Consider the following 69,755-nt stretch of genomic DNA (forward strand, 5'->3'; position numbering starts at 1 on the left):
AACAGCATGCCCGGAAGAGTTTTTTTGTAGAAGGACAGCTCCAGCTCCCACTGAGGAGGCATCAACCTCCAATAGGAAGGGTTTAGATGGGTCAGGTCTGGAGAGCACGGGAGCCGAAGAAAAGGCAGACTTGAGTCGTTTAAAGGCGTCTTCCGCTTGAGGAGGCCAGGACTTGGGATCGGCATTTTTTTTTGTTAAAGCCACAATAGGAGCCACAATGGTAGAAAAATGTGGAATAAATTGCCTGTAATAATTGGCGAACCCCAAAAAACGTTGGATGGCACGGAGTCCGGAGGGGCGTGGCCAATCTAAGACGGCAGAGAGTTTATCTGGGTCCATTTGTAGTCCCTGGCCAGAGACCAAGTATCCTAGAAAAGGAAGAGATTGGCATTCAAACAGACATTTCTCTATTTTGGCATAGAGTTGATTATCACGAAGTCTCTGAAGAACCATACGGACATGCTGGCGGTGTTCTTCTAGATTGGCAGAAAAAATCAGGATATCGTCCAGATATACAACAACACAGGAGTATAGTAGATCACGAAAAATTTCATTAACAAAGTCTTGGAAGACGGCAGGGGCGTTGCATAGACCAAAGGGCATGACCAGATACTCAAAGTGTCCATCTCTGGTGTTAAATGCCGTTTTCCATTCATCCCCCTCTCTGATGCGGATGAGATTATAAGCACCTCTTAAGTCCAGTTTGGTAAAAATATGGGCACCTTGGAGACGATCAAAGAGTTCAGAGATGAGGGGTAGGGGGTAGCGGTTCTTAACCGTGATTTTATTAAGACCGCGGTAGTCAATGCAAGGACGTAGAGAGCCATCTTTTTTGGACACAAAGAAAAATCCGGCTCCGGCAGGAGAGGAGGATTTACGGATAAAGCCCTTTTTTAAATTTTCTTGGACGTATTCAGACATGGCAAGAGTCTCTGGGACGGACAGAGGATAGATTCTGCCCCGGGGTGGAGTAGTGCCCGGGAGGAGGTCAATGGGACAATCATAAGGCCTGTGAGGAGGTAGAGTCTCAGCTTGTTTTTTGCAAAAAACGTCCGCAAAGTCCATATAGGCCTTAGGGAGACCGGTTACATGAGGAAGCACAGGGACACGGCAAGGTTTACTGGGAACCGGTTTTAAGCAGTCCTTGGAACAAGAGGGCCCCCAACTCTTGATCTCCCCAGTGGACCAATCCAGGATTGGGGAATGGAGTTGAAGCCAGGGAAGTCCAAGAAGGATTTCAGAAGTGCAATTGGGGAGGACCAACAGTTCAATCCTCTCGTGATGAGATCCGATGCACATTAGAAGGGGCTCCGTGCGAAAACGTATAGTACAGTCCAATCTTTCATTGTTTACACAATTGATGTAGAGGGGTCTGGCGAGACTGGTCACCGGGATGTTGAACTTGTTGACGAGAGAGGCTAAGATGAAATTTCCTGCAGATCCAGAGTCCAAGAAGGCCACAGCAGAGAAGGAGAAGGCAGAGGCAGACATCCGCACAGGCACAGTAAGACGTGGAGAAGCAGAGTAGACATCAAGGACTGTCTCACCTTTGTGCGGAGTCAGCGGACGTCTTTCCAGGCGGGGAGGACGGATAGGACAATCCTTCAGGAAGTGTTCGGTACTAGCACAGTACAGGCAGAGATTCTCCATGCGGCGTCGTGTCCTCTCTTGGGGTGTCAGGCGAGACCGGTCGACCTGCATAGCCTCCACGGCGGGAGGCACAGGAACAGATTGCAGGGGACCAGAGGAGAGAGGAGCCGGGGAGAAGAAACGCCTCGTGCGAACAGAGTCCATATCCTGGCGGAGCTCCTGACGCCGTTCGGAAAAACGCATGTCAATGCGAGTGGCAAGATGGATGAGTTCATGTAGGTTAGCAGGGATTTCTCGTGCGGCCAGAACATCTTTAATGTTGCTGGATAGGCCTTTTTTAAAGGTCGCGCAGAGTGCCTCATTATTCCAGGATAATTCTGAAGCAAGGGTACGGAACTGTACGGCATACTCGCCAACGGAAGAATTACCCTGGACCAGGTTCAACAGGGCAGTCTCAGCAGAAGAGGCTCGGGCAGGTTCCTCAAAGACACTTCGAATTTCCGAGAAGAAGGAGTGTACAGAGGCAGTGACGGGGTCATTGCGGTCCCAGAGCGGTGTGGCCCAAGCCAGGGCTTTTCCAGACAGCAGGCTGACTACGAAAGCCACCTTAGACCTTTCAGTGGGGAACTGGTCCGACATCATCTCCAAGTGTAATGAACATTGGGAAAGAAAGCCACGGCAAAACTTAGAGTCCCCATCAAATTTATCCGGCAAGGATAGTCGTATTCCAGAAGCGGCCACTCGCTGCGGAGGAGGTACAGGAGCTGGCGGAGGAGATGATTGCTGGAGCTGTGGTAGTAACTGTTGTAGCATAACAGTCAGTTGAGACAGCTGTTGGCCTTGTTGCGCAATCTGTTGTGACTGCTGGGCGACCACCGTGGTGAGGTCAGCGACAACTGGCAGAGGAACTTCAGCGGGATCCATGGCCGGATCTACTGTCACGATGCCGGCTGGCAGGTAGTGGATCCTCTGTGCCAGAGAGGGATTGGCGTGGACCGTGCTAGAGGATCGGTTCTAAGTCACTACTGGTTTTCACCAGAGCCCGCCGCAAAGCGGGATGGTCTTGCTGCGGCGGTAGTGACCAGGTCGTATCCCCTAGCAACGGCTCAACCTCTCTGGCTGCTGAAGATAGGCGCGGTACAAGGGAGTAGACAGAAGCAAGGTCGGACGTAGCAGAAGGTCGGGGCAGGCAGCAAGGATCGTAGTCAGGGGCAACGGCAGAAGGTCTGGAATCACAGGCAAGGAACACACAAGGAACGCTTTCTCTGGCACTAGGGCAACAAGATCCGGCGAGGGAGTGAAGGGGAAGTGAGGTGATATAGGGAAGTGCACAGGTGTAAACACTAATTGGAACCACTGCACCAATCAGCGGTGCAGTGGCCCTTTAAATCGCAAAGACCCGGCGCGCGCGCGCCCTAGGGAGCGGGGCCGCGCGCGCCGGGACAGAACTGACGGGGAGCGAGTAAGGTACGGGAGCCGGGGTGCGCATCGCGAGCGGGCGCTACCCGCATCGCGAATCGCATCCCGGCCGGAGGTGGTAACGCAGCGCCCCGGGTCCGTGGAACCGACCGGGGCGCTGCAGTGAGGGAAGTGTAGCGAGCGCTCCGGGGAGGAGCGGGGACCCGGAGCGCTCGGCGTAACAAGGGAGACCCCTGGTGGCCAGAAGTAAACAGCAGAAAAACTAACATAGTTTTTAAAATTTTTTTAATGGAAGCCAATTACAAAAGTTATTTATTTGGCATAAGGAATCAAATATCAAAAATCATGTTTAATGACAGTGCCCATTTAACCTGTTGGGGACCACGGGCGTATGGATACGCCCTTGCGTCCTGGTACTTAAGGACCAAGGGCATACCTGTATGCTTGTGGGAATTTCAATCCCCACCGCTAGCCGGAGGGGGATCAGAACGGGATGCCTGCTGAAATCATTCAGCAGGCATTACGTGCAAATGCCTGGGGAGTCCTGAGACCCCCCCCCCCCCATGTCGGCATTGCCGATCAATTGCGATAAGGACTGAGATCGGCGAATCACAGGGCAGTGGTGGTGGGGGGGGGAAGTTCATTTCCCCCGCTCTGCCCCTGGATGTCAGGGCAAAGCGGGGGAAGATGGCGGCGATGTGCGGGGGCCGTTGCGGGGACCGCCAGCGCCGGTTACCTGGGTTCCGGTGGACCGAGGGCCAGGGACCGGTGGCTGACAGGAGGCCCGCAGGCAAGTGGAGGCAGCGGTGGCGATTTCTCAGATACTGCAGTGAAGATTGCCATAAAGTGATCTTCACTGCTGTTTCTAGGAGTTTCAATACTACAACTCCCAGCATGCCCAGACAGCCTTTGGCTGTCTGGGCATGCTGGAAGTTGTAGGTTTGCAACATCTGGAGGGCCACAGTTTGGAGACCACTATCCTTCCAGATGTTGAAAAACTACAACTCTCAGCATGCCCAGACTGTCCAGGCATGCTGGGAGTTGTAGTTCTGTAACATCTGGCGCTTCAGATGTTGCCGGACTACAACTCCCAGCATGCCTGGGCAGTCTGGGCATGCTTGGAGTTAAAGTCTTGCAACATCTGGAGGGCTACAGTTTGGAGACCACTACAAAGTGGTCTCCAAACTGTTCTCCACCAGTTGTTGCATAACTAAAACTCCCATTATGCCCTTCGGCTGTCTGGGCATGCTGGGAGCTGTAGTACTGCAACAACTGGAGGTGCACTGGTTGGGAAACATTGTCTATTTCCTAACTCAGTGTTTCCCAACCTGTGTGCCTCCAGCTGTTGCAAAACTATAACTCCCAGCATGCACTGACCATGCATGCTGGGAGTTGTAGTTTTGCAACAGCTGGAAGCACATGGGTCGAGAAACCTTGAGTTAGGAAACAGACAGCGGTGTGGAAACACTGCAGTATTCTGTTACCTAACTCAGTGTTTCCCGATCCCAACCAGTTTGCCTCTAGCTGTTGTATAACTGTTGTAGCTTTGTGTCCCCCCCCCCCATGTGGGGGTTTATAGCAAGTTTCCCACTTCAAGTTTAAGGTGCGGCAAATTTTCGGCTGCAGCGGGAAACTCACTGTAAACCTCCGCCCGTGTGAATGTACACTAAAAACACTACACTACACTAACCCTAAATAAAGAGTAAAACACTAAATATACACTACATCCTTACACTGTCCCCCAATGTGTAAAAAGTCTTGTACGTCAGTTTTTCCAAAACTGAGCCTCCAGCTGTTGCAAAATAACAACTCGCAGTGTTGCCGGACAGCTATTGACTGTCCAGGCATGTTGGGAGTTTTGCAACAGCTGTAAGGCACCCTGTTTGGGGAAAACTGACGTACAGTATTTTTGGTAGAGGAGGCAAATGTAACGCTTGGTTCCAGGTACACCCCTATGAAAATCCCTAATTCAGGCCTCAAATGCGCATGATGCTCTCTTACTTCAGAGCCCTGTCGTATTTCAAGGCAACAGTTTAGGGCCACACATGGGGTATCTTTGTACTCAGGAGAAATTGTGCTACAAATTTTGGGGTGCTTTTTATCCTTTTACTCCTTATGAAAAGGTAAAGTTAGGGTCTACACCAGCATGCTAGTGTAAAAAAACTTTTTTTTTTTTACTCTAACATGCTGGTGTTGCCCCATTCTTTTCATTTTCATAAGAGGTAAAAGGAAATAAAGACCCCCAATATTTGTAACACAATTTGTAACACAATTTCTCCCAAGTACGGAAATACCCCATATGTGGGCATAAAATGCTCTGCGGTCGCACAACAAGGTTCAGGAGTGAGAGAGTGCCATGTACATTTTAGGCCTAAATTGGTGATTTGCACAGGGGTGGCTGCTTTTTACAGCGGTTCTGACATAAATGCAAAATAAATAAATACCCACATGTGACCCCATTTTGGAAACTACACCTCACGGAATGTAATAAGGGGCATAGTGAGCCTTAACACCCCACAGGTGACTGACAGATTTTTGAAACAGTGGTCCGTGAAAATGAAGAATGTAATTTTTAATTTGCACAGCCCACTGTTACAAAGATCTGTCCAATGCCAGTGGGGTGTAAATGCTCTTGTTATGTTCCTTGAGGGGTGCAGTTTCCCAAATAGTGTGCCATGTGGGGTGTTTTTAGCTGTTCTGGCACCATGGGGCTTCCTAAATGTGACATGCCCCCCAAAAACCATTTCAGCAAAATTCGATTTCCAAAAGCCTAATGTCGCTCCTTCCCTTTTGCGCCCTCTAGTGCACCCGCAGATCACTTTACAGCCACATATGAGATATTTCCTTACTTAAAATTTTGGGGGACATTTTCACCTATTACTCCTTGCGAAAATGAAAAATGTGGGGTAACATTAGCATTTTAGTAAAAAAAAATTAATTTTCACGTCCAACTTTAACACAAAGTCGTCAAACACCTGTGGGGTGTTAAGGCTCACTGGACCCCTTGTTACGTACCTTGAGAGGTGTAGTTTCCCAAATAGTATACTATGTGGGGTGTTTTTCGCTGTTCTGGCACCATGGGGGCTTCCTAAATGAGACATGCCCCACAAAAACCATTGCAGCAAAATTCCCTTTCCAAAAGCCCAATGTCGCTCCTCCCCTTCTGAGCCCTCTAGTGCACCCACAGAGTAGTGTTGCTTGCGAATATTCGCAAAACGAATTTTATTCGCGAATATCGCATATTCGCGAATTTGCGAATATTCGCGAATATAGCACTGTATATTCGTAATTACGAATATTCGTTTTTTTTTTTGTTTTTTTTTCACAGTACACATAACAGTGATCATCCCTCTCTGCTTACAGCTTGTGTAGTGTAAAGAAGGCTCTAATACTACTGTGTGAGACTAATTTTCGCATATGCGCATTTTTGCTTGTGTGGATTTTGTATATGCAAATTTTCGCATATGTTAATTTTCACACACGCGAATATTTGCATATGCGAAAATAAAACACGAATATTGGCGAATATATGACGAATATTCGTCCATATATTCGCGAATATTTGCGAATTCGAATATGGCCTATGCCGCTCAACACTACCACAGAGCACTTTACATCCACATATAAGGTATTTCCTTACTCGAGAGGAATTGGGTTACACATTTTGGGGGACATTTTCACCTATTACCTCTGGTGAAAATTTAAAATTTAGGGTAACATCAATATTTCAGAGAAAAAAAAATGTATTTTTCATTTTCACGTCCAACTTTATTGAAAATTCGTCAAACACCTTTGGGGTGTTAAGGCTCACTGTACCACTTGTTACGTTCCTTTAAGCATGTAGTTTCCCAAATAGTATGCCATGTGGGGTGTTTTTCGCTGTTCTGGCACCATAGGGCTTCCTAAATGCGACATACCCCCCAAAAACCATTTCAGCAAAATTTACTCTCCAAAATCCCATTGTCGCTCCTTCTCTTCTGAGCCCTCTACTGCACCCACAAAGCACTTTACATCCACATATGAGGTATTCCCTTACTCGAGAGAAATTGGGCTACATATTTTTGGGGGCTTTTTCTTGAAAAATTGGAAAATTGCTGCTGAACTTTGAAGCTCTCTGATGTCTTCAAAAAGTAAAAAAATGTCAACTTTATAATGCAAACATAAAGTAGACATATTGTATATGTGAATCAATATATAATTTATTTGGTATGTCTATTTTCATTACAAGCAGAGAGATTCAAAGTTATAAAAATGCAACCTTTTTAAATTTTTTATGACATTTTCAAATTTTTCACCAAGAAATGATGCAAGTATCGACGAAAATTTACCACTTACATAAAGTGGAATATGTCACGAAAAACTATCTCTTAATCAAATTCATAAGTACAAGCATCCCAGAGTTATTAATGCTTAAAGTGACAGTGGTCAGAAGTGCAAAAAATGCTCTGGTCCTTAGGGTCAAAATGGGCTCGGTCCCCAAGGGGTTAAAGCAGATATCACTAGAGATGAGCAAACTTTTTAGAAAGTTTTGTTCTTCCAGTTCACTGGAAAAGTTCTAGTTCTGACCGAACTAGTTCTGTCAGTACCTGTACTTCACAAATAGCCCATAAATGTGTGTATAGCGCTGTCTAAGTGCCCTAAAAGCCCCGTATAATGCTGTTAGGTCACCTAGGAATGTATTTAAGGACTTCTGGGCTGTTTTTAAGATAAAGTTCATTTAAAAGTTACAGCAACATACAGTATATAGCTATGGGTAAAGGGATGGTACTTGGTGGTAACTGACAGGCTGGGTAAAAACACACTGCACTAGTGAATTTTTTAATGCTTTTTAAACTAATGTTTAAAAATTATCTTTTTTTTTGGGGTGGGGGGTGGGCAGATGCCTGACGGTGTTTATATACACACAAAAGTATTGAAAGAAGGAATGGGTTTTTTCAAGGGGTCCAAAAATGATCCCTTTTTGGGAGTAGCAGCAGGTTTTGTCCCTGAAAAGTGAAGAAGCAATGGCTTTTTTCATGCTGTGAAAAATGATTCCCATTTTGGGGAGTAGTAACGGGTTTAGCATCCTAGAAAGTGCACAAATAGGACACAAACCCCTCTATGCATGTTTTTTTTTCACATTAAGTGTAAGTTTAAAAAAAAAAACTGTCCCACTTAACTTTCAAATAATAAAACAGATTTTGCACTGACAAAACAGATGAAGAACACTATCTGCTACTTTACTGCAATTATTATATATATGTAGTCCTACTCTGTGTTCTTCACTTCTTAGTGTCCCTCACAGAGATCTTCACCTAACACCTGCTTTCTCTAAAATGGCTGCTGAAGCTATGTGCATAGGCATTTATAGTAGCTTTACCATCCCAACTATACTGCCTCCTGATTGGCTGGGAGAGCTGTTTGAAAGAAATTATAGATTTCCCTGAGGTCATGTGATCTTTCCTCCATCTCCTTTTTTGCCAAGTGGCTGATGTTTTTTGGCTGATCCTGACCAATGTTCAAATTTTTGCCTTACTGAAATTTTAGGAAAGTTCTAATCAAATTTGTGTACCTCTATTAATCACTTTAAAGCATCTTAGATCCCCCATCCCAGCATTAATCACTTTCAGATATCTCATATTTCCTACCACAGCAGATATAACTTTCAGCCATCTCATATAAACCCCAGTATAAACCATTATCAGTCATGAGAGACTCCTCCCCAAACAGTAATTTACTTGTACCTGACCTGCATAAGCAACAAATAACACAACACACACAACCCTTCCCCCCAAACAGTAACTTTCTTATGCATATGTATCTGTTCAAGCAGCAATAAACAAAGCACTTGCTGTCCTACCAAAGCAGATTTCATTGAGACAATCCAAGGCTCCTTTCTGGTGGGAAGTGTCTTGCATAGCGATAGTGAGGGGTACTTCTAGAAGATGTGTCTAGCAGGTGGCGTGTCTGATAGAGATACAGGTATAAAAAATATTGATCATCATCTTGACAGTGAGAATGCTGTGGTACCCCTTGAAAGGAGTCCATCGCACCCCAGTGTGCCTTGCACCATGGTAGGGAATCACTGTTCTGTAGTGAATTTATTAACCATTTTTTCACCTTACTTATGTTATTCTGCCTATGGGGAGCCTTTAGTAGCCAGACATGGGACTGGACAGATGCATTTTTATTCAACTGGATATTTTTGCTCCATCAAAGTAAATACAGCATGACCTGGAAAAAATACATCTAGCAACATGTAACATAAACTGTACTTTCCTGGCTAAACCTTCTCCATCTATAAAGGTTAATGAGAATTCTCTTGTCTGAGGGATCTTGTCCTCTTTGTAAGACAGCGAAATCAGAAGGCATATTACATTTTCCAGTTTGATCGGTTTGATAAATTTGGTCTAACTGCGTAATACGCTGTCGTCAAGTTTTAATGAATCCTTTGGGCATGAGTAGTTTCATTTTATGTTTTCTTATGAAAGTCCTATTCTAGGAACAAAGACGATCTGTTATCTGGGAAAATGTAGACTTTTATCAAGCGTAACTGTCTTGAAACAATGCGTTGCATACTTCCATCTTTACAACATAAAGGTTTAGACAACATTCTCTGTGCAGCATTTAAAGAAACACAAAATGCAAATAATGAGTTGCGATGGCTTTTGGCCTTCACATGCATATTTATCAGTCTCAACGTAAGTTGGCAGATTGCCACGGAAAAGAAAGAGCTCCGCCATTCAGATTCCTCTGCATCAATGAATAGAGCCGGATTGTTCTGCCGAATCTCTTTAAGACTTTGTCATCTTCTTCTTCTTCTCCGTTCTGTGGAAGAAAGCTAATGTAAAAGATGCTGATACCAATTTCACAATTCACATATGATGGCAAAATCCATTATCTACTGAAGAATAGTGAAGAAAATATTGGATCAAAGGGAGAGAAAGTGAAAGATGCAAAGATAAGGCAAATTGCTGCAGGTCGTGTTACTGGAGAGATAGGAGCTCGGTAATGTGCGATTAGTTTCAGTTTTTGGAAGCCGCCGCTTCTTCGCGCTAAAATATTTCACTTAAGTTCAAATAATTAACTGATTTGGTAATAGATGTGATTACGGTATTTGTTTGAAGCCAACATAAAATGCTTCATTAATTTTATTTCCATAAAATGAATTTGTACACTTTTACAGAATGTTTTGGGTTTAATAAATATAGGTATTGAAAAGAAAAATACTAAATCACAAAAAAAATACTGCAATACTGTTTTATAATACTGCAAGCGATTATTTAAGAGGTCATTAAGACTTTCCTATGAATTATTGTAAATGTTGTAATCACTGATACCTGGTTCCATGAGTTCTACCACGAAGAACATTATGCAGTGCACGGTCCTTTGAATGCTGACCCCCTTCCATTTATGATTCGTAAAGTTTATCATGATGGTCCTTGCCACACTGGTATATTTTATCTACATGCAACGCTGCCTGTAGCTCTACAGAAAAGTTATGATTGTTTCTAAAATGTAGCTTCAGGGTCTGCAATGCTGCTTTACTACAATTATCATATATTGCACCTAAAAATCCATATAATGGCTTATTTCTTGAGCAACAAATTCTACTTTGTAATGACATCAGTCATTTTACCAAAAATTTATCGCAAAATGTAAAAAAAAAATCATTGTGCAACAAAATTGAAGAAAAAACACCATTTTGTAACTTTTGGGGGCTTCCAATTCTACGCAGTAAATTTTTCGGTAACAATGACACCTTCTCTTTATTCTGTAGGTCCATATGATTAAAATGATAGCCTACTTATATAGGTTTGATTTTGTAGTACTTCTGGAAAAAATCATAACTACATGCAGGAAAATTTATATGTTTAAAATTGTCATCTTCTGACCCCTATAACTTTTTTTATTTTTCTGCGTATGATGCGGTATGAGGGCTCATTTATTTGCACCGTGATCTGAAGTTTTTATCGGTACCATTTATGTATTGATCAGACTTTTTGATAGCTTTTTATTAATTTTTTCATTATATAAAAAGTGACCAAAAATACACTATTTTGGACTTTGGAATTTTTTGGCCCGTATGCCATTGACCGTGCAGTTGCATTAACCCCTTAACAATGCAGGACATATATTTACGTCCTGCGCCGGCTCCCGCGATATGCCGCGGGGTCACGTGGTGTCCCCGCGTCATATCGGGTCGGTCCCAGCGGCTATCAACGGCCGGGACCCGCGGCTAATACAGGACATCACCGATCGCGGTGATGCTCTGTATTAACCCTTCAGACGCGGCGATCAAAGCTGACCGCCGCGTCTGACGTGAAAGTGAAAGTATCCCGACTGCTCAGTCGGGATGTTCGGGACCGCCGCGGTGAAATTGCGGCATCCCGAACAGCTTGCAGGACACCGGGAGGGCCCTTACCTGCCTCCTCGGTGTCCGATCGACGAATGACTGCTCTGTGCCTGAGATCCAGGCAGGAGAAGTCAATCGCCGATAACACTGATCACAGGCGTGTTAATACACGCCAGTGATCAGCATGAGAGATCAGTGTGTGCAGTGTTATAGGTCTCTATGGGACCTATAACACTGCAAAAAAAAAGTTAAAAAAAAGTGTCACTAAAGGTCATTTAACCCCTTCCCTAATAAAAGTTTGAATCACCCCCCTTTTCCCATAAAAAAAAATAAAGCAGTGTAAATAAAAAAAAATAAACATATGTGCGTAAATGTCCGAACTATAAAAATATATCATTAATTAAACCGCACGGTCAATGGAGTACGCGCAAAAAAATTCCAAAGTCCAAAAAAGAGTATTTTTGGTCACTTTTTATAACATTAAAAAATGAATAAAAAGTTATCAAAAAGTCAGATCAAAACAAAAATTGTACCGATAAAAACTTCAGATCACGGCGCAAAAAATGAGTCCTCATACCGCCCTGTACAAGGAAAAATAAAAAAGTTATAGGGGTCAGAATATGACATTTTTAAACGTATATGTTACGCCGAGCGCTCCGGGTCCCTGCTCCTCCCCGGAGTGCTCGCGGCGTTCTTCTCTGTGCAGCGCCCCGATCTAACCCGCTGACCGGGAGCGCTGCACTGGTATCACCGGCGGGGATGCGATTCGCACCCGCCCGCGGGTCGCATCCCATTCTCCTCACCAGCTCTCTAGGACGCGCCCGCCCGCTCTCTGAGATTTAAAGGGCCAGTGCACCATTAATTGGTGCCTGGCCCAATCAGTACCTACACCTGCTCATGTGTATAAAAACCCACTTCCCCTTCCTGTCCTTGCTGGATCTTGTTGCCTTGTGCCCTGTGAAAGCGTTTAGTGTGTTCCCAAGCCTGTGTACCCAGACCTTCTGCTGTTGCCCCTGACTACGACTCTTGCTGCCTGCCCTGACCTTCTGCTACGTCCGACCTTGCTCTTGCCTTGTCCCTGTGTATCGCGCCTGTCTCAGCTGTCAGCTGGGGTTGAGTCGCTATCGGGTGGAACGACCTGGGGGCTACCTGCTGCTGCAAGTCCATCCCGCTTTGCGGTGGGCTCTGGTGAAAACCAGTAACCCCTTTAGACTCCGTTCACCTGGTACGGCCCACGCCATCACCTCACTGACACAGAGGATCCACCACCAGTGTCCTCGCTGCATACCAGTCCGGATCCTGACAGTATAAATTTTCCTGCATGTAGTTATGATTTTTTCCAGAAGTACGACAAAATCAAACCTATATAAGGAGGGTATCATTTTAACCTACAGAATAATGATCAGGTGTCATTTTTACCGAAATATGCACTGCGTAGAAATGAAAGTCCCCAAAAGTTACAAAATGGCATTTTTTCTTCGATTTTGTAGCACAATGATTTTTTTTTCCGTTTCACCCTGAATTTTTGGGTAAAATGACTAATGTCACTGCAAAGTAGAATTGGTGACGCAAAAAATAAGCCATAATATGGATTTTTAGGTGGAAAATTGAAAGGGTTATGATTTTTTAAAGGTAAGGAGGAAAAAACGAAAGTGCAAAAACTGAAAAACCCTGAGTCCTTAAGGGGTTAACTATATATTTTTATAATTTCCGCATGCAGCGATACCACATATGTTTAATTTAATTTTCATTTACACTGTTTTTTTTTTTATGGGAAAAGGGGGTGATTCTTACTTTTATTAGGGGAGGGGTTATATGATCTTTATTAACTTTTTTTCACTTTTTTCTTGCAATGTTATAACTCCCATAGGGGACTTCAACATGCAGTACAGTTACATTGATCAGTGTTTCTGCCGCTTGACTGCTTATGCCTGCATCTCAGGCACAGAGCAGTCATTCGGCGATCGGACATGAAGGAGGAAGGTAAGGCACCTTCATCATGTCCTCCAGCTGTTCGGGACGCCGTGATTTCGCTGCAGCAGTCCTGAATAGCCCACTGAGCTAACTGGCACTTATGAGCTTTCACTTTAGACGCGGCAATCAACTTTGAACGCCGTGTCTAAAGGGTTAATAGCACACGGCACAGCGATCAGTGCAGTTGCTAGGTGTCAGGCCCAACCCGCTATGACACGAGTACATCCTGGGTCGGGAAGGGGTTAAAGTACATTAGAAATATTTTCCCCCATCTTTTGCACAGACTTTGGACTCCTGCTGGCCTGGCAGAAGTTCAAAATCAGGAAATGCTAAGGGGGGGGGGGGGGGGTATGTGCAGCCTTATCCAATCATAGCTCATCTTACACACTGCAATTCATTTATTATAAAAATACAAAACATTACAAAAAAAGAAAAAAAAAGTTTAATTGACTGTAACAAAATTAACAAAACTGAACATAAAAACAAACTATTCATCTCAAAATAACAACTTAAACCTTCCTTTCTCCTCCCCATAACAAAACATAAATATGGCTAACTGCCGTAACTAAAATAATCAACTTGGTAAAGGAATCCCCCCTACACACACACACATACCCACTAACAAAAACTAATCCACACTAGGACACTAACATAAAAATACCAAAGAAAATCACAACATCACGCACGCGTAACTAAGGGAATGAATACTCTTAACACTATACTATATTAACTGCAAACTGGTCCAACTGCCTTTCTCCCAAAATAACTATATTACATAAAAACATACAGAATGTACACACCATGTCCACTTTTTGTCCATAGCTGACCCTTACGAGACCCCAAAAATAATACCCTCTGCAAAGAGTCCAGTCCTGGGTGCACACCACCCCCCCCCTCCCCCCCAAAACCCCCACCCAACCTAAAGTACACCCCAACCCACCTAATTATAAACAGAACAATATACATACACTCTACAACAGAACAATATCACCAGTACACTGCACCAAACTGCCACAAGACCCAAGTTTGGTTGCCTGCAAGCCCTTTACAGTCTATCCACAGGAAACAAAAAGGCTAAGGTGACATGCATAGCCCCCCACCAAGAAGAAGGAAGACAATCCTGATAAAATTAATTTAAATTCTTTTCCCTATCGACCTCTAACCATATCACTATCCCTTCATGAAACTGACCCTATACTCACCCTAACATATATACACTATCCCTGGCCAAAATTAAGGTACTCCACCTTAAGGGCCTAGTACCTAGGGCACATCAAAAGAAAAACTTCTCCAAAGGAGAGAAGCCCTACTGGTACCAAGACTGCCATACTCCAAAGACCTGATCTTCCCGAGGTCACCGGTGATATTCCTACAGACCTCCACCTCGGAAAGGACTTTCTGTTGGGTCGACACTAAACACAGTGCATTCCACGTGTAGCTAACTAAGAATAAAGTTACCCAGTCTTGGCTACCCAGGTCCCTGATTGCCCCACAAGCCCACTTCAGATAGGTAAGGCCGGCAAGTTGACTCCAGCCGATGGAAGCGTCCACCCAGTTGTAGACCCCTATATTAAAGGGACAAAGCAGGAAGTGGTCCATGCTTTCCAGCGTGTCCTCGCACTCTTCTCTGGGACAGGTCATCAGAGTTCCTGTACTTCAGGGTGTCCCTTACATATAGCTTCCCCTGAAAGCAGCACCAGGTCAAGTCCCAAAACTTCTGGGGGATCCTTTTCATGTTTAAAAGTTACAACCCCACCCTCAGATCCTGACCTGGGTAGTCTCTGAGCCCCACAGGCTTCTGGAAGTGGGTCAACAAAACCCGTTTGTCAATGAACCGGCTTGACTGGGTCCTGTTCTCCCACACTCCCAGACCCCATCGATGTATCGGCTTCAGAGTCTGGGTAGCATAAGCTGAAATATATCCATGGGGCGAATGGAGATCCTTCACTCTCCCTCCTGTCTCTCATTCCTGAAAGAAAGGCCAAAACCATTCCCTGCAGGAGAATACCTACGGAGGAGCCCTCTATTTCCAGAGGTTTGCAATGTTAGCTTTCAAAATGGTGTTCATTAAGAACATCACAGGGTTCACCATAGATAAACCCCCTAGTCTCCTCGTGCGGTACGTAACCTCCATCTTGACTAGGTTCAAACTGTTCCCCCATAACAGTTGAAAAAACAGGCTGTAGATCCTAGTGTAGTAAGCCTCTGGCAAGATACATAGACTGCCCAGATAGATAAACAAAGGGAGTAGGTACGATTTGATCAGGTGTACCCTTTCCCCTAGGGTCAAAGGCCAATCCTTCCAATGGTTCACCCTCTAAGTGGCATCCTGGAGCTTACATCCCAGTTTTTTGTGGGGCCGAATGTGATGCCTAAGACTTTTACTGATTCTTTGGGCCCTGGAAGGGTGTCCGGGAGATCAAACATGGGATCCCCCCTCCCAGTCAGAGACTCTCACACTCATCCCGTTTGATCTATGACCCGAATGCCTCCGAGTAAGGGTCCACCTCCGACATCCACACATCGACCTCAACTCATCGACTCATCCCGACTCCCGCCAATGGTCCGCTACTCACCCTCCTAAGGAAGGGATCAATCGTGAACACATATAAGAGTGGGCTCAAATGCCAACCCTGACGGACTACGGACCCCACCTCAAAAGACCTGGATCCTATCACGTCCAAGGAAGGCGGCTGACGGAATGTGAGCAACCCTACTCCATGAACACTTGAGTTTCATGGAAAATGTCCAGGCCCCTGATCAGATCCCGTGCTCATCCAAGTTTTTCTTGGGCATGTCTGTCACATCCCCATACAGTCCGAGCCAGGTCATGATGTCATAACAAGAAAGTGACTCATTACAGGTCAAAACGGTCACTCTCTTGACCGAGTTCTGTTGGGTAATCGCCTTTATGGCGAAATGCCGGCAGCCGGGCTCGATCTTTGCCACTTCGTAGTTTGACCAGAAGAGTTCGAGACCCTCTGGCCGAACAAAACTGACATCAAACTCAGACGAACTGTAGGGGTAAATCAAGGCAAAGATGTCACTCAACCTGAATTCCATCTGAAGGAGGAACTCAACCACTTTAGTGCGAGGTGGGCACACATCCTTGCCCCTCCAAATCCGACGGACCACATTCCTACGGTTATTGTTCTGCTTGGTTGTCAGGAGGGACCAGACGCCTCCCCATTCCGCTCTCGGAAAGCCCCCAAACCGTGCCTCTCTATCCAGAAAGTCAGGTCGACCTCACCCCTCCCCTCTACCTGGATTGACCTGTCGCCACTGCGCAGAGCCACCAGGAAGTGCTGTTGCAAAATGGCCTCCAGAGCCGGACGGAGACCTCCCAGAACCCCCGGCAGCAACATTAGCATAGCCAGAACCAGACCCAGAACCACAAATTTACACCAATACTCCCATCATCTTTTTCTCCATCCATACCAGACTTCCCATTCATACCACTACTACTCCCACCAACATTCACTCCACTGAATCTACCACATACACTCCTCTCATCCACAACACTACACGCTTTATTCACACATCTTGCACCCTTAGTAACCTGCCTAAAAAATTCTGGGCTGGCTGGGACTTGTAATACTGCTGGTCTTATTATGCTTTTCTGTGCTGGCTTATCTGCTGCTGTGGTTGACGCTGATGACTCCTCCTCCATGGGCAAAGTTACCCCTCCCAGCGCACCCCAGCTTCTCCCACAGCGCCATTGCTTGGTTTGCCTGACCGCAAGGCTCAGCAGCTGATCCAGATGCCTGACGCTACCCCCCCTCACAGATGAGTGCCCCGCAGCACCCGCAGAACACACTATACTTGGAGGACCGCCCCCTGAGCACATGGACCCACCGCTCTCTGCCACCGGCACCCAGACACTCCAACCCCCCTCGCAGCACCGGTAATGCCCACAGCACTCGGGGAACCTCCCCCCAGAGAACACAGCGGCATTACTTGCCTCTGGCACCTGGGCACGCCCCCAGCCATCCTGAGGCGGTCCTGTAGTGCCAGAGCTGCCCACCATAAGCCCATCCTGCCCCTCCCTACCGGCAGGATGGGTGGGCATCACATCTATTGCGTCTGCAGCCTTTTCTGATGCCATTCTGTACCCCCCCCCCCCCCCCCCCCGATGCTGGCTCTGTTCCATCACACAAAACGGGGTCTGGCAGTCTGGGGGGCCCAGCAGTCTGAACCAGCTTCACAGCTCACCCAGACTGCTGGAAAGGATGAAACACATATTGTATCGATTCTTGGGTCCTCTTCCTATTTGACCTGCTCTTCACTGCCACATCCTCACACAGGTCATCTCCAAAAGTAAAATGCTGGAGGTTGGCTGGGGACTCCTGCATCACTATAGCCCTCAGCATTCCCCCAGCCTCACTCTCCACATCATCCTCCTCACTCTCACTTGAAGGAAGCACCACCTGGGCCGGTTCAATATAGCTGTCCTGGGTGGTCTGGGTGTCACAGGGAGCAGCCACAGGCACAGAATCTTCCTCCTCCCTCTCCTCTTCCTTTTCTTCTTCACCACCATCCTCACTTTCTTCACTGCCACTACTCTTCCCATCATCCATCTCCACCTTCGCCTTACCTGGGGATTTCATGGCGGCAAACCGATCCTTGTTCTCTAGCTTCTCCCTGAAAAGACCGCTCCCCTCGAGGATCTCTGCTCTCCTCTCCTCCAGCTTTGTGATCTTATTCTTCAGGGCTGTAATCCTCTTTTTCAGTTCTGGCTTATTCCTTATGGACCCAGAGCTTGCCAGATTTTGGGCTCCACGCAGGTCCTCTCTCACCAACCTAAGCTCCCTACCGCAGCGGTTGTATTCCGCAAACCGTACGGTCATGCGGGAGCAGTAGGTCGTGCTGGACTCTTTGGACCCTATCTTAGCCCACAACTCAACAATTTTCCTCCGCGCCTTCCACCCACCAGCTCTCTGGCTGGCATCCGTCGCCTGGGGAGCAGAGCCTGTATTGCTGCAGACTCAGCTGGATCTTCTCCCTCCGGCCAAAAAAAAGTCGCTGTTTGTTCTCCACTCCCTGCCAGCCTGGAAAAAACGAAAGGTGGAGGCCCAGGACTCCCAGGGCTCCATGCAGGGAGGCCCTTCCCAGGAGGCTGCGACACTCCTGGGAAAGGCTGAAGGGACATCTGCACATGCATTAGCCCACCACCAGGAAGAAGGATGGCAGACTTGATACATTCAAATAATTTTAACCTCTTCAGGACATAGGGCGTATGGATACGCCCTGAATCCCGAGTCCTTAAGGACCGAGGGCGTATCCATACACCCGTGGGAATTCCGGCCCCCACCGCTAGCCGGTTGGGGACCGGAGCCGGATGCCTGCTGAAATCGTTCAGCAGGCATCCCGGCATATCGCCCAGGGGGGTCATTATGCCCCCCCATGTCGGCGATCGCCGCAGATCGCTGGACAATTCAGTCCAGCGATCTGCGGCGATTCCGGGTCAATCGGGTCTCCAGTGACCCGATGACCCGGAATTACTGGCTGTTCGGGGCCGTCTCTGACGGCCCCGAACAGCCAGAGCCTGCAGGGGTGAGGTGGCACTGGTGCCACCTCACGATCGCCCTGATTCGTCGGCCGGATTACCGGCCGACCAATCAGGGCGCCTGCTGCGGGTGTCACTCCCGCACCCGCTCCGCCCCTCTTCCGGAGGACGTGAGCGGGTGCGGGACGTGCACCCTGGGTGCTGGGGACCCCGATCCCCGGTGCCCCTGTTGGGATCGGGGCCCCAGGAGCAGCTGCGGCGGAGACGACGAGGGACTGACCTGTGCGGCGAGGATCGTTGGAGGTGAGTGACAGCCTCCTGCTGTTGCTTAGCAACAGCTCCCAGCATGCAAAAAGGGCATGCTGGGAGCTGTAGTTATGCAACAGCAGGAGGCAGACCACCACAACTCCCAGCATTCCCTTATGGGCATGCTGGGACTTATGGTTTTGCAACAGCTGGAGGCACATTCTTTCTATGGAAAAGTGTACCTTCAGCTGTTGTCTAACTACAACTCCCAGCTTGCACAAACAGCTAAAGTGCATGCTGGGAGTTGTAGTGGTGCATCTGCTGGTTGCATAACTACAACTCCCAGCATGCCCGTTGGCTGTCGGTGACTGCTGAGAGTTGTAGTTTTGCAACAGCTGAAGGCACACTGGTTGTGAAACTCAGAGTTTTTTTTTACCTAACTCAGTGTTTCACGACCGGTGTGCCTCCAGCTGTTGCAAACTACAACTCTCAGCAGTCACCGTACACCATGCACCGTACATGCTGGGAGTTGTAGTTTTGCAACAGCTGGAGGCACACTGGTTGTGAAACACTGAGTTAGGTCACAAACTCAGTGATACATAACCAGTGTGCCTACAGTTGTTGCAAAACTGCAACTCTCAGCAGTCACCGACAGCCAACGGGCATGCTGGGAGTTGTAGTTATGCAACAGCTGGATGTCCCCCCCAATGTGAACGTACAGGGTACACTCACATGGGCGGAGGATTACAGTAAGTATCTGGCTGCAAATTTGAGCTGCCGCAAACTTTCTGCTGCAGCTCAAATTGCCAGCGAGAAACTACTGTGAACCCCCCGCCCGTGCGACTGTACCCTAAAAACACTACACTACACTAACACAAAAAATAAAATAAAAAGTAAAAAACACTACATAAACACATACCCCTACACAGCCCCCCTCCCCAATAAAAATGAAAAACGTCTGGTACGCCACTGTTTCCAGACCGGAGCCTCCAGCTGTTGTAAAACAACTCCCAGTATTGTCGGACAGCCGTTGACTGTCCAGACATGCTGGGAGTTTTGCAACAGCTGGAGGCACCCTGTTTGGGAATCACTGGCGTAGAATACCCCTATGTCCACCCCTATGCAATCCCTAATTTAGGCCTCAAATGCGCATGGCGCTCTCACTTTGGAGCCCTGTCGTATTTCAAGGCAACAGTTAAGGGTCACATATGGAGTATCGCCGTACTCGGGAGAAATTGTGTTACAAATTTTGGGGGGTATTTTCTGCTTTTACCCTTTTTAAAAATGTAAAATTTTTGGGAAAACAAGCATTTTAGGTTAAAAAAAAAAAATTTTTTTACATATGCAAAAGTCGTGAAACACCTGTGGGGTATAAAGGTTCACTTAACCCCTTGTTACGTTCCCCGAGGGGTCTAGTTTCCAAAATGGTATGCCATGTGGGTTTTTTTTTTGCTATCCTGGCACCATAGGGGCTTCCTAAATGCGGCATGCCCCCAGAGCAAAATTTGCGTTCAAAAAGCCAAATGTGACTCCTTCTCTTCTGAGACCTGTAGTGCGCCAGCAGAGCACTTTTCACCCCCATATGGGGTGTTTTCTGAATCGGAAGAAATTGATCTTCAAATTTTTAGGGGTATTTTCTGCTATTACCCTTTTTAAAAATAAAAAATTTTTGGGAAAACAAGCATTTTAGGTAAATTTTTTTTTTTTTTTTTACATTTGCAAAAGTCGTGAAACACCTGTGGGGTATTAAGGTTCACTTTATCCCATGTTACATTCCCCGAGGGGTCTAGTTTCCAAAATGGTATGCCATGTGTTTTTTTTTTTGCTGTTCTGGCACCATAAGGGCTTCCTAAAGGTAACATGCCCCCCAAAAACCATTTCAGAAAAACGTTCTCTCCAAAATCCCCTTGTCGCTCCTTCCCTTCTGAGCCCTCTACTGCGCCCGCCGAACACTTTACATAGACATATGAGGTATGTGCTTACTCGAGAGAAATTGGGCTACAAATACAAGTAAAAATTTTGTCCTTTTACCCCTTGTAAAAATTCAAAAATTGGGTCTACAAGAACATGTGAGTGTAAAAAATGAAGATTGTGAATTTTCTCCTTCACTTTGCTGCTATTCGTGTGAAACACCTAAAGGGTTAAAACGCTGACTGAATGTCATTTTGAATACTTTGGGGGGTGTAGTTTTTATAATGGGGTCATTTATGGGGTATTTCTAATATGAAGACCCTTCAAATCCACTTCAAACCTGAACTGGTCCCTGAAAAATACTGAGTTTGAAAATTTTGTGAAAAATCGGAAAATTGCTGCTGACCGTTGAAGCCCTCTGATGTCTTCCAAAAGTAAAAACACGTCAATTTTATGATGCAAACATAAAGTAGACATATTGTATATGTGAACCAAAAAAAAAATGTATTCGTAATATCCATTTTCCTTACAAGCAGAGAGCTTCAAAGTTAGAAAAATGCTAAATTTTCAAATTTTTCATCAAATTTACGGATTTTTCACCAAGAAAGGATGCAAGTATCGACAAAAATTTACCACTATGTTAAAGTAGAATATGTCACGAAAAAACAATCTCGAAATCAGAATGATAACTAAAAGCATCCCAGAGTTATTAATGTTTAAAGTGACAGTGGTCAGATGTGCAAAAAACGCTCCGGTCCTTAAGGCCAAAATGGGCTCCGTCCTGAAGGGGTTAAACTCTTTCCCTAACTCCCCCTATAATTCTCCCTAATTCTATCCCTCCATTAAAACTAACCCTGTTCGCACCCTATCTCTGTCCCTAACCTAAATAAAGGTACTCTACCCAAAAGGTCTAGTGCCTAGGGCACATCAAAAGAAAAACCTCTCCATGGGAGAGAAGCCCTACTGGTACCAAGACTACCATACTCCAAAGACCTGATCTTCCCATGGTCATCTGTGATATTCCTACAGACCTCCACCTCGGAGAGGATTTTCTGTTGGGTCGACACTTAACATTGTGCTTTCCACGTGTAGGACCTAACCACTAAGCTAACTAAGAATAAAGTGCCCCGGTCTCGGCCACCCAAGTTCCTAAATGCCCCATAAGCCCACTCCGGATAGGTAAGGCCGGCAAGTTGACCCCAGCCGATGGAAGCGCCTACCCGGTTGTAGGCCCCTATATTAAAGGGACAATGAAGCAGGAAGTGGTCCATTCTTTCCAGCGTGTCCCCGCACTCTTCTGGGGACATCCCCGGTCATCAGAGTTCCTGTACTTCAGGTTGTCCCTTACACATTTAGCTTCCCCTAAAAACAGCGCGAGGCCAAGTCCCAAAATTTCTGGGGGATCCTTTTCATGTTCAAAAGATAAAACCCCACCCTCAGATCCCGACTTGGGCAGTCCCTGAGCGCCAGAGGCTTCTGAAAGTGGGTCAACAGAACCCGTTTGTCAAGGAACCGCCTGACTGGGTCCTGATCTCCCACACTCCCAGACCCCACCGACGTATTGGCTTCAGAGTCGGGGTAATGTAAGCCGTAAGTTATCCATGGGGTGTACGGAGGTCCTTCACTCGCCCTCCTCTCTCCCATTCCTAGAAGAAAGGCCGAAACCATTCCCTGCAGGAGATTACCCACGGAGGAGCCCTCTCTTTACAGAGGTTTGTGATGTTAGCTTTCAAGAAGGTGTTCGTTAAGAACACCACTGGGTTTACCATAGATAAACTCCCTAGTCTCCTCGTGCGGTACGTCACCTCTCTCTTGACTAGGTTCATCCTGTTCCCCCGTAACAGCTGGAAAAACAGTCTGTAGATCCTAGTGTAGTATGGCTCTGGCAAGATACATACACTGCCCAGATAGATAAACAAGGGGAGCAGGTACGATTTGATCAGGTGTACCCTTTCCCTGAGGGTCAAAGACCAACCCTTCCATTGGTTCACCCTCTGAGTGGCATCCTGGAGCTTACCATCCCAGTTTTTGGTGGGATAATCATCCTGGCCGAATGTGATGCATAAGATTTTTGCTGACTCTTGGGGCCCTGGAAGGGTGTCCGGGAGATCAATTGGATCTCCCCCTCCCAGCCAGAGACTTTCACACTTATCCCGGTTGATCTTAGACCTGGATGCATCCGAGTAGCGGTCCACCTCCGACATCACCACATCGACCTCCTCTCTCGAGGAGACGAAAATAGTGACATCATCAGCGTGCTCCACCACTCTCTGGGCGGCAGCCAGCTCCGCCAGTGGTCCGCCACTCACCCTCCCAAGAAAGGGATCTATCGCGAACACATATAAGAGAGGGCTCAAAGGACAAACCTGGCGGACTCCTGACCCCACCTCAAAGAATGGCCCCTGCATACAAGATCTTAAGACAATTTACAAAAGTACTCGGTAAGCCAAATATCAGGAGGATGGACCAGAAGTACTTCTGGTTCACCCGATCAAATGCTTTGGCCTGATCCAAGGACAACAAGTACCCCTTCCAGAGACTACTTCTACTCCGCTCCACTGCCTCCGTGACACTAAGGACAGCACTTAAGGTGCTTCGGCCTGGAAAAGTGCAGTGCTGGGCCTCCGAAAGGAGCCGGGGTGCAAACTTCACCAACCAATTAAACAGTATCTTAGCCAGAAGCTTCCTGTCCGTATTGAGAAGAGCTATGGGCCTCCAATTCTCAATACGACTGGAATCTTTACCATTTGAGAGAAGAATTAGGGCAGACCTCCTCATTGACTTCGGCAGAGTGCCCGAGGAGAGACACTCATTGAATACCTCAGTCAAGAGGGGAGCTAAAGACTCCCTAAAGGTCCTGTACCACTTGGATGTTAAGCAATCTGGCCCTGGAGACTTCTTTGGGGCAAGCCCCTCGATCTCCAGTCTCACTTCCTCTTCCCTGATCTCTTCTGCCAAAATGCCAAGAGAGGGGTCTACCCCTGGCTCAGGAATGGCTTCAGCCAGGAAACCCTACATCACATCCCGATCTAGATCCTTCCTTCCCAAGAGGTGCGAGTAGAAGGATCTGACGACCTCCAAGATCCCTGATCTGGACCGATTCAGAGATACCGTACTATCAATCATTCCTGAAATGACTTTACTACTCACTGACATCTTGCAGTTTCTGTAAGGGTCGGGCGAGCAGTACCTCCCGTAATCCCTCTCAAAAACCAAAGATGCATGACTATCATACTTACACCTTATCAGCAAGGACTTCACTCTGGAGATATCCTCTCGGCTACCTCCAGCCGAGACGAGAAGCTCGAGTTTCCTCCTCAGACCCTGATACAAGCGATACCTGTTCAGGGAACCCGCAACCCGCTTCTTGAATATCTCCCACCACTTTGACTTACCACTACGTAGGCCCAGTAAAGGTACCTGACTCGGAAGAAAATCCTCAAAGGACTGACTTACCTCTGCTTCTTCCAGGAGGGACAAATTCAGCTTCCAATAACCTTTACCCATCCGGGTGTCTCTGAAATGTTTAGGGAAAACAAAATCATACATTGATCAGAGAACTCCACCTCAACCACTGACACTGCGGAAGAAACGTCTTCCTCCTTCAAATAAAACCTGTCTAACCTGCAACTACTTGCAGCTACCTCGATGAAAGGTGAAACCTGCGAGCTTCCCCAACTATATTATTGAGGGCCACACAGTCATAAATCAGCGGATTATTGGAACCTCTCCTATCTTGGGACCTCGGGACATTATTGAAGTTCCCTCCAAAAATCACTTGCCTACTCGTAAAAAGAAAGGGCTTAATCTTCATAAAGAGATCTTTACGGTCCCACCTAGTTTGTGGGGCATAGATGTTAATGAGCCGGAGCTCTTTTCCCTTCATGAAGACATCTAAGATCAGGCACCTCCCCATTTCTAATTCAATTACCCATCAGCATTCAACAGGAACGGTAAAAAGGACCACTAGCCCACTATACGGCTCAGCCGCAAGAGATCAGTGGGAGGGCCCATGCCTCCCCTCTCTTCTGGCTTTAACCAGAGAGGCTAGATCTGACAACCTGGTCTTCTGTAAAAAGAAAATGTTAATAGAGTTAATAGATGCTAGTTTCAGTGGGGTGAGTGCCACCATACAGGGTGATTAAATTAGATGGCCACACCCTTTACTTTTGCTTCCCTTTCTTTTTAGCCCCCTCATCCCCCGAAGAAGACGAGAGGGCTGGACCAAACGTAGAACTTTTTTTGGATTCTGATTGATCCATTTGATCCCCGTCTCCATCCGGCCCCGGTCTAGCCCTGCCCTCCGAGGAAGGTGCCTCGACGAGGCTCCTTCTCCCTAGGCACCTCGCCCTCACCTTCCCCCTCAAAGGAGGGGGAGGAGATGGTATCGAGGATGAAGTACCGGTTTGAGAGATCAATCAGAGGGGGGCAGTCAGGCTTCCGTTTTGGACCTGGCCCGCAGTACAAGGAACAGAGGGCTCTGACCCCTTCTTTCTCCCCTTCCTTTTGCCCTTGTCTTTCTTTTTGGGCCCCCCGCTCTCCTCATCCAAACTTTCATAGTGGGAGGAATCGGAAGGGTCGGCCACATTGCCTTCCTCTCTGTAAATCCTCCTGATCTCCTCATCTAGCACGTTTTCTTCCAGGGCTTCAGCGGTTAAAGGGCCAGCTTCAGGAGCTGAAGATATCACCGTCACTTGGGCACTCTCCAGCTCCCTACTCCTTCTACGATTTTCCTCCCACCTTAGTTTGGTGGGGCCCTTTTTCCTCCTCACTAGCCCTTTTGCGCCTCAGACACCCATCCCTGCCTGTACCCTCCCCAGCCGAGGCAACTTCTCAGCTCTCATCAGCAGGAGCGGCTGCTGCATGGGCGAAGGTGCTAGGACAACGGCTAAAAGGGTGTCTGAGGACACCACACAGGTGGCACCGGATCTGCCCTACAGGATGCAGCCAGATGACCCACCCCACCACACAAAGCGCAGACCTGCACAGTACAGACTGCGCTAAAGTGGGTGGGGCTGCCATACCTGTGACAGACCTTAGGCTGCCCCTGGTAGAAGACCTGAATCCTCTCACATCCAAGGAATGCCCAGGCCCCGGACCAGATCCCGTGCTCATCCAAATTTTTCTTGGGCATGTCCGTCACATTCCCATACCGTCCGAGACAGGTCATGATGTCATAACTAGTGATGAGCGGCATTGCCCATATTCGAATTTGCGATATTTCGCAAATATATAGATGAATATTCGTCCTATATTCGCGAATTTCGCGTATTCGTTATACTCACATATGCAAATATTCGCATACTCGCGTATTCGAGGAAGAAAACAGTGAGGGGGAGGGCAACTTTACTATTGGTTGCTAGGGATGTTATTGATAACCTCTGACAAGTGTATTTGCATCATTCTAATTGGCCCACAAGTGAAAAGAAGGAATATGCGAATATGCGCACATATTCGCTATAAAAATTAGAAACACTAGTCATAACAAGAAAGTGACTCAATACGGGTCAAACTGGTCACTTTCTTCACTGAGTTCTGATGGGAAATCGCCTTTACGGCAAAATCCCGCCAGCCAGGCGCGTTCTTTGCCACTTCGTAATTTGACCAGAAGAGTTCCAGACCCTCTGGCCGAACAAAACTGACATCAAACTCGGACAAACCGTAGGGGTGAATCAGGACAAAGATGTCACCCACCCTGAATTCCATCTGAAGGAGGAGTTCAACCACTTGTGCACGTGGTGGGCACGCATCCTTGCCCCTCCAAATCAGACAGACCACATTCCTACAGTTATTGTCCTGCCCAGTTGTCGGGAGGGACCAGACCCCCTTCCGCTCTCGGAAAGCTCCCAAACTGTGCCTTTCTATCCAGAAAGACAGGTTGACCTCACCCCTCCCCTCTACCAGGATCACCCCATCGCCCCTATACAGAGCCTCCAGGAGGCGCTGTTGCAAATGGCCTCCAGAGCTGGACATAGATGTAGGCCCCCAAGAACCCCCGGCAGCAACATTAGCATAGCTCCTAGGAGCAGTCACTACCAGGGGCTCCATACAGGAAGGCCCTTCCCAGGAGGCTGCCACACTCCAGGGAAAGGCTAATGGAACACCTGCTTCTCTGTCTAGAAGTCCTGAGAGCACAAGGAGACACACCCGCACAAACTACACACAGAACTGCTCTGGGCTGTGTGTAGAAGAGTAAGGGAGGAAGTTCTCCCCTGTATGGCTTCAGATGATGTCACGCCTGCTGGGGAATGTCCTTTCCCAGTCTGTGAATCTGACTGAGGCTGAGCAGAAAATACAGAGCAATGCCAAGGTTAAAAAAAAAATAATAATAAAATAAAGGAAGACGGTGGTTTATCATGATGGGGGCAGTGAACTGGGGGGATTATAAAATTTAACAAGATCATGAGAGGTACTCTTTAAGGGTTAAAACTTATTTGACCACTGAGACATCCCATGCTCTCTAGAATGGGGCCCTATCTCTCCCTGTGCATGGAGAGGCATGCGACACACACTCCATGCATTCTCTATGGGTGTGCCGGAGATACACCAGTACAGCTGAGACCCTCCGAGATTAGACACTTATCCCCTATCCTACAGATAGTGGATACGTTTTAAAGAGCTGAAATATCCCTTTAAGACCAATGCATGAAACTCAAGATTTAATGAGATCTCCCCATAGTGGTTTGCCTACAGATTTTCCTCAGTTTTTTTAAGTTAAAGGGGTACTCCGGCCCCAAGACATCTTATCTTCTGATTGCGGGGGTCCCGCCACTGGGGACCCCCACAATCTAGCATGCAGTACCCACCTGTAAGCACTGCAGGAAGCGCTGGAGGCTCTCAGTGTTTTCTGCCGACCAAGGGGACGGAGTATCGTGACGTCACGACTCTGCCCCCATGGTCGGGAGACATAACATTGGATCCTCCAGCGCTTCCTGCAATGCTTACAGGTTGGTGCTGCATGCTAGATTGTGGGGGTCCCCAGTGGCGGGACCCCCACGATCAGACATCTTATCCCCTATCCTTTGGATAGGGGATAAGATGTCTTGGGCTCGGAGTACCCCTTTAATTAAATAGATTTTTTATTTTCCTATTGTATAGTTTCCGGAATAAGAAAAATGGCTCAACTGATGCTTATGGAAATAGATTAAATATTACATCTGGAAAGGGAAATTAATTACCTAAGTGGTAAAGAGTAAATAGCGAGTATAATCAATACCCTCTGTTCATCTGGGTCGTTTGCTGTAAAATATTATATTTGGACTACAAGGAAGCACTTTGGATTACATAGAGTCACTTTCAGTCATTTTCTATAATAAGTAAACAAGAATGAGTTACAAATTGAAAAGAATTATCATAGGAATAGATTCTGAGTTATATTTAGATGTGGTATAGAGAAGGACTGCACTAATTTTCATGGTATTTATCTGCGCTCCTCAAGGGGGTTATCCAGGATAAACAAAATACATATTTTTCCAGAAACGCTCGTGTCTATGGGTGGTGCCAAGTATTGCTGTTCAGCCCAATCTAAGTACCATAAGGATGCAGAGTTTTGTGAAGGCACTGGAAACATGAAAAAAAAATATAGAGGATGGTCACCTAGTTTTATTTTTTATTTATTTTTTTACACCCTAAAGGGTTACTCCACTGGTCAGCGTGTGGAGCATTTCGTTCCGCATGCTGTGTGTGAGGGGACGTCCATGCCCCCTCATGATGTCACATCATGCCCCCTCAATGTAAGTCTATGGGAGAGGTGTGTCAGTATCACACCCCCTCCCTTAGACTTGCATTAAGGGGGCGTGGGGTGATGTCACATTTATTAACTTTTTTTTTAACACCATTTTTTTGTCCCAATAGGGGACAATTACATGCAAACTTCTGATTGCATACACTGATCAATGCTAGGCCATAGCATTGATCAGTGTTATCTGTGCTCGATTGGAGCACCGCAAAAAAGATCGGATGGCGAGGAGGCAGGTGAGGGCCCTCCCACCATCCTTTCAGCTGATCGGGACAGTGCGGTTTCACCACGGTGATACCCATCAGCCCGACTGAGCTGCCAGGAATGCTCTTATTTCATTTTTTTATTTATTTTAGAAGTCAAAGTTTATCGCCACATCTGAGGGGTTAATGCCGGGCATCACTGGGATCGGTGTTGTCTGGCAGTAAACACGGTTCCCTGCCATTGATAGCCACCAGGACCAACCCGCAATGACGCGGGGTCAGCTCGTGACCACGTCATAGCAGAGGAGTGGACGCAGGGCGTACAGGTACACCCTGTGTCCTCAAAAGGTTAAACTCCATAGGACACACACAAAGATCTGACACAAAACAATATTTGTTTAATAGCTGAACATTCTGGCTTCATGAAACTACATAAGGGTAATTCTGGCAACATTGTTAAAATTCTAATTAGTGTGAAGTTAAAAGGGAAAGGGCATAGAGACCAAACTTAGCTGTGGGACATGAATCCACAGTGCTCTCTGCTGACACCTCTGTCCATGTCAGGAACAGTCCAGAGCAGGATAGGTTTGCTATGGGGATTTGCTCCTGCTCTGGACCGTTCCTGACACGGACAGAGTTGTCAGCAGAGAGCAATGTAGACAGATAGAAAAGAAATTAAAAAAGAAAATAACTTTCTCTGTAGTATATAGCATCTGATAAGTACTGGAAGGATAAAGATTTTTTAATAGAAGTAATTTACAAATCTGTATAACATGCTGGCACCAGCTGATTTAAAATAATTTTTTTCCATCGCAGTACCCCTTTAACCACTTAAGGACCCAGGGCGTACCTGTATGCCCTGAGTCTGCTCCCTTTCTATAACGCGGGGCCACGGCGTGGCTAATAGCACTGATCGCGGTGCCACGCGCTATTAACACTTTAGACACGGCGTTCAAAGTTGATCACAATGTGTAAAGTGAAACTAAACTGCTACCGGTTAGCTCAAGGGGCTGTTCGAGATCGCCACGGCGAAATTGCGGCATCACTGAACAGCTGTAGGACACGAGGAGGGTCCCCTTACCTGCCTCCTGGTGTCTGATTGCCGAATGACTGCTCAGGCCTGAGATCCAGGCATGAGCAAAAAATGAGCCTCCATTCTGCCCCATATGCGGAAAAATGAAAAAGTTATAGGGGTCAGAAGATGACCATTTTATGTATAAATTTTTCTGTATGTAGTTAAGATTTTTTTCAGAAGTACAAAAAAATCAAACCTACATAAGTAGGGTATCATTTTAATCATATGGACCTAAAGAAAAATGATAAGGTGTTATTTTTACAAAAAAATGTACTATGTAGAAACGCAAGCCCCCAAAATTTACAAAATTGTGTTTTTTCTTCAATTTTGTCACACAATGATTTTTTTTCTGTTTTGCCGTAGATGTTTGGGTAAAATGACTGTTGTCATCACAAAGTAGAATTGGTGGCGCAAAAAATATGCCATCATACGGATTTTTACATGCACAATTGAAAGAATTATGATTTTTTAAATGTAAGGAGGAAAAAGCGCAAAGTGCAAAAATGGAAAAACCCTGGGTCCTTAAGGGGTTAACATGGAGTGTGGCAATAGATGATCGTTGTTTCCAATCAGCTCTGTAGGAAATCTGGTGCTAGTGTAAGCCAAATCGGAAGGTTATACAAGGTTTTAAAAGCAAAACATATAGGTAGATTAATAAAAATATCAAAGTAACAGAATAAAAATACTACCTCTGGTACTTGTGTTCTTCCCTTGCTGACTGAGACAGGTTGAGTTTTATTTTATTTGTTTTCCTTCCACAAACATTTTTTTAATGAACTTTTAATTATAAACATAAGGAAAGGGGGTGAAAGTGGTTGTGTGTAGCCCCCACAGGACGGCCATGAAACCGATGGACACAGTAGGTACTGTTACCATGTGATGTGTGGGGGCCAAGATACAGTTATATTGTGTAACTAAAGAAGGGCTGTCAATCAGCTGACCCAAAGATCTGGTGTAATAATATGTATGTTAGAAAAGCATATAAATATATATAAAATTGTACTGACATATTCTTGGTTTCTTTTAAAAGAGCTATATAAAAAAAACTAAGGAAAAAAGTCCATAATTCTTTTCTACATATTTTCTTTTGTATTGGACTTTACACAGAAAACAATAAAATATAATGTGGACACCTACAAATGTACAAATATATCCAAGTACAACCCCATCTGAAATGTATTTTTTGTTTGTTTTTTTAACCACTGAGCAGTCACAGAAATGTTAATACATATAAGGTACAGACCTGCAGGTTTATTTAAATGTAACTGTCAGAATAAAAACCTTTTTATATGTTGTACATCTGACAAAACATTAACCTTTGTAGTAAAAGAAGAGAATTGGCAGAATTACAGATACATAAGGTTATATTCAGATGAATTCTTGTTGAAAGAGATTTTGGAAAACCCTGTTGAAATGTGGATTCAGCCATTACTAGTTTTACTTGACTGTGGAAACACTAAATATCAGCAAATGTGATGCCAGGATTGTCTGCATAAAGATCTACAACACTGAGGACCAATCAGTATGCAGCATGATGGTGTTTCCGAGATAAACCAAAGAATGACATCACAGATGTGACATCATCGAGTTCCGAGCCTATAGAAAAACCTGCCTGACAATCTGATTACACAGAGAGAGTTGGACAGAGACAGCGGCTTTTGCTTAGCGAATCTTTCCTTTATCTCAGCGATTTTTTGTTGTTTCTTTGTGCCATGGAGATCCAGGGATTAGGGTTCTTGCCTCTCCTTTGGGTCACATGGAACCTTTTGGGCCTCATCACTGTTGTCACCTTGACCATCGCCCTAGGACATAACAGACAGCCGTTTATCAGTGACACGGCTGTAGGACATCCTGAGTGGATAATATATAAGGTTGTGTTCTTTGGTGCACCCATCATAGGAGTTGCCGTCGCCTACCTGCAGTACCGATTTATGTTCCTGCGCTCTGAACCATCTGCAAAGCATTTTAGGATTTACCAGAAGATCTTGTTTACCTTAGGATGCATCGTGTGCATAGGAACAGCCCTGAATGGCGTATTTACTATGGGGAACAATCCTACAATACACAGGATCAGCTCAGGTATGGCATTTTTTTGTGGAGCCATATATAATATGTGCCAAGCTGGATTCCTTTACAAAAGGTCCTACAGCAGCCGGATTCTTTGCCATATAAGGCTGGCCTCCACCTTAGTGACTTCTGTGGTACTGCTGCTCTTCAGTGCTGGTCAGGTCTCCTTCTATATGGAGCTGTGCACCGGACACTGCGAGGCGATTATCTATGTCCCCGTCTTGGTGGCTGAATACCTGGGATTTTGCGGCGTCACGTTATACCAAGTGACCAGCTACACAGATTTTCAGCATCTGTCATTGAAGATTTCCAGAAATGACATTAACGTCAGCCTGAGGACCAAGATACCGGACCCGGAACAGAACCCTCCTGTGGAATAGTGAAGACTGAGGCCTATGACTACAGCCGGGGAGCCGAGAACGGACATTTATCCTGTGTATTATTCTTAATAAATATATATATTTATATATATAAAAAAAACATGTCTCATCCTTCTCTTAACACCTGCCATTGGGGAAGAGTCAGAAAGCACATCACAGGGTTCAGCACTGGCATAATGTGGTCTGCTTAGCATGACACCATCATGGGTTGAAATGTAAATTAGGTTTAACCCCTTAAGGACCTAGGGCGTATGGATACGCCCTGGGTTTCTGGTACTTCAGGACCCAGGGCTTATCCATACGCCCGTGGGAATTTCAGTCCCTGCCGTGCGCCGGGCGGGGACCGGATCGGGGTGCCTAATGATATCGATCAGCAGGCACCCCGCGCAAATGCTCAGAGGGGTCATCATACCCCCCATGTTGGCGATCGGCGCAAATCGCAAGTGAATTCACACTTTTTGCACCGATTCCAGGTCATACGGGTCTATGGTGACCCGGCGACCCAGAATATAAGGGGGATCGTGGTTGTCTAAGACACCCACTATCCCCCTGAAGGGATAGGAGTGAGGTGGCAGAAGTGCCACCCCTTCTATCCCTGCTCTTGGTGGTCTAGACGCAGATCGGGGGCGGGGGGGGGGGTTGACTTTCGTTGCCCCCGTTCTGCCCATCCACAATAGGCAGGGCAGAACGGGGAACCGACAAAGGAACGGGGGCAGAAGATCCACTTACCCATCCGGAGGCTGCGGGCGATGGTGATCGGCGGGCAGCGATGTCGTGCGGCAGAAGAGGACGTCTCCCTGGATCCTACGGAAATCGGTAAGTTGCCTAGCAACATCTGGAGGGCTATAGTCTGAGACCACTATTCAGTGGTCTCTAGACTTTACCCCTACAGATGTTGCAAAACTACAACTCCCAGCATGCCCAGACAGCTGTTTGGGCATGCTGGAATATGTAGTTTTGCAACAGCTGGAGGGCTACAGTTTGAGACCACTATACAGTGGTCTCTAAACTGTATCCCTCCAGATCTTGCAAAACTACAACTCCTAGCATGCCCAAACAGCTGTTTGCTGTCTGGGCATGCTGGGATTTGTAGTTTTGCAACATCTGGAGGTCCACGGTTTGGAGATCACTGTGCAGTGGTCTATAAACTGTAGCCCTCCAGATATTGCAAAACTGCAAATCCCAGCATGCCCAAACAGCAAACAGCAGAGTTGTTGTTGCATACCTCCATCTGTTGCATAACTACATCTCCCAGCATGCCCTTCGGTGATCACTACATGCTAGGAGTTGTAGTTTTGCAACAGCTGGAGGCACACTGGTTGGAAAATACTGAGTTAGGTATCAGAACCTAACTGAAGGTTTTCCAACCAGTGTGCCTCCAGCTGTTGCAAAAGTACAACTCCCAGCATGCAAGGTCAGTCAGTGCATGCTGGGAGTTGTAGTTTTGAAACAGCTGGAGGTTTGCCCCCCCCCCCCCCCCATGTGAATGTACAGGGTGCATTCACACAGGCAGGTTTAAAGTAAGTTTCCTGCTTCAAGTTTGGGCTGCGGCAAATATTTCTCCGCAGTGCAAACTCCTAGCGGTAAGCTCGCTGTAAACCTGTCAGTGCGAACATACCCTAAAAACACTACACTACACTCCCTTACACTGTTACCCACAATAAAAAAAGAAAAACATTTTGTACAGCAGTGTTTCCAAAACAGAGCCTCTAGCTGTGGCAAAACAACAACTCCCAGCATTTCTGGACAGCCACTGACTGTCCAGGCATGCTGGGAGTTTAGCAACAGCTGGAGTCACCCTGTTTGGGAATCACTGGCGTACAATACCCCTATGTCCACCCCTATGCAATCCCTAATTTAGTCCTCAAATGCGCATGGCGCTCTCATTCACTTCGGAGCCCTGTCGTATTTCAAGGAAACAGTTTAGGGCCACATATGTGGTATTTCCGTACTTGGGAGAAATTGCATTAAAAATTTTGTGGGGCTTTTTCTCCTTTTACCCCTTATGAAAAGGAAAAGTTGGGTGCTACACCAGCCTGTTAGTGTAAAAAAAATTAAATGTTTACACTAACATGCTGGTGTTGCCCCATACTTTTTATTTTCACAAGCAGTAAAAGGAAAAAAAGACCCCCAAAATTTGTAACGCAATTTCTCCTGAGTAAAATGCGTAAAATGCTATGCTGGCGCACAACAAGGTTCAGGAGTGAGAGCGTGCCATGTACATTTGAGGCCTAAATTGGTGATTTGCACAGGGTGGCTGATTTTACAGCGGTTCTGACATAAATGCAAAAAAAGAAATACTCACATGTGACCCCATTTTGGAAACTATACCCCTCACGGAAGGTGATAAGGGGTATAGTGAGCCTTAACATCCCACAGGTGTTTGACAAATTTTCATTAAAGTTGGATGGAAAAATGAAAAAAAAAGATTTTTTTCACTAAAATGCTGGTGTTACCCTAAATTTTTCATTTTCACAAGGGGAAATAGGAAAAAAGCCCCCCAAAATGTTTAACCCCATTTCTCCTGAGTAAGAAAATACCCCATATGTGGATGTAAAGTGCTCTGTGGGCGAACTACAATGCTCAGAAGAGAAGGAGCGCCATTGGGATATTGAAGAGAAAATTTGTCCGGAATTGAAGGCCACGTGTGTTTACAAAGCCCCCATAGCTCCAAACCAATGGACCCACCCACATGTGACCCCCTTTTGGAAAACACACCCCTCATGGGTGCTGTGAGCATTTATGCCCCACAAGTGTCTGACAGATTTTTGGAACAGTGGTCCCTGAAAATGAAAAATTTAATTTTTCATTTGCACAGCCCACTGTTCCAAAGATATGTCAAACGCCAGTGGGGTGTTAATGCTCACTGCACCCCTTATTAAATTCTGTGAGGGGTGTAGTTTCCAAAATGGGGTCACATGTGTGGGGTCCACTGTTCTGGCACCACGGGGGGCTTTGTAAACGCACATGGCCCCTGACTACCATTCCAAACAAATTATCTTTCCAAAAGCTCAATGGCCCTCCTCCTCTTCTGAGCATTGTAGTGCGCCAGCAGAGCACTTGACTTCCACACATGGGGTATTTCCATTCTCAGAAGAAATGGGGTTACACATTTTGGGGTCATTTTCTCCTATTACCCCTTATAAAAATGTAAAATTTAGGGAACAAAATGCATTTTAGTAAAAAAAAAATGTTTTCTTCATTTACACATCCAACTTTAATAAAAAGCCGTCAAACACCTGTAAGTAGATAAGGCTCACTGTACACCTTGTTACATTCCTTAAGGGGTGTAGTTTCCAAAATATTATGCCATGTGAATATTTTTTGCTGTTCTGGCAGCACAGGGGCTTCCTAAATGCGACATGCCCCCAAAAAAACATTACAGCAAAATTTGCTTTCAAAAAGCCAAATGTGACTCCTTCTCTTCTGAGCATTGTAGTTCGCCCGCAGAGCATTTTACGTCCTAACATGGGGTATTTCCATACTCATAAGAGATGGGGTTACACATTTTGGAGGGCATTTTCTCCCATTACCTTTTGTAAAAAAATGGTAAATTTGGGGAAAAAACTGCACTTTAGTGAAAATGTTTTTTTTTCATTTACACATCCAATTTTAACGAAAAGTCGTCAAACACCTGTGGGGTGTTAAGGCTAACTGGACCCCTTTTTACGTGCCTTGAGGGGTGTAGTTTCCAAAATGGTATGCCATGTGGGGTTTTCTGCTGTTCTGGCACCATAAGGGCTTTCCAAATGCGACATGCCCCCCAAAAACCTTTTCAGCAAAATTCATTCTCCAAAATCCAATTGTTGCTCCTACCCTTCTGAGTCCTCTACTGTGCCCGCCGAACACTTGACATACACATATGAGGTATTTCCTTACTTGAGAGAAATTGGGTTACAAATTTTGGGTGGCTTTTTCTCTTATTACCACTTGTAAAAATTCAAAAACTGTGTCTACAAGAATATGCAAGTGTAAAAAATGAAGATTTAGAATTTTCTCTTTCACTTTGTTGCTATTCCTGTGAAACACCTAAAGGGTTAACACACTTACTGAATGTCATTTTGGATACTTTGAGTGGTGCGGTTATTATAATGGGGTCATTTGTGGGGTATTTCTAATATGAAGGCCCTTCAAATCCACTTAAAAACTGAACTGGTTCTGAAAAATTCCGATTTTGAAAATTTTGTGAAAATCTGAAAATTGCTGCTGAACTTTGAAGCCCTCTGATGTCTTCCGAAAGTAATAAAACATGTCAACTTTATGATGCAAACATAAAGTAGACATATTGTATATGTGAATCAATATATAATTGATTTGGAATATCCATTTTCCTTATAAGAAGAGAGCTTCAAAGTTTTTTCATCAAATTTTGGAATTTTTCACCAAGAAATGATGCAAGTATCAACAAAATTTTACCACTAACATAGAGTAGAATATGTCACGAAAAAATCTCGGAATCAGAATGAAAAGTAAAAGCATCTCAGAGTTATTAATGCTTAAAGTGACAGTGGTCAGATGTTCAAAAAATGGCCGGGTCCTTAAGGTATAAATGGGCTGGGTCCTTAAGGGGTTAAGAAGAATCCTCTTCCATACTTAGGGTACGTTCCCACGCGGCGTATTTTGCTGCGTATTTGCTGCGTATTTGGTGCTGCGTATTTTCCTACCCATTGACTTCAACAGAGAAAATAAAATACGCAGCAGCAAATACGCAGCAAATACGCAGCAAATACGCCGTGTGGGAATGTACCCTCATGGTAAAACCTTATTTCCTCTAGATGTAGAGGCAGCCAGCTTGTCATGGTTACAGATCTCTGATCTGCTCATTGACATATTTCTAATGAAAATGGTTTTTTTCTTATATTTGGAAGTCTTCATCTACCCCCGATTAGTTGGCACCAAGTGAACTGTACAGTAAGTTTGAATGGACTGTAACAACTAATTTGGACTAAAATGTGTATAATTGCACTGGTGGCAAAAAAACAGTTCACCAGATGACCATTTAGTGGTTGTTCAACCATTAACCTACTGCTTTTAGGCAACTGAAGAGATCTCGTATCAGAAATGTTTGGCTTTCCATATGACATTATGTTAAAAAGAAATCTAAAAACAGACTTTTAGCCCTGTAGAGCAGAGGTGTCAAACTAATTTTCACCAAGGGCCACATGAGCCTTATAGTTGTCTTCAATGGTCTGCAGGTCTTGTGTTCCCTTATGCTCCTATATAGTAGTTAGGTCCCCCACACTTCCCCAATATAGTACTTAGGTCCCCTCAGTGCTAACATATAGCAGTTAGGCCTCTATACTGCCACCATATTGTAGTGTGCCTCCCGCACTCCCAACATATAGTAGTTAGGATCACCACACTGCACCCAAATAGAGATGTCGCGAATTGTTCGCCCGCGAACAGTTCCCGGCGAACTTAGCATGTTCATATCGCCGGGCGAACATATGTGAAGTTCGATCCGCCCCCTATACTTTAACATTTAAGTAAACTTTGACCCTGTGAGTCAGAGTCAGCAGACACATTACAGCCAATCAGCATCAGTCCCTCCCTTCCAGACCCTCCTACCTCTTTCACGGACGCCATTTTAGCCTCATTCAGCATGCTGCAGGCTTAGGAAGTGGAGGGTTAGAGAAGCTGCTCCTGCTGTATAGGAAAAGTGACAGCTAGGTTGCTGCTAGGTGGTGTATTTAGGGTCCAGTGTACTTCTAAAGAACTGGCAAGTTTTTTTTGCTCATTGTCACACTAGTGCAAATCACATTAGGTGCGACAGTTGTGCAGTACTAACAATACTCCATTTTGCGCAAAATCGCGGTAAAATCGTGGCATTATGTAAAATGCGAATTTGTGTAAAATGCAGTATTCAGGGCATAAGGCACAGACACTCCTCCCCCTGTCCTGAGCATTCTGGAAGAGACGTCACCACGCTCAGCGCTCCACTAGTAAATCCCCCTCACATCCTGCTTGCGCTCCACTACTCGGGGGCCCGGGCCAGCACTTTTTTTATTTACTTCTACTATGTGCGGCCCTGCAGGGCTGAGGAGGCCAGAGGCTACTGGGAGCCCCTACTGATGTGACCCTGGGGCAGAAGCAACGCAGCCTCAGCCAACCCGGGTAAGGAGAGGCTTTGGGTTGGAGATGTGTATTGTATATATGTATGTGTATGATTTTGTATGATGTGTGCATGATATATTTATGTGTATGTATGATGTGTGTTAGATGTGTATCTATGATGTATGTATGTATGATGTGTGTATGAGGTTTGTTACAGTGTGTCACCCCAGTAGTAAGGAGATTACATGAGGAGGAGGTTTGTTACAGTGTGTCACCCCAGTAGTAAGGAGATTACATGAGGAGGAGGTTTGTTACAGTGTGTCATCCCAGTAGTAAGGTGATTTCATGAGGAGGAGGTTTGTTACAGTGTCTCACCCCAGTAGTAAGGAGATTACATGAGGAGGAGGTTTGTTACAGTGGTTCAGCCCAGTAGTAAGGAGATTACATGAGGAGGTTTGTTACAGTGTGTCACCCCAGTAGTAAGGAGACTACATGAGGAGGAGGTTTGTTACAGTGTGTCACCCCATTAGTAAGGAGATGACATGAGGAGGAGGTTTGTTACAGTGTGTCACCCCAGTAGTAAGGTGATTACTTGAGGATGAGGTATGTTACAGTGTGTCACCCCAGTAGTAATGTGGAAGTGAAGGGTGGAGTGAAGGGGCAGCAAAATTAGCTTTTGCCTACGGTTGTAAAAATGGGGGGGGGGGGGGGGAGTGGGGCAAAAAAATTGCTTGCCCAGGGTCCAATCAAAGTTAAAGATGGCCCTGGCAGTATTGGTAGTGTAAGTATCAGTGGCAGATCCGGGGGGGGGGGGGGGAGAGGAGGGATTGGCAATGGGGATTTTGCCCCCCCCCCCAGGTTAATTCCCCCCATCACTTTTAAGGACATCCCTATGTCCTGAAAGATCTTTCCTGGTCACAAGTTTGCACCTACTGCTATGGCCTATAAGCTATGAGGAGCGGTGGTCAGAGCACTGAAGCAGGGCAATACATAGACATACAGCCTCCAGCCATACACTATATATGGTTGTAGGCTGTATTTCTGTGGGGGAATATACTGCCAACCTAATTTGGGGGAATAAACTGACAGCCTAATATGGGGGAACTATACTGCCAGCCTAATGTGGGGGAACTATTCTGCCAACCTAATGTGGGGGAACATACTGCCAACCTAATGGGGGGGACTGCAACATAATGTGTGGGGGAACATACTGCCAACCCTAATGTGGGGGAACATACTGCCAACCTAATGTGGGGGTACATACTGCCAACCTAATGTGGGGGAACTACAAACTAATGTGGGGGGAACTATACTGCCAACCTAATGTGGGGAAACTACAACCTAATGTGGGGGAACTATACTGCCAACCTAATGTGGGGGAACTATACTGCCAACCTAATGTGGGGGAACTATACTTCCAACCTAATGTGGGGGAACTATACTGCCAATCTAATGTGGGGGGAACTATACTGTCAACCTAATGTGGGGGAACTATACTGCCTATCTAATGTGTGGGAACTATACTGCCAACTGTTACGCCGAGCGCTCCGGGTCCCCGCTCCTCCCCGGAGCGCTCGCTTCACTCTCCCCGCGGCAGCGCTCCGGTCACGTCCTCTGACCCGGGGCGCTGCGATTCCGCTGCCAGCCGGGATGCGATTCGCGATGCGGGTAGCGCCCGCTCGCGATGCGCACCCCGGCTCCCCTACCTGACTCGCTCTCCGTCTGTTCTGTCCCGGCGCGCGCGGCCCCGCTCCCTAGGGCGCGCGCGCGCCGGGTCTCTGCGATTTAAAGGGCCACTGCGCCGCTGATTGGCGCAGTGGTTCCAATTACTGTGTTCACCTGTGCACTTCCCTATATCACCTCACTTCCCCTGCACTCCCTGGCCGGATCTTGTTGCCTTAGTGCCAGTGAAAGCGTTCCTTGTGTGTTCCTTGCCTGTGTTTCCAGACCTTCTGCCGTTGCCCCTGACTACGATCCTTGCTGCCTGCCCCGACCTTCTGCTACGTCCGACCTTGCTTTTGCCTACTCCCTTGTACCGCGCCTATCTTCAGCAGCCAGAGAGGTGAGCCGTTGCTAGTGGATACGACCTGGTCACTACCGCCGCAGCAAGACCATCCCGCTTTGCGGCGGGCTCTGGTGAAAACCAGTAGTGGCTTAGAACCGGTCCACTAGCACGGTCCACACCAATCCCTCTCTGGCACAGAGGATCCACTACCTGCCAGCCGGCATCGTGACAGTAGATCCGGCCATGGATCCCGCTGAAGTTCCTCTGCCAGTTGTCGCTGACCTCACCACGGTGGTCGCCCAGCAGTCACAACAGATAGCGCAACAAGGCCAACAGCTGTCTCAACTGACCGTTATGCTACAACAGTTACTACCACAGCTTCAGCAGTCATCTCCTCCGCCAGCTCCTGCACCTCCTCCGCAGCGAGTGGCCGCTCCTGGGATACGCTTATCCTTGCCGGATAAATTTGATGGGGACTCTAAGTTTTGCCGTGGCTTTCTTTCCCAATGTTCCCTGCATCTGGAGATGATGTCGGACCTGTTTCCCACTGAAAGGTCTAAGGTGGCTTTCGTAGTCAGCCTTCTGTCCGGAAAAGCCCTGTCATGGGCCACACCGCTCTGGGACCGCAATGACCCCGTCACTGCCTCTGTACACTCCTTCTTCTCGGAAATCCGAAGTGTCTTTGAGGAACCTGCCCGAGCCTCTTCTGCTGAGACTGCCCTGTTGAACCTGGTCCAGGGTAATTCTTCCGTTGGCGAGTATGCCGTACAATTCCGTACTCTTGCTTCAGAATTGTCCTGGAATAATGAGGCCCTCTGCGCGACCTTCAAAAAAGGCCTATCCAGCAACATTAAAGATGTTCTGGCCGCACGAGAAATTCCTGCTAATCTACATGAACTTATTCACCTAGCCACTCGCATTGACATGCGTTTTTCCGAAAGGCGTCAGGAACTCCGCCAAGATATGGACTCTGTTCGCACGAGGCGTTTCTCCTCCTCGGCTCCTCTCTCCTCTGGTCCCCTGCAATCTGTTCCTGTGCCTCCCGCCGTGGAGGCTATGCAGGTCGACCGGTCTCGCCTGACACCTCAAGAGAGGACACGACGCCGTATGGAGAACCTCTGCCTGTACTGTGCTAGTACCGAACACTTCCTGAGAGATTGTCCTATCCGTCCTCCCCGCCTGGAAAGACGTACGCTGACTCCGCACAAGGGTGAGACAGTCCTTGATGTCTACTCTGCTTCTCCACGTCTTACTGTGCCTGTGCGGATGTCTGCCTCTGCCTTCTCCTTCTCTACAGTGGCCTTCTTGGACTCTGGATCTGCAGGAAATTTTATTTTGGCCTCTCTCGTCAACAGGTTCAACATCCCGGTGACCAGTCTCGCCAGACCCCTCTACATCAATTGTGTAAATAATGAAAGATTGGACTGTACCATACGTTTCCGCACGGAGCCCCTTCTTATGAGCATCGGATCTCATCATGAGAGGATTGAACTTTTGGTCCTCCCCAATTGCACCTCGGAAATTCTCCTTGGACTTCCCTGGCTTCAACTTCATTCCCCTACCCTGGATTGGTCCACTGGGGAGATCAAGAGTTGGGGGTCCTCTTGTTCCAAGAACTGTCTAAAACCGGTTCCCAGTAACCCTTGCCGTAACTCTGTGGTTCCTCCAGTAACCGGTCTCCCTAAGGCCTATATGGACTTCGCGGATGTTTTCTGCAAAAAACAAGCTGAGACTCTACCTCCTCAAGCAGAAGACGCCTTTAAACGACTCAAGTCTGCCTTTTCTTCGGCTCCCGTCCTCTCCAGACCTGACCCTTCCAAACCCTTCCTATTGGAGGTTGATGCCTCCTCAGTGGGAGCTGGAGCTGTTCTTCTACAAAAAAATTCTTCCGGGCATGCTGTCACTTGTGGTTTTTTCTCTAGGACCTTCTCTCCAGCGGAGAGGAACTACTCCATCGGGGATCGAGAGCTTCTGGCCATTAAATTAGCACTTGAGGAATGGAGGCATTTGCTGGAGGGATCAAGTTCTCCTGTTATTATCTACACCGACCACAAAAACCTCTCCTACCTCCAGTCTGCCCAACGGCTGAATCCTCGCCAGGCCCGGTGGTCTCTGTTCTTTGCCCGATTTAATTTTGAGATTCACTTTCGTCCTGCCGATAAGAACATTAGGGCCGATGCTCTCTCTCGTTCCTCGGATGCCTCAGAAGTTGAACTCTCTCCGCAACACATCATTCCACCTGACTGCCTGATCTCCACTTCTCCTGCCTCCATCAGGCAGACTCCTCCAGGAAAGACCTTTGTTTCTCCTCGCCAACGCCTCGGAATCCTCAAATGGGGTCACTCCTCCCATCTCGCAGGTCATGCGGGTATCAAGAAATCTGTGCAACTCATCTCCCGCTTCTATTGGTGGCCGACTCTGGAGACGGATGTTGCGGACTTTGTGCGAGCCTGCACTATCTGTGCCCGGGATAAGACTCCTCGCCAGAAGCCCGCTGGTTTTCTTCATCCTCTGCCTGTCCCCGAACAGCCTTGGTCTCTGATTGGTATGGATTTTATTACTGATTTACCCCCTTCCCGTGGCAACACTGTTATTTGGGTGGTCGTTGATCGATTCTCCAAAATGGCACATTTCATCCCTCTTCCTGGTCTTCCTTCTGCGCCTCAGTTGGCTAAACAATTTTTTGTACACATTTTTCGTCTTCACGGGTTGCCTACGCAGATTGTCTCGGATAGAGGCGTCCAATTCGTGTCTAAATTCTGGAGGGCTCTCTGTAAACAACTCAAGATTAAATTAAATTTTTCTTCTGCATATCATCCCCAGTCCAATGGACAAGTAGAAAGGATTAACCAGATCTTGGGTGATTATTTGCGACATTTTGTTTCCTCCCGCCAGGATGACTGGGCAGATCTCCTCCCATGGGCCGAATTCTCGTATAACTTCAGGGTCTCTGAGTCTTCCTCCAAATCCCCATTTTTCGTGGTGTACGGCCGTCACCCTCTTCCCCCCCTCCCTACTCCCTTGCCCTCTGGTCTGCCCGCTGTGGATGAAATTTCTCGTGACCTTTCCATCATATGGAGAGAGACCCAAAATTCTCTCTTACAGGCTTCATCACGCATGAAGAAGTTCGCGGATAAGAAAAGAAGAGCTCCCCCCGTTTTTTCCCCTGGAGACAAGGTATGGCTCTCCGCTAAATATGTCCGCTTCCGTGTCCCTAGCTACAAGTTGGGACCACGCTATCTTGGTCCTTTCAAAGTTTTGTGTCAAATTAATCCTGTCTCTTATAAACTTCTTCTTCCTCCCTCTCTTCGTATCCCTAATGCCTTTCACGTCTCTCTTCTCAAACCACTCATCCTCAACCGTTTTTCTCCCAAATCTGTTCCTCCCACTCCTGTTTCCGGCTCCTCGGACGTCTTCTCGGTCAAGGAAATTTTAGCTGCCAAAAAGGTCAGAGGGAAAAATTTTTTTTTAGTGGACTGGGAGGGTTGTGGTCCTGAAGAGAGATCCTGGGAACCTGAGGACAACATCCTAGACAAAAGTTTGCTCCTCAGGTTCTCAGGCTCTAAGAAGAGGGGGAGACCCAAGGGGGGGGGGTACTGTTACGCCGAGCGCTCCGGGTCCCCGCTCCTCCCCGGAGCGCTCGCTTCACTCTCCCCGCGGCAGCGCTCCGGTCACGTCCTCTGACCCGGGGCGCTGCGATTCCGCTGCCAGCCGGGATGCGATTCGCGATGCGGGTAGCGCCCGCTCGCGATGCGCACCCCGGCTCCCCTACCTGACTCGCTCTCCGTCTGTTCTGTCCCGGCGCGCGCGGCCCCGCTCCCTAGGGCGCGCGCGGGTCTCTGCGATTTAAAGGGCCACTGCGCCGCTGATTGGCGCAGTGGTTCCAATTACTGTGTTCACCTGTGCACTTCCCTATATCACCTCACTTCCCCTGCACTCCCTGGCCGGATCTTGTTGCCTTAGTGCCAGTGAAAGCGTTCCTTGTGTGTTCCTTGCCTGTGTTTCCAGACCTTCTGCCGTTGCCCCTGACTACGATCCTTGCTGCCTGCCCCGACCTTCTGCTACGTCCGACCTTGCTTTTGCCTACTCCCTTGTACCGCGCCTATCTTCAGCAGCCAGAGAGGTGAGCCGTTGCTAGTGGATACGACCTGGTCACTACCGCCGCAGCAAGACCATCCCGCTTTGCGGCGGGCTCTGGTGAAAACCAGTAGTGGCTTAGAACCGGTCCACTAGCACGGTCCACGCCAATCCCTCTCTGGCACAGAGGATCCACTACCTGCCAGCCGGCATCGTGACACCAACCTAATGTGGGGGAACTATACAAAAATATAAAATTGTACTATTCTGATCCCTATAACTATTTTATTTTTCTGTAAATGGGGATGTATGAGGTCATTTTTTGCGCTGTGATTTGTAGTTTTTATCGGTACCATTTTTGTTTTGATGGGACTTTTCAATTGCTTTTTTTTTAGATATTTTTATGGTATTTGAAGTGACCAAAAATGTGCAAATCTGGTTAGTGCACTATTACGACTTTTGGGGCCCCACTTTTGATTTTGCCTAGGGCCACGCTAAGCCTAAAACCGGCCCTGCCAATGGGAAATTACCTATTACCATGTTTAAACTGCACATTTTTTAAGTTATTTGCAAATATAGGAGCTCACCAGACCTCAATAATCTACACAGACCAATGAGGCACGTGCTATTAATCCATAGTGCAAGACCCTGATTCCGGCTCTATGGTCAATATGTCACCAGAGGAGGATGGGGGGGGGGGGGAGCTGACTGAGAAGACAGGTTGAGTTTTATTTTATTTGTTTTCCTTCCACAAACATTTTTTTATGAACTTTTAATTATAAACATAAGGAAAGGGGGTGAAAGTGGTCGTGTGTAGCCCCCACAGGACGGCCATGAAACCGATGGACACAGTAGGTACTGTTACCATGTGATGTGTGGGGGCCAAGATACAGTTATATTGTGTAACTAAAGAAGGGCTGTCAATCAGCTGACCCAAAGATCTGGTGTAATAATATGTATGTTAGAAAAGCATATAAATATATATAAAATTGTACTGACATATTCTTGGTTTCTTTTAAAAGAGCTATATAAAAAAAACTAAGGAAAAAAGTCCATAATTCTTTTCTACATATTTTCTTTTGTATTGGACTTTACACAGAAAACAATAAAATATAATGTGGACACCTACAAATGTACAAATATATCCAAGTACAACCCCATCTGAAATGTATTTTTTGTTTGTTTTTTTTAACCACCGAGCAGTCACAGAAATGTTAATACATATAAGGTACAGACCTGCAGGTTTATTTAAATGGAACTGTCAGAATAAAAACCTTTTTATATGTTGTATATCTGACAAAACATTAACCTTTGTAGTAAAAGAAGAGAATTGGCAGAATTACAGACACATAAGGTTATATTCAGATGAATTCATGTTGAAAGAGATTTTGGAAAACCCTGTTGAAATGTGGATTCAGCCATTACTAGTTTTACTTGACTGTGGAAACACTAAATATCAGCAAATGTGATGCCAGGATTGTCTGCATAAAGATCTACAACACTGCGGACCAATCAGTATGCAGCATGATGGTGTTTCCGAGATAAACCAAAGAATGACATCACAGATGTGACATCATCGAGTTCCGAGCCTATAGAAAAACCTGCCTGACAATCTGATTACACAGAGAGAGTTGGACAGAGACAGCGGCTTTTGCTTAGCGAATCTTTCCTTTATCTCAGCGATTTTTTGTTGTTTCTTTGTGCCATGGAGATCCAGGGATTAGGGTTCTTGCCTCTCCTTTGGGTCACATGGAACCTTTTGGGCCTCAGCACTGTTGTCACCTTGACCATCGCCCTAGGACATAACAGACAGCCGTTTATCAGTGACACGGCTGTAGGACATCCTGAGTGGATAATATATAAGGTTGTGTTCTTTGGTGCACCCATCATAGGAGTTGCCGTCGCCTACCTGCAGTACCGATTTATGTTCCTGCGCTCTGAACCATCTGCAAAGCATTTTAGGATTTACCAGAAGATCTTGTTTACCTTAGGATGCATCGTGTGCATAGGAACAGCCCTGAATGGCGTATTTACTATGGGGAACAATCCTACAATACACAGGATCAGCTCAGGTATGGCATTTTTTTGTGGAGCCATATATAATATGTGCCAAGCTGGATTCCTTTACAAAAGGTCCTACAGCAGCCGGATTCTTTGCCATATAAGGCTGGCCTCCACCTTAGTGACTTCTGTGGTACTGCTGCTCTTCAGTGCTGGTCAGGTCTCCTTCTATATGGAGCTGTGCACCGGACACTGCGAGGCGATTATCTATGTCCCCGTCTTGGTGGCTGAATACCTGGGATTTTGCGGCGTCACGTTATACCAAGTGACCAGCTACACAGATTTTCAGCATCTGTCATTGAAGATTTCCAGAAATGACATTAACGTCAGCCTGAGGACCAAGATACCGGACCCGGAACAGAACCCTCCAGTGGAATAGTGAAGACTGAGGCCTATGACTACAGCCGGGGAGCCGAGAACGGACATTTATCCTGTGTATTATTCTTAATAAATATATATATTTATATATATAAAAAAAACATGTCTCATCCTTCTCTTAACACCTGCCATTGGGGAAGAGTCAGAAAGCACATCACAGGGTTCTGCACTGGCATAATGTGGTCTGCTTAGCATGACACCATCATGGGTTGAAATGTAAATTAGGTTTAACCCCTTAAGGACCTAGGGCGTATGGATACGCCCTGGGTTTCTGGTACTTCAGGACCCAGGGCTTATCCATACGCCCGTGGGAATTTCAGTCCCTGCCGTGCGCCGGGCGGGGACCGGATCGGGGTGCCTAATGATATCGATCAGCAGGCACCCCGCGCAAATGCTCAGAGGGGTCATCATACCCCCCATGTTGGCGATCGTCGCAAATCGCAAGTGAATTCACACTTGCAATTTGCACCGATTCCAGGTCATATGGGTCTATGGTGACCCGGCGACCCAGAATATAAGGGGGATCGTGGTTGTCTAAGACACCCACTATCCCCCTGAAGGGATAGGAGTGAGGTGGCAGAAGTGCCACCCCTTCTATCCCTGCTCTTGGTGGTCTAGACGCAGATCGGGGGCGGGGGGGGGGGTTGACTTTCGTTGCCCCCGTTCTGCCCATCCACAATAGGCAGGGCAGAACGGGGAACCGACAAAGGAACGGGGGCAGAAGATCCACTTACCCATCCGGAGGCTGCGGGCGATGGTGATCGGCGGGCAGCGATGTCGTGCGGCAGAAGAGGACGTCTCCCTGGATCCTACGGAAATCGGTAAGTTGCCTAGCAACATCTGGAGGGCTATAGTCTGAGACCACTATTCAGTGGTCTCTAGACTTTACCCCTACAGATGTTGCAAAACTACAACTCCCAGCATGCCCAGACAGCTGTTTGGGCATGCTGGAATATGTAGTTTTGCAACAGCTGGAGGGCTACAGTTTGAGACCACTATACAGTGGTCTCTAAACTGTATCCCTCCAGATCTTGCAAAACTACAACTCCTAGCATGCCCAAACAGCTGTTTGCTGTCTGGGCATGCTGGGATTTGTAGTTTTGCAACATCTGGAGGTCCACGGTTTGGAGATCACTGTGCAGTGGTCTATAAACTGTAGCCCTCCAGATATTGCAAAACTGCAAATCCCAGCATGCCCAAACAGCAAACAGCAGAGTTGTTGTTGCATACCTCCATCTGTTGCATAACTACATCTCCCAGCATGCCCTTCGGTGATCACTACATGCTAGGAGTTGTAGTTTTGCAACAGCTGGAGGCACACTGGTTGGAAAATACTGAGTTAGGTAACAGAACCTAACTGAAGGTTTTCCAACCAGTGTGCCTCCAGCTGTTGCAAAAGTACAACTCCCAGCATGCAAGGTCAGTCAGTGCATGCTGGGAGTTGTAGTTTTGAAACAGCTGGAGGTTTGCCCCCCCCCCCCCATGTGAATGTACAGGGTGCATTCACACAGGCAGGTTTAAAGTAAGTTTCCTGCTTCAAGTTTGGGCTGCGGCAAATATTTCTCCGCAGTGCAAACTCCTAGCGGTAAGCTGGCTGTAAACCTGTCAGTGCGAACGTACCCTAAAAACACTACACTACACTCCCTTACACTGTTACCCACAATAAAAAAAGAAAAACATTTTGTACAGCAGTGTTTCCAAAACAGAGCCTCAAGCTGTGGCAAAACAACAACTCCCAGCATTTCTGGACAGCCACTGACTGTCCAGGCATGCTGGGAGTTTAGCAACAGCTGGAGTCACCCTGTTTGGGAATCACTGGCGTACAATACCCCTATGTCCACCCCTATGCAATCCCTAATTTAGTCCTCAAATGCGCATGGCGCTCTCATTCACTTCGGAGCCCTGTCGTATTTCAAGGAAACAGTTTAGGGCCACATATGTGGTATTTCCGTACTTGGGAGAAATTGCATTAAAAATTTTGTGGGGCTTTTTCTCCTTTTACCCCTTATGAAAAGGAAAAGTTGGGTGCTACACCAGCCTGTTAGTGTAAAAAAAATTAAATGTTTACACTAACATGCTGGTGTTGCCCCATACTTTTTATTTTCACAAGCGGTAAAAGGAAAAAAAGACCCCCAAAATTTGTAACGCAATTTCTCCTGAGTAAAATGCGTAAAATGCTATGCTGGCGCACAACAAGGTTCAGGAGTGAGAGCGTGCCATGTACATTTGAGGCCTAAATTGGTGATTTGCACAGGGTGGCTGATTTTACAGCGGTTCTGACATAAATGCAAAAAAAGAAATACTCACATGTGACCCCATTTTGGAAACTATACCCCTCACGGAAGGTGATAAGGGGTATAGTGAGCCTTAACATCCCACAGGTGTTTGACAAATTTTCATTAAAGTTGGATGGAAAAATGAAAAAAAAAGATTTTTTTCACTAAAATGCTGGTGTTACCCTAAATTTTTCATTTTCACAAGGGGAAATAGGAAAAAAGCCCCCCAAAATGTTTAACCCCATTTCTCCTGAGTAAGAAAATACCCCATATGTGGATGTAAAGTGCTCTGTGGGCGAACTACAATGCTCAGAAGAGAAGGAGCGCCATTGGGATATTGAAGAGAAAATTTGTCCGGAATTGAAGGCCACGTGTGTTTACAAAGCCCCCATAGCTCCAAACCAATGGACCCACCCACATGTGACCCCCTTTTGGAAACCACACCCCTCATGGGTGCTGTGAGCATTTATGCCCCACAAGTGTCTGACAGATTTTTGGAACAGTGGTCCCTGAAAATGAAACATTAAATTTTTCATTTGCACAGCCCACTGTTCCAAAGATATGTCAAACGCCAGTGGGGTGTTAATGCTCACTGCACCCCTTATTAAATTCTGTGAGGGGTGGAGTTTCCAAAATTGGGTCACATGTGTGGGGTCCACTGTTCTGGCACCACGGGGGACTTTGTAAACGCACATGGCCCCTGACTACCATTCCAAACAAATTATCTTTCCAAAAGCTCAATGGCGCTCCTCCTCTTCTGAGCATTGTAGTGCGCCAGCAGAGCACTTGACTTCCACACATGGGGTATTTCCATTCTCAGAAGAAATGGGGTTACACATTTTGGGGTCATTTTCTCCTATTACCCCTTATAAAAATGTAAAATTTAGGGAACAAAATGCATTTTAGTAAAAAAAAAATGTTTTCTTCATTTACACATCCAACTTTAATAAAAAGCCGTCAAACACCTGTAAGTAGATAAGGCTCACTGTACACCTTGTTACATTCCTTAAGGGGTGTAGTTTCCAAAATATTATGCCATGTGAATATTTTTTGCTGTTCTGGCAGCACAGGGGCTTCCTAAATGCGACATGCCCCCAAAAAAACATTACAGCAAAATTTGCTTTCAAAAAGCCAAATGTGACTCCTTCTCTTCTGAGCATTGTAGTTCGCCCGCAGAGCATTTTACGTCCTAACATGGGGTATTTCCATACTCATAAGAGATGGGGTTACACATTTTGGAGGGCATTTTCTCCCATTACCTTTTGTAAAAAAATTGTAAATTTGGGGAAAAAACTGCACTTTAGTGAAAATGTTTTTTTTTCATTTACACATCCAATTTTAACGAAAAGTCGTCAAACACCTGTGGGGTGTTAAGGCTAACTGGACACCTTTTTACGTGCCTTGAGGGGTGTAGTTTCCAAAATGGTATGCCATGTGGGGCTTTCTGCTGTTCTGGCACCATAAGGGCTTTCCAAATGCGACATGCCCCCCAAAAACCTTTTCAGCAAAATTCATTCTCCAAAATCCAATTGTTGCTCCTACCCTTCTGAGTCCTCTACTGTGCCCGCCGAACACTTGACATACACATATGAGGTATTTCCTTACTTGAGAGAAATTGGTTTACAAATTTTGGGTGGCTTTTTCTCTTATTACCACTTGTAAAAATTCAAAAACTGGGTCTACAAGAACATGCAAGTGTAAAAAATGAAGATTTAGAATTTTCTCTTTCACTTTGTTGCTATTCCTGTGAAACACCTAAAGGGTTAACACACTTACTGAATGTCATTTTGGATACTTTGAGTGGTGCGGTTATTATAATGGGGTCATTTGTGGGGTATTTCTAATATGAAGGCCCTTCAAATCCACTTAAAAACTGAACTGGTTCTGAAAAATTCAGATTTTGAAAATTTTGTGAAAATCTGAAAATTGCTGCTGAACTTTGAAGCCCTCTGATGTCTTCCGAAAGTAATAAAACATGTCAACTTTATGATGCAAACATAAAGTAGACATATTGTATATGTGAATCAATATATAATTGATTTGGAATATCCATTTTCCTTATAAGCAGAGAGCTTCAAAGTTTTTTCATCAAATTTTGGAATTTTTCACCAAGAAATGATGCAAGTATCAACAAAATTTTACCACTAACATAAAGTAGAATATGTCACGAAAAAATCTCGGAATCAGAATGAAAAGTAAAAGCATCTCAGAGTTATTAATGCTTAAAGTGACAGTGGTCAGATGTTCAAAAAATGGCCGGGTCCTTAAGGTATAAATGGGCTGGGTCATTAAGGGGTTAAGAAGAATCCTCTTCCATACTTAGGGTACGTTCCCACACGGCGTATTTTGCTGCGTATTTGCTGCGTATTTGGTGCTGCGTATTTTCCTACCCATTGACTTCAACAGAGAAAATAAAATACGCAGCAGCAAATACGCAGCAAATACGCAGCAAATACGGCGTGTGGGAATGTACCCTCATGGTAAAACCTTATTTCCTCTAGATGTAGAGGCAGCCAGCTTGTCATGGTTACAGATCTCTGATCTGCTCATTGACATATTTCTAATGAAAATGGTTTTTTTCTTATATTTGGAAGTCTTCATCTACCCCCGATTAGTTGGCACCAAGTGAACTGTACAGTAAGTTTGAATGGACTGTAACAACTAATTTGGACTAAAATGTGTATAATTGCACTGGTGGCAAAAAAACAGTTCACCAGATGACCATTTAGTGGTTGTTCAACCATTAACCTACTGCTTTTAGGCAACTGAAGAGATCTCGTATCAGAAATGTTTGGCTTTCCATATGACATTATGTTAAAAAGAAATCTAAAAACAGACTTTTAGCCCTGTAGAGCAGAGGTGTCAAACTAATTTTCACCAAGGGCCACATGAGCCTTATAGTTGTCTTCAAAGGTCTGCAGGTCTTGTGTTTCCTTATGCTCCTATATAGTAGTTAGGTCCCCCACACTTCCCCAATATAGTACTTAGGTCCCCTCAGTGCTAACATATAGCAGTTAGGCCTCTATACTGCCACCATATTGTAGTGTGCCTCCCGCACTCCCAACATATAGTAGTTAGGATCACCACACTGCACCCAAATAGAGATGTCGCGAATTGTTCGCCCGCGAACAGTTCCCGGCGAACTTAGCATGTTCATATCGCCGGGCGAACATATGTGAAGTTCGATCCGCCCCCTATACTTTAACATTTAAGTAAACTTTGACCCTGTGAGTCAGAGTCAGCAGACACATTACAGCCAATCAGCATCAGTCCCTCCCTTCCAGACCCTCCTACCTCTTTCACGGACGCCATTTTAGCCTCATTCAGCATGCTGCAGGCTTAGGAAGTGGAGGGTTAGAGAAGCTGCTCCTGCTGTATAGGGAAAGTGATAGCTAGGTTGCTGCTAGGTGGTGTATTTAGGGTCCAGTGTACTTCTAAAGAACTGGCAAGTTTTTTTTGCTCATTGTCACACTAGTGCAAATCACATTAGGTGCGACAGTTGTGCAAATTAAAAAAAAAAAACTTTTTTGGCTGTTAAATAAAATCAGCCGTCACTGTTAGTTCACGTCACAGTTGCCATTTTTCTTGCCTGCAGGGCAAATTGTGTCACCCTAGTGCAAATCACATTAGGTGTGACACTTGTGTAAATTTAACCAACAAAATGACAGGCAGAGGAAGGCCACCCCGCAGGGGCCATCGTGGTGCTGGGATTCCCTTTGGCCCTAGAATGGCCAGTGTTCAGAGGCCACGTACCCTGAACCCCCAAAGTTCTGAGGACTTAGTTGACTGACTATCACAAGACACCCAACCTACTACTAAAGCTTCCGCTTGCTTTGAAGAGGAGGAGGAAGACCAACCACAGCAGGCATCCCAGGGTGCTCCTTGTCACCTATCTGGTTCCCGTGGTGTTGCATGTGGCTGGGGGGAAGAAGATTATACCTTCCCTGACATCACTGAGGACGAGGAATGGGACATGAGTAGCTCGTAGTGTTGAGCGGCATAGGCCATATTCGAATTCGCGAATATTCGCGAATATATGGACGAATATTCGTCATATATTCGCGGATATTCGCATATTCGTTATATTTTCGTTTTATTTTCGCATATGCGAAATTCCGCGTATGCGAAAATTATCATATGTGAAAATTAACATATAGGAAATTCGCATACTCGAAAATTCGCATATGTGAAAATTAGCATACACTAATATTCGCATATGCGAATTGTCGCACGCCAGTCTCACACAGTAGTATTAGAGCCTTCTTTACACCACACAAGCTGGAAGCAGAGAGGGGTGATCACTGTGATGTGTACTGTGAAGAAAAAAAAAAAAAAAAAAAAATTAAAATTCGTAATTACGAATATATAGCGCTATATTCGCGAAATTCGCGAATTCGCGAATATGCGATATTCGCGAATAATATTCGAATTGCGAATATTCGCGAGCAACACTAGTAGCTCGGCATCCGTCCGTGTGCAAATAGGGTCTTTCATGCTGTCGTGCCTGTTGAAGGACCCTCGTATAAAAAGGATGAAGGAGAACGACCTGTACTGGGTGTCCACGCTACTAGACCCCCGGTATAAACATTAAGTGCCTGACATGTTACCACATTACAGCAAGGCGGAAAGGATTCAGCAGGTCCAAAATAAATTAAGAAGTATGCTGTACACAGCGTATAAGGGTCATGTCACAGCACAACAGGGATCTAACAGGGGAAGAGGTGAAAGTAATCCTCCTCCTCCTCCCACGAACACGCCAGCAAGGACAGGAAGCTGTACAGACATGCTGTTGATGGAGGACATGCAGAGCTTTTTAAGTCCTACGCATCGCCACAGCCCTTCGGGGTCCATCATCAGAGAACGACTTGACCGACAGGTAGCAGACTACCTGGCCTTAACCGCAGATATCGACACTCTGAGGAGCGATGAACCCCTTGACTACTGGGTGTGCCGGCTTGACCTGTGGCCTGAGCTATCCCAATTTGCGCTCAAACTTCTGGCCTGTCCCGCTTCAAGTGTCCTGTCAGAAAGGACCTTCAGTGCAGAAGGAGGTATTGTCACTGAGAAGAGGAGTCGCCTTGGTCAAAAAAGTCTGGATTACCTCACTTTTCTTAAGATGAATGAGGGATGGATCCCGAAGGGACTGACACTGGGCGATACATTTGACTGAACAAGGCCTGATCAGATGACCTACCTTGGCCTAAAAATGGTCCACACACTGCTGTATTTGAACTCTGAATGCCGGACGACTTGCGTGACTTAGCCGCCACCAACTAGGGTTCAAGCCGCAATGTTTTAGGGCACTTTCTGCTTGGCAAAACAAACAGAAATTTTTCAGTCCGCTGCTACAGCAGCGGCTGCAACAATACCAAATTTTCCAGCCAGGTGTACATGCCTAATTTTCTGGCCTCTGCTACTGCACTTTTTCTGGTGCTGCAATTTTTCTGGCTGCTGCTACAGATGTGGCTGCGACAATACCTAATTTTTCATCCATGTGTACATGCCTAATTTTTCTGGCCTCTGCTGCTGCAATTGTTATGGTGCTGCAATTTTTATGGCCGTTGCTACAGAAGCGGCTGCAACAATACCAAATTTTCCAGCCAGGTCTACATGCCTAATTTTTCAGGTACTCTCTGCTGACATCTCTGTCCATTTTTGCAACCGTGGATATTAGATGTATGCTAATGGTAGCATGGTGGCTCAGAGGTTAGCACTGCTGCCTTGCAGCGCTGGGACCTTGTGTTCAAATCCCACTATGTACTGCCTCAAAGGGGGCTCTAACTATGTGCTGCCTAATATGGGGGAATCTAACTATGTGATGCTAAAGCTTATTCCAAACCATTTAGGAATAATAGGTGATTTATGCCCTTTATGGATTAAAACCAGACTCTGCATCAACTATGTAATTTTCCATGGCAGTTTTGCCATGGATCCCACTCCGGCACGCCACAGTCCAGGTGTTAGTCCCCTTGAAACATCTTTTAAATCATTATTGTGGCCAGAAAGAGTCCCTGTGGGTTTTAAAATTCGCCTGCCCATTGAAATCAATGGCGGTTCGCCCAGTTCGCGAACTTTTGTGGAAGTTCGCATTCGCGGTTCGCGAACCGAAAATGTTATGCTCGCAACATCACTACACCCAAATAGTTATTAGTGCCCCCACACAGCCCCAATATAGTAGTTAGGACCCTCACACTGTACTCATAGTATTTAGTACCCTCACACTGCCCCCATATAGTAGTTAGGTCCACCACACAGCCCCCATATAGTAGTTAGGTCCACCACACAGCCCCCATTTAGTAGTTGAGAACACACACTGCCCCATACAGTAGTAGTTTCACCACACAGCCCCATATAGTAGTTGAGAACACCACACTGCACCCATATAGTAGTTGAGAACCCCACATTGCTTCCATATAGTAGTTGAAAATCCCACTCTGCTCCCATATAGTAGTTAGTTTCACCACACAGCCCCATACAGTAGTTAAGAACCCCACACAGCCCCCATATAGTAGTTGGGAACCCCAGACTAATTCCATATAGTAGTTGAGAACCCCCCACTGCTCCCATATAGTAATTGAAAACCCCACAAAGCCCCCATATAGTATTTGAGAACCCCAGACTAATTCCATATAGTAGTTGAGAACCCCACTCTGCTCCCATATAGTAGTTAGGTCCACCACACTGCTCCCATATAGTAGTTGAGAACCCCACACTGCTCCTATATAGTAGTTGGACCCCCCACATACCACTACTGGTCAAAAAGACACAGGCCTGCAAGGTCTGAATGGCTACAGTCCTACGTAGAGAACGCAGGTAGCGCTTTGCGGAGGGGGCCGGGCAAGTACAGGAAACAGGCAGCAAGTCATTAAAAAAATGAAGTGGCGGCCAGATGTGGCCCATGGGCCATGTGCCGGACACATACTGTAGAGCCACATTCAGCTTTTGTATCACTTCTCTGAGAAAACAGATAAAAAATGCTGTAAAGTGGGACATATGTGTGGAATAGCTGTTGGCTAAATGGTCGTTCTGCCTACAGGTATCTCACCTAACTCCATGTTTGTTTCAGTAGGCAATGGGGAATAAGCAGTCAGGGCCGGCGTTAGGGCGGGGCATCCTAGGCAATTGCCTAGGGCCCAAATCCTAAAGGGGGCCCCTGAAAAGCTTTAAGGCAGTACTAACAATACTCCATTTTGCGCAAAATCGCGGTAAAATCGTGGCATTATGTAAAATGCGAATTTGTGTAAAATGCAGTATTCAGGGCATAAGGCACAGACACTCCTCCCCCTGTCCTGAGCATTCTGGAAGAGACGTCACCACGCTCAGCGCTCCACTAGTAAATCCCCCTCACATCCTGCTTGCGCTCCACTACTCGGGGGCCCGGGCCAGCACTTTTTTTTATTTACTTCTACTATGTGCGGCCCTGCAGGGCTGAGGAGGCCAGAGGCTACTGGGAGCCCCTACTGATGTGACCCTGGGGCAGAAGCAACGCAGCCTCAGCCAACCCGGGTAAGGAGAGGCTTTGGGTTGGAGATGTGTATTGTATATATGTATGTGTATGATTTTGTATGATGTGTGCATGATATATTTATGTGTATGTATGATGTGTGTTAGATGTATATCTATGATGTATGCATGTATGATGTGTGTATGAGGTTTGTTACAGTGTGTCACCCCAGTAGTAAGGAGATTACATGAGGAGGAGGTTTGTTACAGTGTGTCACCCCAGTAGTAAGGAGATTACATGAGGAGGAGGTTTGTTACAGTGTGTCATCCCAGTAGTAAGGTGATTTCATGAGGAGGAGGTTTGTTACAGTGTCTCACCCCAGTAGTAAGGAGATTACATGAGGAGGAGGTTTGTTACAGTGGTTCAGCCCAGTAGTAAGGAGATTACATGAGGAGGTTTGTTACAGTGTGTCACCCCAGTAGTAAGGAGACTACATGAGGAGGAGGTTTGTTACAGTGTGTCACCCCATTAGTAAGGAGATTACATGAGGAGGAGGTTTGTTACAGTGTGTCACCCCAGTAGTAAGGTGATTACTTGAGGATGAGGTATGTTACAGTGTGTCACCCCAGTAGTAAGGTGGAAGTGAAGGGTGGAGTGAAGGGGCAGCAAAATTAGCTTTTGCTTACGGTTGCAAAAATGGGGGGGGGGGGGAGTGGGGCAAAAAAATTGCTTGCCCAGGGTCCAATCAAAGTTAAAGATGGCCCTGGCAGTATTGGTAGTGTAAGTATCAGTGGCAGATCCGGGGGGGGGGGGGGGCAGAGGAGGGATTGGCAATGGGGATTTTGCCCCCCCCAGGTTAATTCCCCCCATCACTTTTAAGGACATCCCTATGTCCTGAAAGATCTTTCCTGGTCACAAGTTTGCACCTACTGCTATGGCCTATAAGCTATGAGGAGCGGTGGTCAGAGCACTGAAGCAGGGCAATACATAGACATACAGCCTCCAGCCATACACTATATATGGTTGTAGGCTGTATTTCTGTGGGGGAATATACTGCCAACCTAATTTGGGGGAATAAACTGACAGCCTAATATGGGGGAACTATACTGCCAGCCTAATGTGGGGGAACTATTCTGCCAACCTAATGTGGGGGAACATACTGCCAACCTAATGGGGGGGACTGCAACATAATGTGTGGGGGAACATACTGCCAACCCTAATGTGGGGGAACATACTGCCAACCTAATGTGGGGGTACATACTGCCAACCTAATGTGGGGGAACTACAAACTAATGTGGGGGGAACTATACTGCCAACCTAATGTGGGGAAACTACAACCTAATGTGGGGGAACTATACTGCCAACCTAATGTGGGGGAACTATACTGCCAACCTAATGTGGGGGAACTATACTTCCAACCTAATGTGGGGGAACTATACTGCCAATCTAATGTGGGGGGAACTATACTGTCAACCTAATGTGGGGGAACTATATTGCCTATCTAATGTGTGGGAACTATACTGCCAACCTAATGTGGGGGAACTATACAAAAATATAAAATTGTACTATTCTGATCCCTATAACTATTTTATTTTTCTGTAAATGGGGATGTATGAGGTCATTTTTTGCGCTGTGATTTGTTGTTTTTTATCGGTACCATTTTTGTTTTGATGGGACTTTTCAATTGCTTTTTTAGATATTTTTATGGTATTTGAAGTGACCAAAAATGTGCAAATCTGGTTAGTGCACTATTACGACTTTTGGGGCCCCACTTTTGATTTTGCCTAGGGCCACGCTAAGCCTAAAACCGGCCCTGCCAATGGGAAATTACCTATTACCATGTTTAAACTGCACATTTTTTACGTTATTTGCAAATATAGGAGCTCACCAGACCTCAATAATCTACACAGACCAATGAGGCACGTGCTATTATTCCATAGTGCAAGACCCTGATTCCGGCTCTATGGTCAATATGTCACCAGGGGAGGATGGGGGGGGGGGGGGGGGGCGGCTGACTGAGAAGACAGGTTGAGTTTTATTTTATTTGTTTTCCTTCCACAAACATTTTTTTTTATGAACTTTTAATTATAAACATAAGGAAAGGGGGTGAAAGTGGTCGTGTGTAGCCCCCACAGGACGGCCATGAAACCGATGGACACAGTAGGTACTGTTACCATGTGATGTGTGGGGGCCAAGATACAGTTATATTGTGTAACTAAAGAAGGGCTGTCAATCAGCTGACCCAAAGATCTGGTGTAATAATATGTATGTTAGAAAAGCATATAAATATATATAAAATTGTACTGACATATTCTTGGTTTCTTTTAAAAGAGCTATATAAAAAAAACTAAGGAAAAAAGTCCATAATTCTTTTCTACATATTTTCTTTTGTATTGGACTTTACACAGAAAACAATAAAATATAATGTGGACACCTACAAATGTACAAATATATCCAAGTACAACCCCATCTGAAATGTATTTTTTGTTTGTTTTTTTAACCACCGAGCAGTCACAGAAATGTTAATACATATAAGGTACAGACCTGCAGGTTTATTTAAATGGAACTGTCAGAATAAAAACCTTTTTATATGTTGTACATCTGACAAAACATTAACCTTTGTAGTAAAAGAAGAGAATTGGCAGAATTACAGACACATAAGGTTATATTCAGATGAATTCATGTTGAAAGAGATTTTGGAAAACCCTGTTGAAATGTGGATTCAGCCATTACTAGTTTTACTTGACTGTGGAAACACTAAATATCAGCAAATGTGATGCCAGGATTGTCTGCATAAAGATCTACAACACTGAGGACCAATCAGTATGCAGCATGATGGTGTTTCCGAGATAAACCAAAGAATGACATCACAGATGTGACATCATCGAGTTCCGAGCCTATAGAAAAACCTGCCTGACAATCTGATTACACAGAGAGAGTTGGACAGAGACAGCGGCTTTTGCTTAGCGAATCTTTCCTTTATCTCAGCGATTTTTTGTTGTTTCTTTGTGCCATGGAGATCCAGGGATTAGGGTTCTTGCCTCTCCTTTGGGTCACATGGAACCTTTTGGGCCTCAGCACTGTTGTCACCTTGACCATCGCCCTAGGACATAACAGACAGCCGTTTATCAGTGACACGGCTGTAGGACATCCTGAGTGGATAATATATAAGGTTGTGTTCTTTGGTGCACCCATCATAGGAGTTGCCGTCGCCTACCTGCAGTACCGATTTATGTTCCTGCGCTCTGAACCATCTGCAAAGCATTTTAGGATTTACCAGAAGATCTTGTTTACCTTAGGATGCATCGTGTGCATAGGAACAGCCCTGAATGGCGTATTTACTATGGGGAACAATCCTACAATACACAGGATCAGCTCAGGTATGGCATTTTTTTGTGGAGCCATATATAATATGTGCCAAGCTGGATTCCTATACAAAAGGTCCTACAGCAGCCGGATTCTTTGCCATATAAGGCTGGCCTCCACCTTAGTGACTTCTGTGGTACTGCTGCTCTTCAGTGCTGGTCAGGTCTCCTTCTATATGGAGCTGTGCACCGGACACTGCGAGGCGATTATCTATGTCCCCGTCTTGGTGGCTGAATACCTGGGATTTTGCGGCGTCACGTTATACCAAGTGACCAGCTACACAGATTTTCAGCATCTGTCATTGAAGATTTCCAGAAATGACATTAACGTCAGCCTGAGGACCAAGATACCGGACCCGGAACAGAACCCTCCTGTGGAATAGTGAAGACTGAGGCCTATGACTACAGCCGGGGAGCCGAGAACGGACATTTATCCTGTGTATTATTCTTAATAAATATATATATTTATATATATAAAAAAAACATGTCTCATCCTTCTCTTAACACCTGCCATTGGGGAAGAGTCAGAAAGCACATCACAGGGTTCAGCACTGGCATAATGTGGTCTGCTTAGCATGACACCATCATGGGTTGAAATGTAAATTAGGTTTAACCCCTTAAGGACCTAGGGCGTATGGATACGCCCTGGGTTTCTGGTACTTCAGGACCCAGGGCTTATCCATACGCCCGTGGGAATTTCAGTCCCTGCCGTGCGCCGGGCGGGGACCGGATCGGGGTGCCTAATGATATCGATCAGCAGGCACCCCGCGCAAATGCTCAGAGGGGTCATCATACCCCCCATGTTGGCGATCGGCGCAAATCGCAAGTGAATTCACACGTGCAATTTGCACCGATTCCAGGTCATACGGGTCTATGGTGACCCGGCGACCCAGAATATAAGGGGGATCGTGGTTGTCTAAGACACCCACTATCCCCCTGAAGGGATAGGAGTGAGGTGGCAGAAGTGCCACCCCTTCTATCCCTGCTATTGGTGGTCTAGACGCAGATCGGGGGCGGGGGGGGGTTGACTTTCGTTGCCCCCGTTCTGCCCATCCACAATAGGCAGGGCAGAACGGGGAACCGACAAAGGAATGGGGGCAGAAGATCCACTTACCCATCCGGAGGCTGCGGGCGATGGTGATCGGCGGGCAGCGATGTCGTGCGGCAGAAGAGGACGTCTCCCTGGATCCTACGGAAATTGGTAAGTTGCCTAGCAACATCTGGAGGGCTATAGTCTGAGACCACTATTCAGTGGTCTCTAGACTTTACCCCTACAGATGTTGCAAAACTACAACTCCCAGCATGCCCAGACAGCTGTTTGGGCATGCTGGAATATGTAGTTTTGCAACAGCTGGAGGGCTACAGTTTGAGACCACTATACAGTGGTCTCTAAACTGTATCCCTCCAGATCTTGCAAAACTACAACTCCTAGCATGCCCAAACAGCTGTTTGCTGTCTGGGCATGCTGGGATTTGTAGTTTTGCAACATCTGGAGGTCCACGGTTTGGAGATCACTGTGCAGTGGTCTATAAACTGTAGCCCTCCAGATATTGCAAAACTGCAAATCCCAGCATGCCCAAACAGCAAACAGCAGAGTTGTTGTTGCATACCTCCATCTGTTGCATAACTACATCTCCCAGCATGCCCTTCGGTGATCACTACATGCTAGGAGTTGTAGTTTTGCAACAGCTGGAGGCACACTGGTTGGAAAATACTGAGTTAGGTAACAGAACCTAACTGAAGGTTTTCCAACCAGTGTGCCTCCAGCTGTTGCAAAAGTACAACTCCCAGCATGCAAGGTCAGTCAGTGCATGCTGGGAGTTGTAGTTTTGAAACAGCTGGAGGTTTGCCCCCCCCCCCCCCCCATGTGAATGTACAGGGTGCATTCACACAGGCAGGTTTAAAGTAAGTTTCCTGCTTCAAGTTTAGGCTGCGGCAAATATTTCTCCGCAGTGCAAACTCCTAGCGGTAAGCTCGCTGTAAACCTGTCAGTGCGAACGTACCCTAAAAACACTACACTACACTCCCTTACACTGTTACCCACAATAAAAAAAGAAAAACATTTTGTACAGCAGTGTTTCCAAAACAGAGCCTCTAGCTGTGGCAAAACAACAACTCCCAGCATTTCTGGACAGCCACTGACTGTCCAGGCATGCTGGGAGTTTAGCAACAGCTGGAGTCACCCTGTTTGGGAATCACTGGCGTACAATACCCCTATGTCCACCCCTATGCAATCCCTAATTTAGTCCTCAAATGCGCATGGCGCTCTCATTCACTTCGGAGCCCTGTCGTATTTCAAGGAAACAGTTTAGGGCCACATATGTGGTATTTCCGTACTTGGGAGAAATTGCATTAAAAATTTTGTGGGGCTTTTTCTCCTTTTACCCCTTATGAAAAGGAAAAGTTGGGTGCTACACCAGCCTGTTAGTGTAAAAAAAATTAAATGTTTACACTAACATGCTGGTGTTGCCCCATACTTTTTATTTTCACAAGCGGTAAAAGGAAAAAAAGACCCCCAAAATTTGTAACGCAATTTCTCCTGAGTAAAATGCGTAAAATGCTATGCTGGCGCACAACAAGGTTCAGGAGTGAGAGCGTGCCATGTACATTTGAGGCCTAAATTGGTGATTTGCACAGGGCGGCTGATTTTACAGCGGTTCTGACATAAATGCAAAAAAAGAAATACTCACATGTGACCCCATTTTGGAAACTATACCCCTCACGGAAGGTGATAAGGGGTATAGTGAGCCTTAACATCCCACAGGTGTTTGACAAATTTTCATTAAAGTTGGATGGAAAAATGAAAAAAAAAGATTTTTTTCACTAAAATGCTGGTGTTACCCTAAATTTTTCATTTTCACAAGGGGAAATAGGAAAAAAGCCCCCCAAAATGTTTAACCCCATTTCTCCTGAGTAAGAAAATACCCCATATGTGGATGTAAAGTGCTCTGTGGGCGAACTACAATGCTCAGAAGAGAAGGAGCGCCATTGGGATATTGAAGAGAAAATTTGTCCGGAATTGAAGGCCACGTGTGTTTACAAAGCCCCCATAGCTCCAAACCAATGGACCCACCCACATGTGACCCCCTTTTGGAAACCACACCCCTCATGGGTGCAGTGAGCATTTATGCCCCACAAGTGTCTGACAGATTTTTGGAACAGTGGTCCCTGAAAATGAAAAATTTAATTTTTCATTTGCACAGCCCACTGTTCCAAAGATATGTCAAACGCCAGTGGGGTGTTAATGCTCACTGCACCCCTTATTAAATTCTGTGAGGGGTGTAGTTTCCAAAATGGGGTCACATGTGTGGGGTCCACTGTTCTGGCACCACGGGGGGCTTTGTAAACGCACATGGCCCCTGACTACCATTCCAAACAAATTATCTTTCCAAAAGCTCAATGGCGCTCCTCCTCTTCTGAGCATTGTAGTGCGCCAGCAGAGCACTTGACTTCCACACATGGGGTATTTCCATTCTCAGAAGAAATGGGGTTACACATTTTGGGGTCATTTTCTCCTATTACCCCTTGTAAAAATGTAAAATTTAGGGAACAAAATGCATTTTAGTAAAAAAAAATGTTTTCTTCATTTACACATCCAACTTTAATAAAAAGCCGTCAAACACCTGTAAGTAGATAAGGCTCACTGTACACCTTGTTACATTCCTTAAGGGGTGTAGTTTCCAAAATATTATGCCATGTGAATATTTTTTGCTGTTCTGGCAGCACAGGGGCTTCCTAAATGCGACATGCCCCCAAAAAAACATTACAGCAAAATTTGCTTTCAAAAAGCCAAATGTGACTCCTTCTCTTCTGAGCATTGTAGTTCGCCCGCAGAGCATTTTACGTCCTAACATGGGGTATTTCCATACTCATAAGAGATGGGGTTACACATTTTGGAGGGCATTTTCTCCCATTACCTTTTGTAAAAAAATGGTAAATTTGGGGAAAAAACTGCACTTTAGTGAAAATGTTTTTTTTTCATTTACACATCCAATTTTAACGAAAAGTCGTCAAACACCTGTGGGGTGTTAAGGCTAACTGGACCCCTTTTTACGTGCCTTGAGGGGTGTAGTTTCCAAAATGGTATGCCATGTGGGGTTTTCTGCTGTTCTGGCACCATAAGGGCTTTCCAAATGCGACATGCCCCCCAAAAACCTTTTCAGCAAAATTCATTCTCCAAAATCCAATTGTTGCTCCTACCCTTCTGAGTCCTCTACTGTGCCCGCCGAACACTTGACATACACATATGAGGTATTTCCTTACTTGAGAGAAATTGGGTTACAAATTTTGGGTGGCTTTTTCTCTTATTACCACTTGTAAAAATTCAAAAACTGGGTCTACAAGAACATGCAAGTGTAAAAAATGAAGATTTAGAATTTTCTCTTTCACTTTGTTGCTATTCCTGTGAAACACCTAAAGGGTTAACACACTTACTGAATGTCATTTTGGATACTTTGAGTGGTGCGGTTATTATAATGGGGTAATTTGTGGGCTATTTCTAATATGAAGGCCCTTCAAATCCACTTAAAAACTGAACTGGTTCTGAAAAATTCCGATTTTGAAAATTTTAAGAAAATCTGAAAATTGCTGCTGAACTTTGAAGCCCTCTGATGTCTTCCGAAAGTAATAAAACATGTCAACTTTATGATGCAAACATAAAGTAGACATATTGTATATGTGAATCAATATATAATTGATTTGGAATATCCATTTTCCTTATAAGCAGAGAGCTTCAAAGTTTTTTCATCAAATTTTGGAATTTTTCACCAAGAAATGATGCAAGTATCAACAAAATTTTACCACTAACATAAAGTAGAATATGTCACGAAAAAATCTCGGAATCAGAATGAAAAATAAAAGCATCTCAGAGTTATTAATGCTTAAAGTGACAGTGGTCAGATGTTCAAAAAATGGCCGGGTCCTTAAGGTATAAATGGGCTGGGTCCTTAAGGGGTTAAGAAGAATCCTCTTCCATACTTAGGGTACGTTTCCACACGGCGTATTTTGCTGCGTATTTGCTGCGTATTTGGTGCTGCGTATTTTCCTATCCATTGACTTCAACAGAGAAAATAAAATACGCAGCAGCAAATACGCAGCAAATACGCAGCAAATACGGCGTGTGGGAATGTACCCTCATGGTAAAACCTTATTTCCTCTAGATGTAGAGGCAGCCAGCTTGTCATGGTTACAGATCTCTGATCTGCTCATTGACATATTTCTAATGAAAATGGTTTTTTTCTTATATTTGGAAGTCTTCATCTACCCCCGATTAGTTGTCCCAAGTGAACTGTACAGTAAGTTTGAATGGACTGTAACAACTAATTTGGACTAAAATGTGTATAATTGCACTGGTGGCAAAAAAACAGTTCACCAGATGACCATTTAGTGGTTGTTCAATAGTGTTGCTCACGAATATTCGCAATTCGAATATTATTCGCGAATATCGCATATTCGCGAATTCGCGAATTTCGTGAATATAGCGCTATATATTCGTAATTACGAATATTCGTTTTTTTTTTTTTTTTTTTTTTTTCACAGTACACATCACAGTGATCATCCCTCTCTGCTTCCAGCTTGTGTGGTGTAAAGAAGGCTGTAATACTACTGTGTGAGACTGGCGTGCGCGAAAATTCGCATATACGAAAATTAGCATATGCGAATTTGCGCATATGCGAATTTTCGCGTGTGCTAATTTTGGATATATTCTAATATTCACATATGTTAATTTTGGCATACGCGAATGTTCGCATATGCGATAATAAAGCGAGAATATAACGAATATGCGAATATTCGCGAATATATGACGAATATTCGTCCATATATTCGCGAATATTCGCGAATTCGAATATGGCCTATGCCGCTCAACACTATTGTTCAACCATTAACCTACTGCTTTTAGGCAACTGAAGAGATCTCGTATCAGAAATGTTTGGCTTTCCATATGACATTATGTTAAAAAGAAATCTAAAAACAGACTTTTAGCCCTGTAGAGCAGAGGTGTCAAACTAATTTTCACCAAGGGCCACATGAGCCTTATAGTTGTCTTCAAAGGTCTGCAGGTCTTGTGTTCCCTTATGCTCCTATATAGTAGTTAAGTCCCCCACACCTCCCCAATATAGTACTTAGGTCCCCTCAGTGCTAACATATAGCAGTTAGGCCTCTATACTGCCACCATATTGTAGTGTGCCTCCCGCACTCCCAACATATAGTAGTTAGGATCACCACACTGCACCCAAATAGAGATGTCGCGAATTGTTCGCCCGCGAACAGTTCCCGGCGAACTTAGCATGTTCATATCGCCGGGCGAACATATGTGAAGTTCGATCCGCCCCCTATACTTTAACATTTAAGTAAACTTTGACCCTGTGAGTCAGAGTCAGCAGACACATTACAGCCAATCAGCATCAGTCCCTCCCTTCCAGACCCTCCTACCTCTTTCACGGACGCCATTTTAGCCTCATTCAGCATGCTGCAGGCTTAGGAAGTGGAGGGTTAGAGAAGCTGCTCCTGCTGTATAGGGAAAGTGATAGCTAGGTTGCTGCTAGGTGGTGTATTTAGGGTCCAGTGTACTTCTAAAGAACTGGCAAGTTTTTTTTGCTCATTGTCACACTAGTGCAAATCACATTAGGTGCGACAGTTGTGCAAATTAAAAAAAAATAACTTTTTTGGCTGTTAAATAAAATCAGCCGTCACTGTTAGTTCACGTCACAGTTGCCATTTTTCTTGCCTGCAGGGCAAATTGTGTCACCCTAGTGCAAATCACATTAGGTGTGACACTTGTGTAAATTTAACCAACAAAATGACAGGCAGAGGAAGGCCACCCCGCAGGGGCCATCGTGGTGCTGGGATTCCCTTTGGCCCTAGAATGGCCAGTGTTCAGAGGCCACGTACCCTGAACCCCCAAAGTTCTGAGGACTTAGTTGACTGACTATCACAAGACACCCAACCTACTACTAAAGCTTCCGCTTGCTTTGAAGAGGAGGAGGAAGACCAAACACAGCAGGCATCCCAGGGTGCTCCTTGTCACCTATCTGGTTCCCGTGGTGTTGCATGTGGCTGGGGGGAAGAAGATTATACCTTCCCCGACATCACTGAGGACGAGGAATGGGACATGAGTAGCTCGGCATCCGTCCTTGTGCAAATAGGGTTTTTCATGCTGTCGTGCCTGTTGAAGGACCCTCGTATAAAAAGGATGAAGGAGAACGACCTGTACTGGGTGTCCATGCTACTAGACCCCCGGTATAAACATTAAGTGCCTGATATGTTACCACATTACAGCAAGGCGGAAAGGATTCAGCAGGTCCAAAATAAATTAAGAAGTATGCTGTACACAGCGTATAAGGGTCATGTCACAGCACAACAGGGATCTAACAGGGGAAGAGGTGAAAGTAATCCTCCTCCTCCTCCCACGAACACGCCAGCAAGGACAGGAAGCTGTACAGACATGCTGTTGATGGAGGACATGCAGAGCTTTTTAAGTCCTACGCATCGCCACAGCCCTTCGGGGTCCACCATCAGAGAACGACTTGACCGACAGGTAGCAGACTACCTGGCCTTAACCGCAGATATCGACACTCTGAGGAGCGATGAACCCCTTGACTACTGGGTGTGCAGGCTGGACCTGTGGCCTGAGCTATCCCAATTTGCGCTCAAACTTCTGGCCTGTCCCGCTTCAAGTGTCCTGTCAGAAAGGACCTTCAGTGCAGAAGGAGGTATTGTCACTGAGAAGAGGAGTCGCCTTGGTCAAAAAAGTCTGGATTACCTCACTTTTCTTAAGATGAATGAGGGATGGATCCCGAAGGGACTGACACTGGGCGATACATTTGACTGAACAAGGCCTGATCAGATGACCTACCTTGGCCTAAAAATGGTCCACACACTGCTGTATTTGAACTCTGAATGCCGGACGACTTGCGTGACTTAGCCGCCACCAACTAGGGTTCAAGCCGCAATGTTTTAGGGCACTTTCTGCTTGGCAAAACAAACAGAAATTTTTCAGTCCGCTGCTACAGCAGCGGCTGCAACAATACCAAATTTTCCAGCCAGGTGTACATGCCTAATTTTCTGGCCTCTGCTACTGCACTTTTTCTGGTGCTGCAATTTTTCTGGCTGCTGCTACAGATGTGGCTGCGACAATACCTAATTTTTCATCCATGTGTACATGCCTAATTTTTCTGGCCTCTGCTGCTGCAATTGTTATGGTGCTGCAATTTTTATGGCCGTTGCTACAGAAGCGGCTGCAACAATACCAAATTTTCCAGCCAGGTCTACATGCCTAATTTTTCAGGTACTCTCTGCTGACATCTCTGTCCATTTTTGCAACCGTGGATATTAGATGTATGCTAATGGTAGCATGGTGGCTCAGAGGTTAGCACTGCTGCCTTGCAGCGCTGGGACCTTGTGTTCAAATCCCACTATGTACTGCCTCAAAGGGGGCTCTAACTATGTGCTGCCTAATATGGGGGAATCTAACTATGTGATGCTAAAGCTTATTCCAAACCATTTAGGAATAATAGGTGATTTATGCCCTTTATGGATTAAAACCAGACTCTGCATCAACTATGTAATTTTCCACGGCAGTTTTGCCATGGATCCCACTCCGGCACGCCACAGTCCAGGTGTTAGTCCCCTTGAAACATCTTTAAAATCATTATTGTGGCCAGAAAGAGTCCCTGTGGGTTTTAAAATTCGCCTGCCCATTGAAATCAATGGCGGTTCGCCCAGTTCGCGAACTTTTGTGGAAGTTCGCATTCGCGGTTCGCGAACCGAAAATGTTATGCTCGCAACATCACTACACCCAAATAGTTATTAGTGCCCCCACACAGCCCCAATATAGTAGTTAGGACCCTCACACTGTACTCATAGTATTTAGTACCCTCACACTGCCCCCATATAGTAGTTAGGTCCACCACACAGCCCCCATATAGTAGTTAGGTCCACCACACAGCCCCCATTTAGTAGTTGAGAACACACACTGCCCCATACAGTAGTAGTTTCACCACACAGCCCCATATAGTAGTTGAGAACACCACACTGCACCCATATAGTAGTTGAGAACCCCACATTGCTTCCATATAGTAGTTGAAAATCCCACTCTGCTCCCATATAGTAGTTAGTTTCACCACACAGCCCCATACAGTAGTTAAGAACCCCACACAGCCCCCATATAGTAGTTGGGAACCCCAGACTAATTCCATATAGTAGTTGAGAACCCCCCACTGCTCCCATATAGTAATTGAAAACCCCACAAAGCCCCCATATAGTATTTGAGAACCCCAGACTAATTCCATATAGTAGTTGAGAACCCCACTCTGCTCCCATATAGTAGTTAGGTCCACCACACTGCTCCCATATAGTAGTTGAGAACCCCACACTGCTCCTATATAGTAGTTGGACCCCCCACATACCACTACTGGTCAAAAAGACACAGGCCTGCAAGGTCTGAATGGCTACAGTCCTACGTAGAGAACGCAGGTAGCGCTTTGCGGAGGGGGCCGGGCAAGTACAGGAAACAGGCAGCAAGTCATTAAAAAAATGAAGTGGCGGCCAGATGTGGCCCATGGGCCATGTGCCGGACACATACTGTAGAGCCACATTCAGCTTTTGTATCACTTCTCTGAGAAAACAGATAAAAAATGCTGTAAAGTGGGA

General features: G+C 45.8%; 3 protein-coding genes across 3 annotated transcripts; all 3 read left to right on the top strand.

Moving 5' to 3' along the window:
* The first annotated feature begins 31,709 nt into the window (after positions 1 to 31,709).
* Positions 31,710 to 32,444, top strand: LOC130357361 (DNA damage-regulated autophagy modulator protein 1-like). Its single transcript, XM_056560049.1, has one exon. The coding sequence runs from the start codon at positions 31,710 to 31,712 to the stop codon at positions 32,442 to 32,444; it is 735 nt and encodes a 244-aa protein (XP_056416024.1).
* A 13,841-nt stretch (positions 32,445 to 46,285) lies between these two features.
* Positions 46,286 to 47,020, top strand: LOC130357362 (DNA damage-regulated autophagy modulator protein 1-like). The gene has a single exon (XM_056560050.1). The coding sequence runs from the start codon at positions 46,286 to 46,288 to the stop codon at positions 47,018 to 47,020; it is 735 nt and encodes a 244-aa protein (XP_056416025.1).
* Positions 47,021 to 59,752: 12,732 nt separating this feature from the next.
* LOC130357363 (DNA damage-regulated autophagy modulator protein 1-like) lies at positions 59,753 to 60,487 on the top strand. Its single transcript, XM_056560051.1, has one exon. It carries the CDS (start codon positions 59,753 to 59,755, stop codon positions 60,485 to 60,487), a length of 735 nt encoding a protein of 244 aa, XP_056416026.1.
* The last annotated feature ends 9,268 nt before the right edge of the window (positions 60,488 to 69,755 follow it).

The sequence above is a fragment of the Hyla sarda genome, chromosome 2 (genome assembly GCF_029499605.1).
Source record: "Hyla sarda isolate aHylSar1 chromosome 2, aHylSar1.hap1, whole genome shotgun sequence".
Lineage (NCBI taxonomy): Eukaryota > Metazoa > Chordata > Amphibia > Anura > Hylidae > Hyla > Hyla sarda.

Coding starts and splice junctions, on each gene's coding strand:
- LOC130357361 (XM_056560049.1), top strand. CDS start 31,710: ATGGAGATCCAGGGATTAGGGTTCTTGCCTCTCCTTTGGGTCACATGG.
- LOC130357362 (XM_056560050.1), top strand. CDS start 46,286: ATGGAGATCCAGGGATTAGGGTTCTTGCCTCTCCTTTGGGTCACATGG.
- LOC130357363 (XM_056560051.1), top strand. CDS start 59,753: ATGGAGATCCAGGGATTAGGGTTCTTGCCTCTCCTTTGGGTCACATGG.